Here is a 55892-nt window from a genome sequence, read left to right as displayed (position 1 = left end):
CTAAAAACATGTAGAACACCAAAATGACCAAAAACAGCTTTTTGCATTACAGAAGTACATTTTTTGTGAGTTTGTCTTCTTTGCAACCCAATTGCTCAGCAATTGCGCTGCTTTTTTAAATCCCCACAACCTTGATCATGTTATCAGAGTACTTATTGTGAGTGATTCTGAAGTGTGAAGTGTCTTTATGTTTACAACACTTTTACAGTCATACTGAGCAAAAAACACATTCAACTCTAATGCCAATGTGTGACAACAGCAGAAGAACACATCAGGATTCATTCCTGTAAGCCAATAGTCACTTACAGTCACTACAGTGGGCAAAGACTCTTTCAAACTGGACAGCTGAAGATATAAGCATTCCTCTTGATTTCTGCAGCAGGTCAGAATTTGGCCTAAACAGGAGTGGAACCTGATGTGGTCTTCTGCAGTTGTAGCGCATTTGCCTTATAGATATTTAAATGTACTAGAATGTTTTCTTCTGCTCACAACTGTTGTAAATACAAGTTATTGTGGCGTCTGTAGCCCTCCTGTCAACTCACCCAGTCTGGGCATCCATTATTTTTTACAGAAATAAAGTTTAGAATTTGTATGTTTTACATAAAGCAGCAGATTATGACTGTCTGGCAACATCAAGTGACCTCTATGCCATAGTCAAAGTCACTCAGATCAGATCTGTCAATATTCTGATGTTTGATTTAAACACCAACAAAAGCTCTTGACTCATGTCTGTATTACTTTGATTCCTATAGATAAAGCAACTATGTTAACACAGGTTATACATTAGTTAAGCAGCATGCATGTTAGCTAACTAATGGAAGCTAACTAGCTTGAGCAAATGGAAAGTAGTGATGTTAGCCAATTAAGTGGAGGTACACTGCAAAGACAGTAAGGCTGATGTTTTAACACATTAGCATAAAAAAAATATAAAAACAATTAGATATGTCTGTGTGTGTGTGGGCAGTGTGGATGGGGTTTAGTATCAGCCTTATTAAAGAAATATTGCCTATTTACAAATTTAGGTCAAATATCATTCCAATCTATTGCTAATTAATCCTAATTTCCTCCAACATTTCAACACTTACTAACACAGGCGTAAGAAGGATACAGCCCTTCTAATAGTTCAGCAAGTAAAAAAAGGATGACGTGTGGATCACAACTTGCACATAATAGCCTTAAAATCACTGAAAGTTCTGAATACCATCTTATATACTAAATAATGTAATAATAACTAAATAATATACTAGATTTTGACCAATGTCAAGGCTATCCCGAGCACCATGTATAAGGTACTGTGTTCATATTAATAAAAAAGCAGCACAGCAGCCAGATACACTTTAATACATATTAGAAATATTTCATGTTTAGTTATTGTATGCACCCTGTGAAACAGTCTTCATACTTTTACAATATTATTCAGATCATTTACCTGAATAAATATTCTGCTTGCTATTGCTTCCAAACATCTTTTATTTGAACTACGTTAAAATGTTTTGCTATTTATATGTATTAATTAGAAATTTATTGAGGAAGTCTATTAAGGACATTCATGCTTATATTTCTTGCTGTGCTGTTTACTTGACATTTAGAAATTGACTTAAATCTTGTTGTTAATCACTATGATACAAAAAATGATGAGACACTTAGCTGTAATGCAAGTGCACTGTAAACAAATTGGTTATAACGTTCCTTCTTATAAGCTTCATTAGCAACAACACAGCAGTACAGCAAAATACCAGGTAAATTACTGATAACACTGCTGCCATGCAGTAAGATTATTCAGCACCTGTAACAGCAGGGAGGATAAACTGACATTTTCAAGGTTACATTACTGCACACAGTTGGTGTAGCTTTTTATTTTGTGCACTTTTATATTCAGCCCATCCTATTTAAAACATCTTGACATGCACCTGGTAAAATACAAAAATACTTTGACTTCCACTTCTTGTAAAGTTGTGAGGTAGCACATTACAACAAATTGTTTCCTGTATTGTGAAATATGCTGATTTAAATTTTACCCACTTGGCTTACTTCCCATATTGACTTGCTCTGGTGCTTATTGTTTAAAAAGCGCACTGGCCTATACGTCATTGTTCCTACTGTTGCAATATCTTAAAAAGAAAACTGTTAAAGCAATGGGACCTAAGCGGACGTATTATATATCCAGGAGAACAGCGACTGAAAAACACAGAGTCAGGCTAGCTTGTTTACATTACATGATGTTTACAGTACATGATACCAAGAGATTCTCCTTTTGCCCCATAGCATTTTAAGATTGACTGTAAGGGGCTGAATGTTTCTTTAACTGTAGGTATTATTCCAAACTGTTCTCCTTCTGATTTGTAGCTTGTGCATTCCGTTAGGATATGCTTATTTGTTGGGGCAGTCATACAAGTTTCACACATGAACACACCCCTTCCTGATAAGGGGGAAGAACAGTCAGTTTTGCATTCAGCATCCTGTACGCATGACTTGTTCTCCTTGTTGCTTTGGGTACATGACTTATTCTAATTAGTACACATTAAAATAATCAACAGAATCACATGATCCACCCATAAGAGAGCTGCAAGGTGCAAGCCACTGCTGACCAAAAAGAACACAAGGTTTGTCTTGCTACCATCAAGAGTTTTGGGAAAATATTCTTAGGACTGATGAGTCAAAGGACTTTTTGTAAGACATGGGTCTCATTACATCTGGTGTAAAGCTAAAATCACATTCTACCATTCTCTGGAGCTGCTTTGGTTCCAGAAGACCTGTACAACCTGTCGTTATTGATGTAACCATGAATTCTGATCCGTATTAGGAAACCCTAGAATTTGATCTGAAGCTCAAGCCAGTTGGGTTATGCAGCTAGACCATTATCCGAAGCACACAAGCAAATCCACCACTAAATGGCTAAAAAGAAACAAAATGAAGGTTTTGGAGTGGCCGCATCAAAAGACTCACAGCAGTTATTAGGTATATGGGGGCAATTACTTTTCAGATGGGCGATATAGATTTTGAATGAATCTTTATCCTCAATAAATGGAATGATTATAATAAACTGCATTTGTGTTTACTCTTATTGTCTTCATCTTATATAAAAATAGTAATATAAGTAATCAGGTGACAGTGTGACAGTGGTAGGTTTTACAACATGATATTTAGACAGGTCACAGAATCACCCGAGAATTCAAGTAAGCTAATTGGTTTAGCTGACACTAACAGTTTTTAAAATTAATTACATTTTTTAAATCAGCCTATTCCAGCCTATTCCATCCTTTTGCCCTGTATAAAAAGCCTCTAGCAGCCAAAGAAACGAAGTTATTTTGATAATATATTTTGTCAGCTCCTGGACTGTGAGGACAACAAATATCCAAAATAAAATTCCTGACCAAAAATGTATTCGTTCCTATGTTAATGCGTATCAGATCTGTGCATTACTACTTAAAGAGTCAAACATGATTACAATCCCAGAAAACCAAAATAAGGGCCATTAGATACCCATACTTCTAACTTTTTCTAAAAAAAAAAAAAAAAAAAAAAAAAAAAAAAAAAAATTAAATACAACAAAATTCTTTCTTGGCATATGCCAGCTTGTTTGGAAGCTGGGGTCATAGCACAGGGTTAGCCATTGTACCGCGCCCGTGGAGCAGAGAGGGTTAAGAGCCTTGCTCAAGAGCCGGGATTTGAACTCTCAACTGCCCAAAGCTCTACCCACTAGGCTACCACTGTCCCTTTGTGTATTATTACAAATCAGTTCAACAAATCTCTGCTCATAATATTAAAGCAATAGTTCTGTCACTCATGATATATATAATATACATTCATACAAAAAAAAGCATGCACTGAGGGTGGGTGAGGGTGAGACTTAAATCAGCAATCTGACCTCTCATGTGTAGACATGTACTTCTGCTCCAAGTCCATTTTAGAGAGTCAGCTGTTGAAAATGATTTAAAGGACACTTTTGACCGACAGCATTACTCAAACCAACTTCCCCTTGCCTAGGAATGTCAAACTTGCATAGTGTGGAATGCATCTACATTTCATAAATGATAAAGCATAGGAGAAATCCCACACCCCCACACTGCTGTATGTATATATACGTATATATATACAGTGTATCACAAAAGTGAGTACACCCCTCACATTTCTGCAGATATTTAAGTATATCTTTTCATGGGACAACACTATAGACATGAAACTTGGATATAACTTAGAGTAGTCAGTGTACAGCTTGTATAGCAGTGTAGATTTACTGTCTTCTGAAAATAACTCAACACACTGCCATTAATGTCTAAATGGCTGGCAACATAAGTGAGTACACCCCACAGTGAACATGTCCAAATTGTGCCCAAAGTGTCAATATTTTGTGTGACCACCATTATTATCCAGCACTGCCTTAACCCTCCTGGGCATGGAATTCACCAGAGCTGCACAGGTTGCTACTGGAATCCTCTTCCACTCCTCCATGATGACATCACGGAGCTGGTGGATGTTAGACACCTTGAACTCCTCCACCTTCCACTTGAGGATGCGCCACAGGTGCTCAATTGGGTTTAGTCCATCACCTTTACCTTCAGCTTCCTCAGCAAGGCAGTTGTCATCTTGGAGGTTGTGTTTGGGGTCGTTATCCAGTTTTCGAAGGGAGGGGATCATGCTCCGTTTCAGAATGTCACAGTACATGTTGGAATTCATGTTTCCCTCAATGAACTGCAGCTCCCCAGTGCCAGCAACACTCATGCAGCCCAAGACCATGATGCTACCACCACCATGCTTGACTGTAGGCAAGATACAGTTGTCTTGGTACTTCTCACCAGGGCGCCGCCACACATGCTGGACACCATCTGAGCCAAACAAGTTTATCTTGGTCTCGTCAGACCACAGGGCATTCCAGTAATCCATGTTCTTGGACTGCTTGTCTTCAGCAAACTGTTTGCGGGCTTTCTTGTGCGTCAGCTTCCTTCTGGGATGACGACCATGCAGACCGAGTTGATGCAGTGTGCGGCATATGGTCTGAGCACTGACAGACTGACCTCCCACGTCTTCAACCTCTGCAGCAATGCTGGCAGCACTCATGTGTCTATTTTTTAAAGCCAACCTCTGGATATGACGCCGAACACGTGGACTCAACTTCTTTGGTCGACCCTGGCGAAGCCTGTTCCGAGTGGAACCTGTCCTGGAAAACCGCTGTATGACCTTGGCCACCATGCTGTAGCTCAGTTTCAGGGTGTTAGCAATCTTCTTATAGCCCAGGCCATCATTGTGGAGAGCAACAATTCTATTTCTCACATCCTCAGAGAGTTCTTTGCCATGAGGTGCCATGTTGAATATCCAGTGGCCAGTATGAGAGAATTGTACCCAAAACACCAAATTTAACAACCCTGCTCCCCATTTACACCTGGGACCTTGACACATGACACCAGGGAGGGACAACGACACATTTGGGCACAATTTGGACATGTTCACTGTGGGGTGTACTCACTTATGTTGCCAGCTATTTAGACATTAATGGCTGTGTGTTGAGTTATTTTCAGAAGACAGTAAATCTACACTGCTATACAAGTTGTACACTGACTACTCTAAGTTATATCCAAGTTTCATGTCTATAGTGTTGTCCCATGAAAAGATATAATGAAATATTTGCAGAAATGTGAGGGGTGTACTCACTTTTGTGATACACTGTATATGTCATCTTTATGTTCCATGCATGACAAGTAGCTCTACAACCTGTTTTCTTCTTGTAGGACTTATAGCACAAAGTTGCTAAACAGGAAACTATATGTTTATTGAAATACACATCTGTCACAAATAAGCACTAAGTTTGGGCAGCCAAACAGTTGGAAAAAACTGCACATTTTAATATGCAATATGTGTTTTTTTCATGCTACATTTATCATATTTAAAGTTAAACTTACATGATATATATACGTAAAGTCAGAGACGATCGCTCATCTATTGCTGCTGTTTGAGTTGGTCATCTTCTAGACCTTAATCAGTGGTCACAGGACACTGCCCATGGGGCACTGTTGGCTGGTTATTTTTGGTTGGTGGACTATTCTCAGTCCAGCAGTGACAGTGAGGTGTTGAAAAACTCCATCAGCATTGCTGTGTCTGATCCACTCATACCAGCACAACACACACTAACACACCACCACCATGTCAGTGTCACTGCAGTGCTGAGAATGATCCACCACCCAAATAATACCTGCTCTGTACTGGTCCTGGAGGAGTCCTCCTGACCATTGAAGAACAGCATGAAAGGAGACTAATATATACAGTATAAGTGTATTTTACTTGAAGGATGAAAGATTATTATTAATTTTATTTGGGAAAAACGAAAACACAGTTAATTTAAAAACTTTTCCATATGATGGTAAATTCATCAAACACTAAATAAAAACTTCTGTTTTCCTATTGGACAATGTATTTAATGACGTATATGTTCCATGCTGGTGAAAGCATTGAAATCCTGTGCTTTAGCTAAAACCTAGCTTATTACTGGAGTATTATGTGCACTGGGACACAGCCTTTGGTTTAACACAGGTCTGTGGTAATGGGTGATGGGACAGAGAGCACATTCATTCCACTAGAAAAAGGGTTGGTCTGTCCAGAGGTTGCAGGTTGTGGGAGTGGGAGTTGTGTAAAGTTCTTAGATTTTCCAGCTGTGTAGCTGCCAAAAATGTATGCCTTTTATAATGAAAGTTGCCCATGTGTTCTACTTAGAAATGAAAAATCATCACACCAAAGCAAAGCTTACATAACTAACAAAACTATGATAAAAAGGGTAAAGTTTTATTAAGAAACATGAGTTAGTTTTAAGTACACTATATTGCCAAAAGTATTCGCTTGCCTGCCTTCACATGCATATGAACTTGAGTTCATCCTGAAAAACTTACCATATAGAAGCACTTTGTAGTTCTACAATTACTGACTGTAGTCCATCTGTTTTTCTACATACTTTTTAACCTGCTTTCACCCTTTTCTTCAATGGTCAGGACCCCGGATAGATAGATAGATAGATAGATGGATAGATGGATAGATGGATAGATGGATAGATGGATAGATACTTTACTGATCCCGAAGGAAATAAAAGCCCCAGTAGCATAGTACAACAAATAATTAACAGTACAAAACAAAACAAAAGCAAACAGAAAAGACAAAATAGAACCAAGTCTTTCTTGTGATTAACATAAAATGAATAACTGGTAACTGTAATGATGCATGAGGTATATTGCTAGTGTAAAAATTGAATATTAATTAAATTATTAAATTATTAAATAGTAAAGTGACATGTGACAATATTGCACAATGAGGCCAGTATAGCCATATGTATACATACACATATACACCCATATTCACACATGCAAATACATACACATATATACTCATACACATATGCAAATACATACACACATATATACATATATACATACATATATATACACCTGCACATGCACATGCATACAAGTACGTACACACATGGCTTCACTAGAAACCCTCACTCTTTAGCTACAGTCAGCCGTCCCTGCCTGGTGGAGTTGTAGAGCCTAATGGCTCTGGGTACGAATGACATGGACCACCACAGAGTAGGTATTATTTGGGCGGTGGATCATTCTCAGCACTTCAGTGACACTGACATGGGGGTGGTATGTTAGTGTGTGTTGTGGTGGTATGAGTGGACACGGTATTTAAAAACTCCAGCAGTGCTGCTGTGTCTGATCCACTTATACCAGCACAACACACACTAACACACCACCACCATGTCATTGTCACTGCAGTGCTGAGAATAATCCACCACCTAAATAATACCTGCTCTGTGGTGGTCTAGTGGGGGTCCTGACCATTGAAGAACAGGGTAAAATCAGGTTAAAAAGTATGTAGAAAAACAGATGGACTACAGTCAGTAATTGTAGAACTACAAAGTGCTTCTATATGGTAAGTTTTTCAGGATGAACTCAAGTTCATATGCGTGTGAAGGCAGGCGAGCGAATACTTTTGGCAATAGTGTACCTCCAAACTCAAAACATGAGTTAACTATTAAACTAATAACTCATTTTGGATAGCTGATTCGAATTGTATAGTTTGGTTTCAAGGCAAAATATTCAATAATAACAATTTTCAATTTTAAACTGAGACTGGGTATTTATTGATAAAAGATGTGAGGACATTTTAACTTTGGTGGAACTTTCCATTTTTCACACTGTTTAAGCTTTATAATTTGTTTAAATTACATTTTCAAATGTATTGGTGAACTTGTAATACAATATAATTTAGTGGAGGATTTATTAGATTATTTTAAAATCATGGGCAACAATATGGACTTGGCATCTACAATTGTGGCTATAACAGCCTCCACTCTTCAGGGACAGCTTTCCAAAGACTTTGAAAGTGCTTTTGTTTCCCATGTAGCTAAAAAAAAGGTCAGATACTAATGATAGGCAAAAGCTGTAATCCAAAATCAACCTTCCAATTCATCCCAAAGGTGTTCAGTAGAGTTAAGAGTTAAGGTAAAGACAGTGTTCTCAAATCGCTGAAAGACATTCCGAAGGGGTCGGCAGCTATTGATTGCTCCTATGTGTAGTGAAAGAGGTGGTAAATGTTTGATACCCTGCATAGGTCTGGCGTTGAGCACAGTGGTCACATGACTCACCGCGACCCTGATCACAATTAAGCATTTACTGGAAATGAATGAGTTAATAACCAAGTTTCTACTTAACACGTATTGGTTGTTATTAGTTTGAGGATAATAAGTTATAATAATGCAAATGCTTAACGTTAGTTTCATTGCCATAAAGCGATTAAACTGTAAATAAGGTGCTGACATGATGTTAGACTCACTGTCAGCAGCTAAAACTACAACAGTATGAGTAAAGGTTAAAACACAGTAAAAAGAGTTTACATTAGACTGCATGTATTATTTGTGTAAGGTTTTTTGCAAACAGTGTAAACAGAACAAACAACCGTTTATTATTCCAAACAAGCGTCTACAAACCTGACAGGAATTGCTGATTTTCCATACGACGTCCCAATTTTCAACTCCCAACAAGTTCTTAAAAGCAAAACACCTCCAGATAAGAAAAATCCCAGTTAATTTTAACACCACTGTGTCGCCCGTATTCCTGCCACAAGTGTTCAAACTGAAATCCCGTGTGAAGGAGAAACACTTCCTGTGAAAAACGCCTCTATGAATGCTAAGGCTCCCTCTTAAACCGCCTACTATCATACTACATAGTATGTACAAATAGTACGCTACACTACTGTGGGTGCTAAATGTGGCGTACTATTTTGGTATACTTTGTAGTACAGTAGTACGCTGTATGAGAATAACCTACCCTAAGAAAATATTCACACCTATTTTAAATATTCAAGGTTCTTAAAAACCTTGTACCTGTAAGCATAAATAATTCGTTTTCTTACAGATTAAACATTAACATTAACATAAAATTAAACATTATCCACGCTGCAATACATTACTGCTGTTTTACAGCTTTTAAAAAATGCAGCAAGTGGTATATAACGGCTAAACATGAACCTTATTCATTTGAGTAAAGCGCCATCTAGTGGCAATTTGGCGAATACCAGGACGAGGCATTAGGAAACACTCGTTTTACCACCGCTTTACCCCCATACCCCACGGTGGCGGCACGGTGGCGCTGTCGCCTCACAGCAAGAAGGCCCTGGGTTCGATCCCCAGGTGGGGCGGTCCGGGTCCTTTCTGTGTGGAGTTTGCATGTTGTCCGCGTGGGTTTCCTCCGGGTGCTCTGGTTTCCTCCCCACAGTCCAAAGACATGCAAGTGAGGTGAATTCTATTCTATCTATTGAACCAGCAATTTTTGTTGCTTTAACTGATTAACTTTTGTTTCGTTTTAACTTTTTTATTGTCATAGCAGGGTTGCTTTCCACATTTCCCCCCCTCAATTTAGTCTTTTTTAATTGCAGGCCACAGAGACCAGCACACATGTGAAGTTGTTGACTGTTGGGTAAAGAGAGTCACACTATGCCCTGTGTGTAGGACATGAGAAAAAACTCTACCCAACCTTCCCTCACTTAGTCATAAACATTTGTGCCAGACTGGCAGCACCACTGAGACTAGAACCTGGCAGCTCAAGCTCTTTATGGTGGTGGGCTAGTGTATTAGACTACAGCACCACCTGAGCGCCCCGTAATTAGCAATAACAGGTTTGTAGCAGAGCCTGTTACCAAGTCTGGCTTCATTTTCCTCAAGAAAATTATGGTATTCAATTCTGTTTGTAGTTCTACAATTACTGACTGTAGTCCACCTGTTTCTCTGCATGCTGTTCTTCAATGGTCAGGACCCCCACAGAGCAGGTATTATTTGGGTGGTGGATCATTCTCAGCACTGCAGTGACACTGACATGGTGGTGGTGTGTTAGTGTGTGTTGTGCTGGTATGAGTGGATCAGACACAGCAGCGCTGATGAAGTTCACCTCACTGTCACTGCTGGACTGAGAATAGTCCACCAACCAAAAATATCCAGCCAACAGCACCCTGTCTGAACTGCCACGCAACATCAAAATCAGGATTTTTAACTCTATGGTGAAGCCTATACTGCTGTATGGCGCGGAGACCTGGAGGACAACAGTCAACACCATGAGTAAAATCCAGACATTTATAAATACCTGCCTCAGGCGGATCCTAAGAATATACTGGCCAATTACTATTAACAACCTGGAGCTGTGGCATCAAACAGGGCAGCAGCCCGTAGAAGAAGAAATCCTCCAAAGAAGATGGAGGTGGGTCGGCCATACCCTTCGCAAACCTGCATCAAATATAACAAGACAGGCCCTCTTCTGGAATCCACAAGGGAAAAGGAAGAGGGGCAGGCCAAGAAACAGCTGGCGCCGTGACCTAGATGCGGATGTGAAGAGGTCGGGGTACACATGGGGACAACTGGAAAAGATGGCCCAGAATCGCGATGACTGGAGAGCACTTGTTCGTGGCCTATGCCCAAAGTTGGGTGGTAAGGCGTAAGAAGAAGAAGAACAGCACCCTGTGGGCAGCACCCTGTGACCATTGATGAAGGTCTAGAAGATGACCAACTCAAACAGCAGCAATAGATGAGCGATCGTCTCTGACTTTACGTCTACAAGGTGGACCAACTAAATAGGAGTGTCTAATAGAGTGGACAGTGAGTGGACACGGTATTTAAAAACTCCAGCAGCGCTGCTGTGTCTGATCCACTCATACCAGCACAACACACACTAACACACCACCACCATGCCAGTGTCACTGCAGTGCTGAGAATGATCCACCACCTAAATAATACCTGCTCTTTAGTGGTCCTGACCATTGAAGAACAGCATGAAAGGGGGCTAACAAAGCATGCAGAGAAACAGATGGACTACAGTCAGTAATTGTAGAACTACAAAGTGCTTCTATATAGTAAGTGGAGCTGATAAAATGGACAGTGTGTGTAAAAACAAGGAGGTGGTTTGAATGTTATGGCTGATCAGTGTACATTCTTGACCCAGTAATTTTTTTATTAAAAATACACAAACAAAGCACATAAATATTCCAATTATTCACTCACAAAAAGATCGGTTGCAGAAATCATTTATCATGTCAGGAGTAGTAACAGACTGATTCATTTAATGCAGTGTACACAAAAGATATGAATCATTATCTTTACCAGTACTTAACAATAAACTAAAGCTCATATGCAACAAGTATAAACACATAAAAATATTTACAAATAAAATAAAAGGTTTAAGAGTTAAAACTTCAAAATTGAGTTGTTAAAAAGAAAGCAATGGTACAAAAGAATCAATTCTCTAATCCTTTGTTGTTTCTATGCACTATGCACATGTCTTAATGTAATGGTACTTTAGAGATAAAAAAAAAACAACTATAAAAAGCACAATGCAAAACATAATGTATGCATCAACAAATATACAGTGGGGTCAAAAAGTATTTAGTCAGCCACTGATTGTGCAGGTTCTCCTACTTAGAAAGATGAGAGAGGTCTGTAATTTTCATCATAGGTACACTTCAACTATGAGAGACAAAATGAGAAAAAAAAAATCCAGGAAATCACATTGTAGGATTTTTAAAGAATTCATTCGTAAATTATGGTGGAAAATAAGTACTCTCACAGACCTGTAACTTCTTCTTTATGAAGCTCTTCTGTCCTCCACTCGTTACCTGTATTAATGGCACCTGTTTGACCTCGTTATCTGTATAAAAGACACCTGTCCACAGCCTCAAACAGTCAGACTCCAAACTCAACCATGGCCAAGACCAAAGAGCTGTCGAAGGACACCAGGAAGAAAATTGTAGACCTGCACCAGGCTGGGAAGAGTGAATCTACAATAGGCAAGCAGGTTGTTGTGAATAAATCAACTGTGGGAACAATTGTAAGAAAATGGAAGACATACAAGACCATTGATAATCTTCCTTGGGGTCAAGATCTCATCCCGTGGGGTCAAAATGATCATGAGAACGGTGAGCAAAAATCCCAGAACTACACGGAGGGACCTGATGAATGACCTGCAGAGAGCTGGGACCAAAGTAACAAAGGTAACACATCAGTAACACACTACGCCGAGAGGGACTCAAATCCTGCAGTGCCAGGCGTGTCCCCCTGCTTAAGCCAGTACATGTCCAGGCCCGTCTGAAGTTTGCCAGAGAGCATATGGATGATCCAGAAGAGGATTGGGAGAATATCATGTGGTCAGATGAAACCAAAATGGAACTTTTTGGTAAAAACTCAACTCGTCGTGTTTGGAGGAAGAAGAAAAACCCAAGATCACCATACCTACTGTGAAGCATGGGGGTGGAAACATCATGCTTTGGGGCTGTTTTTCTGCAGAGGGGACAGGACGACTGATCCGTGTTAAGGGAAGAATGAACGGGGCCATGTATCGTGAGATTTTAAGCCAAAACCTCCTTCCATCAGTGAGAGCATTGAAGATGGAACGTGGCTGGGTCTTCCAGCATGACAATGATCCCAAACACACCGCTCGGGCAACGAAGGAGTGGCTCCGTAAAAAGCATTTCAAGGTCCTAGAGTGGCCTAGCCAGTCTCCAGACCTCAACCCCATAGAGAATTTGTGGAGTCCGTGTTGCCCAGCGACAGCCCCAAAACATCACTGCTCTAGAGGAGATCTGCATGGAGGAATGGGCCAAAATACCAGCTACAGTGTGTGCAAACCTGGTGAAGACTTACAGGAAACGTTTGACCTCTGTCATTGCCAACAAAGGTCATGTTACAAAGTATTGAGTGGAACTTCTGTTATTGACCAAATACTTATTTTCCACCATAATTTACAAATAAATTCTTTAAAAATCCTACAATGTGATTTCCTGGATTTTTTTCCCTCATTTTGTCTCTCATAGTTGAAGTGTACCTATGATGAAAATTACAGACCTCTCTCATCTTTCTAAGTAGGAGAACCTGCACAATCAGTGGCTGACTAAATACTTTTTGGCCCCACTGTACATAAATTACATTAATATCATTTACAATTACAGTTAATCCGTAATTAGCAGTGTGTATGTCCTGTAGGAGCTGATGATGAGCATCCTCCTAAGGACGAGGAGGAAGAGGAGGATGACGAGGCTGTCGATGTTGATGGTGAAGGTTCATGAAAAGAGCTCAGGTCTTCTTCGTTGGCTCCGCATGTGTCCACCACGCAGATGAGACAGCTGGTGACGGGAAAGGCGCGCTCTTTGCTCGACATCACCCACTTGTCTGTTTCTGTGTGGTACTCCATGATGTGGCCTAAACGTCCCACTCCCTGGAATCCAGCCAGCACGTAGATGACCGAACCCACAGCTGCACACTTTACTGTTACACCTCTCCACGGCATCGGTGAGGCCATTCTCCACTCATTACTGCCTATTTCATAATACTCCACTGAGTCCAGACCACCTGCAGGATCAGAAAGAGAACAGAATAGAAATAAATGCTGTTAAAACAGTGCGCATGTTATTATTCTTAGTTTATGAGGGTACCTGCTAGATGCTTACAAGTCTGTTTGAAAATAGTTAACACTAGGTGAGTATACATTTAACTCTAGGTGGGTAACTAATTAAAAAAAAAATTTACACAAAGGAATTTTATTAAAACAGTTTCTTTTTTTCTTTAATAAAATACATGAAGTTATAACTGCAGCAGTTATTAGGAATCACCCTCGGATGAGCCAATCATTGTACGTTTAGTTTCTTTTTTTTCCTCCCAATCTAGTTGTATCCAACTACCCGATTGCATTAAGCAGTACTCCGACACGTGTGCAGTAGCCAACTGCATCTTTTCACCTGCACAAGACTAGTTCATATGTGGATCAGCTTTCTGTATGGAGAAACACACCGTGATCAATGCATTATTCCTCGACTCTGTGCAGGCACCATCAACAAGCCAGCAGAGGTCGTAATTGCATCAGTTATGAGGTCCACTCTGGCACCCCCCCTTGAACAACAACTCATCATTGTTCATGTAGGTGCCCGGCCTGCTGAATGGCAGAGCCGAGTTTCGAACCAACGAGTTTAAAATGTCAGCTCAGGTGTGCTAGTGTGTTTTACTGCTGTGCCACCTGAGCACCAATTTAAGGGCTTTCCTTGACAAAAAAAATCTGTTCATGCACAAAAACTTCCTAAGAAGGAAAAACCTTTTTTGAGGAGAAAACATACCAAGGCCATTCTGTCCACCCACAGCATAGATCCTTGAGTTAGCCACTACCAAGCCATGGTTTTTCCTGCCTTCCCTCATGCCACATAATACCCTCCATCTGTAAAAAAAATAAATAAATAAAAAACATCCTAGTTACTGTTTACAACCTCCCATGGCCTATTTTTGAAGAAATAATTCTGATTATCAAAAGAATAAAAAAAACCCTTCTGTTAAAAATCTCCTATAACACACATCATACTTTAGAGAAAAAAAGTTAGTTACATTTAGCTGAAGTTCAATGTGTTTTTTATATTCTATTTATGCAGTTTCCCTATTTTCTTCTAATGTACTCATATCCAATTACCCAGTCATACATTTCCTCCACTGCTGCAGATCCCTACCCTGACCCAGAGGGGCCATACCTAACACACACCCTGACGTGTGTATTTACCAACTGCTTCTTTACACTTTGCCAGAGAGCTGTATCGTGTACGAAGGGTCACTCACTGTTCTGCTTTATTCATCATCTCTGTGCAGAAGCTATCAACCAGCCATCAGAGCCTAAAATTGTAGCAGCAACGAGGAATTCTTCTATTATCTCTCCCAACAGACACATCCGATCGAGTCTGTACAAGTGCACACATGGTCAATAGCACAGCTGAGATTTAAATCTTGAATTTCTTTTAGGGTGGTGGGCTAGTTCACTTCATTGCTGTGTCACCTGAACACCCTTATTTGTGTTTTACTATACGTTATAAAATATAGTCTATGCTTCCATCTTATCTGTAACAGAAATAAATTCTGTCTTAATTTTCAGCCTGATGGCCCCTGTGCACAATGCTGGGTCCATGTAGACATGGTTTAGTGTGAAGGAACTCCAGTGTCCTGAACAGAGCCCTAACCTCAACCCTGTTAATTAATTTAACAATTAATTGAAATGTCAATTAAATATCAAGCTTTCTCCAACCTCATAAATACTTTTTTGCATAAATGGAAAGAAATTGTCATGAACACTCTCCTTACAATAGTAAAGGCTGTTTGTTGTATCACTGCAGTTATATAATTGGAACATTGGATGTTCAGTAAGTGAAACGAGGTTCTTACTCCTCTGTGTTGGGGTCGTACACCTCACAGTTATTGAGGACTCTACCGGAGACGTTATTCCCCAAACTTCCTCCGCACACATAGATGAGTCCATTAGCCTCCACTGAGCCATGGCTGCACCGCGGCTGTAGCATGCTGGGTTTGTTCTGCCACGTCTCCATCCGAGTGTCATAGCACTCAAACAGGTTTAGTGCTGAGCTCCCTGTCACACACAACACACACACAAATATACACACATGCTTACAAGATTGTGTTTTCCTAATCATAGCAATATGGAACCAACATCTCAGTACAGACATAGCCAAAGTGTGACCCAAATGAGCTTGCAGACAGATTTTATCAAGTTTATATCATAGACTAAATGGCCTACACAACTTAGCACTATGCTGCTACATAATAATTCCCAGCTTATTTACTATCAGGAGAATTAAATAGAAAAACATGACTTCAAAATCCTTGTGTGACAAACATGGAGCTGAACATTGCTCATCTTGCTGGATTTATTTGTGCTACTAGATGTGCAGACAACTAGTGTTTGATTGATCGATTAGTTTTAGCTCCGTACCGACACACTGGGGTCATTTATACGGTGGTACTCAAGTTGCTTCTTCACTTTGTGTCATTTAAAACGAATTATAAAAGATGTTTTAGATTTAAATGTTACAATTTTTTATTATTTTCCCTGGTGCTGCAGATTTAAGCACATTTCGTGTCTCGTTTTCATTTTCGTCTTTCTGAGTTTAGTGTTTTGCAGCAGACAACTAGTGTAAAGGGTAAAATGGTAGTTCCATTTGGGCTCAGTTGCAGTAACACAGATGCTGAAAACGTATGCATCTTCATGTTTCTGCATAGTCAGTTTCTCAGGTTTAGACCCCCATGTCACCACAAGCCATGATTTCCTCTTTCACAACAAACTCACCCACTTCTGAGCCTCCTGAGGTGTAGATCTTGCCTTTGGAGGCACAGGCTGCCAAACTGTCTCTGGGGTTAGGAGGGCCGAGTTTCGAATACCAGCTGTCCTTCACCACATTGTAACAGTCCATCCTTTTGATAGGGAAGAGCTGCGAGCCTCCTAGGATGTAGACCACGTTGTCCCAAAAAACTGCTGCTGCATCTCGCCGTTTCTCAAACGGGCAGCGGATGTCAGTCCAGCTGTAGTCCTAAAAAACACCACAAATTGCAGACTGATCTCGAATACACACCACTCAATTATGCTTAACAAATTAGATTTACAGGACGTCATAGAAATCCTTCTGTCCTTGTTTTACAGTTTCTAAGGCATGGTTATACTGAAAAAAATATTAGAAATTCATGCCAAACACATTCAGTTTATGATTTTGCCCCAGGCACAAAGCAAGCTCCATCAAGACATGGTTTGACAGGTGTAGTTTGAAAGAACTTTAGTAACCTGCACAGAGCCCCAACTTTCTTTTTTCATCCCCTGAAATATAGCTTTTTTTACATTACAGGTGATTGTTGCTCAAAATTATTCTTCATCATATATGGTAATAAAACTTTTTCATGCCCTGTTCATAAAAAGCAAACATTTACATTACATGCTATATTTTAAGCTGAGATTTAGGCCACTTGATCACTTACAGTGGGGCCAAAAAGTATTTAGTCAGCCACTGATTGTGCAGGTTCTCCTACTTAGAAAGATGAGAGAGGTCTGTAATTTTCATCATAGGTACACTTCAACTATCAGAGACAAAATGAGAAAAAAAAAAAATCCAGGAAATCACATTGTAGGAATTTTAAAGAATTTATTTGAAAATTATGGTGGAAAATAAGTATTTGGTCAATAACAAAAGTTCAACTTAATACTTTGTAACATAACTTTTGTTGGCAATGACAGAGGTCAAACGTTTCCTGTAAGTCTTCACCAGGTTTGCACACACTGTAGCTGGTATTTTGGCCCATTCCTCCATGCAGATCTCCTCTAGAGCAGTGATGTTTTGGGGCTGTCGCTGGGCAACACGGACTGCACAAATTTTCTAAGGGGTTGAGGTCTGGAGACTGGCTAGGCCACTCCAGGACCTTGAAATGCTTTTTACGGAGCCACTCCTTCGTTGCCCGAGCGGTGTGTTTGGGATCATTGTCATGCTGGAAGACCCAGCCACGTTCCATCTTCAATGCTCTCACTGATGGAAGGAGGTTTTGGCTTAAAATCTCACGATACATGGCCCCGTTCATTCTTCCCTTAACACGGATCAGTCGTCCTGTCCCCTTTGCAGAAAAACAGCCCCAAAGCATGATGTTTCCACCCCCATGCTTCACAGTAGGTATTGTGTTCTTGGGATGCAACTCAGCATTCTTCTTCCTCCAAACATGACAAGTTGAGTTTTTACCAAAAAGTTCCATTTTGGTTTCATCTGACCACATGATATTCTCCCAATCCTCTTCTGGATCATCCATATGCTCTCTGACAAACTTCAGACGGGCCTGGACATGTACTGGCTTAAGCAGGGGGACACGCCTGGCACTGCAGGATTTGAGTCCCTCTCGGCGTAGTGTGTTACTGATGGTAGCCTTTGTTACTTTGGTCCCAGCTCTCTGCAGGTCATTCATCAGGTCCCTCCGTGTAGTTCTGGGATTTTTGCTCACCGTTCTCATGATCATTTTGACCCCACGGGATGAGATCTTGACCCCAAGGGAGATTATCAATGGTCTTGTATGTCTTCCATTTTCTTACAATTGCTCCTACAGCTGATTTATTCACACCAACCTGCTTGCCTATTGTAGATTCACTCTTCCCAGCCTGGTGCAGGTCTACAATTTTCTTCCTGGTGTCCTTCGACAGCTCTTTGGTCTTGGCCATGGTTAAGTTTTGAGTCTGACTGTTTGAGGCTGTGGACAGGTGTCTTTTATACAGATAACAAAGTCAAACAGGTGCCATTAATACAGGTAATGAGTGGAGGACAGAAGAGCTTCTTAAAGAAGAAGTTACAGGTCTGTGAGAGCCAGAAATCTTGCTTGTTTGTTATTGACCAAATACTTATTTTCCACCATAATTTACGAATAAATTCTTTAAAAATCGTACAATGTGATTTCCTGGATTTTTTTTTCTCATTTTGTCTCTCATAGTTGAAGTGTACCTATGATGAAAATTACAGACCTCTCTCATCTTTCTAAGTAGGAGAACTTGCACAATCAGTGGCTGACTAAATACTTTTTGACCCCACTGTATCACTTTATCCTAGTCAGGTTTGTAATAAGGAGCAGGAATACACCACGGACAAAGTTACAGTCCATCATAGGACCCCACACTCAACTACTTACTTGCGTAAACGTAAGTACGCTGGCATAATTCTAAGAGGTTCAAGAAAAATACCAATCCACAAGGGCAGAAAAAAACTTCTTAGAGACACCCTGTGTCTGTGAGGATTAAACCCAGGTTTCCAGGACCCACGCTGCTTTGCGGCACCCACCCATATTGTTATATTCTGAGGGTGGCACAGTGGCTCCTCACAGCAAGAAAGTCCTGGGTTTGATTACCAGGTGGAGCGATCTGGGTCCTTCATGTTTGAGTTTGCATGTTCTCAACATGTCTGTGAGGGTTTCCTACAGAAGCTCAGTTTTCCTCCCTCAGTGCAAAGACATGCAGTCAGGTTAATGTGAGATACTAAAAATTGCCCTGTGTGTGTGAATGCATGAGTGTGTTTGCCCTGTGATGGACTCACGTCCTGTCCGGGGTGTGTCCTACCTTTCGTCCAGTGAAACAGGCAAAACAGACAACAAATGTATGAATGAATGTTATATTGTGACAGTGGGAATTGATATTGATTGGCTTGTTATGCTTTCCTAAATGTGCATCAGTTTAGAAGAATGAATCATTTGCACAGAAGTCAGATATAAGCCGGATTAAACAAAGTGGTGGTAAGAGTAACCAGTCATACCTTGGGGTTAAAGTAGCGGCAGGATTGTGGCTGTGAGCCGCCAAACAAAGCAATACGGAAGTCGTGCTTTTTTCGACGTGGCCGACTGCTCTCACCCAGTTCCTCTCTATCCTCAGGGGAAAGGAGATGATACCGCATTCCACCTAGTACTCACACACATATTATATACAATTATTACACACAACATTCACACAACATTATAATCCTGCCTAAAGAAACCACTATTCCATACACATTCACAATAGCAAATACTCTACATGCTAGATTAATGGCCATACGCAGTGGGTGTGACTCACAGATGACCATTTTGAGGCACTCAGGGTTGTCCTGGATCAGAGGCTCAGCCTGCACTGTCTTACTTAGGAAGTTTTTGGACACTAGCGGGAAGCGCACTTTGCTCAGTATGTCCACGATGTATTTCTGCCGATTCAACACGTCATATTTTAACCACCGCACAGCTGCGTCGTAGATCTGCACGAAAACACACACACACACTTGCTCAACAGGCATACATGGCAGTGAAATATTTGAATATGCACACTGTATTTAAAATGTGTCACACAACATTAATAATAATGACCTACGGTGTAGATAAAACCTTGGGGGTGCTGGGCTCACCTGGTCCTCTGCTCTAACAGTCAGCATGTCCTGGTGGAGCAGATGTGTGACTTGCTTCACGTCCAGCTGCAGGAACTCGTCCATTTTATACACATCTGTAAAGTGCTGGTAGATAAACTCGTCTGCAGCTGTTTTCAGCTCCGGACAGTTAAGGCACTCGGCTAACGCACTAATACCTGTGGAGTTGAAATACCAACACAAAAAACACATACATTTCTATTACTTTCCTAAACTGCCTCACTTATAACTATAAGATAATGGTTAAATTAATAATCCTAAATTCATTAATAATTCAACTTAGCCATCACACACACTGCTTGTTGCTGAGCATGAAATATGAAAAAAGATCAATAATTGCCAGTTTAAACATTTTACATGAACGCTCCTGTCTTGGCAGAAACATTATTTCGCTCTCATTTCAAGTTTGTCGACAGCTTTATTCTGGCCAGGGTTGCAACACTCAGAAACATTGGGAGCAAGGCAGTAATCCCCTAAACAGGGTGCCAATCCATCTCAGGACTTGCCAATATTGTTATTCAATCATATAAACAGTTAAAACATAGACCCTGATCTGATGCTCCCCAGTCTACACACACAAAAATGTAGCATAGTCATTTCATCAATGCCATGATAACTAATCTCAGCAATAACCCAGCTGATTATGTTTAATTTAGGGATGTAACGACAGTTAAAAATCAATTCACATGTGTAACGATTTAAATCGGTTTACATGTATAATGAATCGATATTCATTTTGAACAGCAGAGGACACTGGCGCTATTCACCTCGCCTGGTTGACGTCACTACAGGGTTGCCAGGTTCTGAATTTTCCAGCCAAATTTATTTATGTGAGAATACTTTCTTAATTTGTATTATTCATTTATTTATTTAATGTGGGATTTATTTCATTTTAGTTTTTTTTTTTTTTTACACAAAAAGGGAAATGTGCAGCATTGTTTTGCATAGTCTGTACCTACCTCAAAAATAAAAGGGCATTCATTATTTAGATAAATAAAAGGTAAGCACAAATACAGTATTTTTTTTTTTTTAGAGAAATAATAAAAGGAAACTTTTTCATAATTTGTCTTCAATTTCATTTTGTTTAAAAATTCTGGAAAAAATCATATCGTGAACCCAGTATCATGAATCGCATCGCATCATGGGTAGAGTGTATCGTTAATTTAGAAGACAAACCAATAAGATTAAAAATATTATAATTGTTTTTGCCTGGATGTCTGCCAAAATAAGAACTAAAATGGATAGATTTACCTAGACAGTTAGTTGCATCCACTTGATCTTTCAGAAAATCCACACACATTTTCTTTACTGGTTCTATCTGATACTGGTTAGCAGCATTAAGCAGAGACTGGACGTTGTTGCTGTTGACTGAAATGCTGAAAAAAATTCATGCATCCATTTGTCACAATAAAATTACAATAGAACAGTAGAGGACCATTGTACAACATTACTGATGAATTCTGGATTCTAAAGTCAGAAGTCCCCAACCTATTTCAGAAAATTTACAGCAACACACACAAACCTATTCAACACCTAAGAACAGTTTAGAGTAGCCAATCCACCTACAAGCCTTTTAGAGGTAGGAGAGAAACATACTCTCCAGAGGAATTCCACAAAGTCATAATAAAACATACAAAACTTCTTACAGAAACTAGAGGCAAGGATCAAACTCAGATCACCAGAAATGGTGTTGCTGTGTGGCACTCACTTTATCAGCTGTGCTACTGTGCCACCCTGAAGTTCAGAAGTACAATAATAAAATAAAGCTTGGACTTTATAAATAGGGAAAAAAAGCTAAAAAAAGACTTGTACTTGCTCCTTAAACATGTTTGAGTGAATTAGTGCATGTCTGTTGGCCTCTGGTTTTGAAGGGAACACTTTTAAAATACTTATAATATTGCAATGGAAGGGAAACTTTGGCTTAGCTATTGTAACTTACTGTACTGTAAGCTTAATTAAAACATTTACAGTAAACTGTATGATAGATCATTAATTTAATCATCATTTTACCGAGCTGTGTACACAAATTCCACCAGCAGCTCAATGATCTCAGGCTCGGCACCCCCAAGTTCCACCTCATGGTTTGTGGCTTCCATCATGTTGGCTGCAATATAGACAAAAATTAATATTATGCTAGGATATCTGACAAACCAGTCCAGTGTATCCTAACTCCCACCCCTCCAGTAAGATTCAGTCATCATTTTTAGTCCTTACTTGTAAACATGAGGTTGAAGAAGTGGCTTGCAGCCGCCAGAACCACTCTATGAGCAAGGATGTGTTTTCCCTGTACCACCAGTATGACATCACACAGGATCCCCTACAAAATCAAAGACCATCTTGCTTATAGGCACAACAATTTAACAGGATAGTGTGAAGCTCCATAATACAGACATAGCACCATATTTATACACTGATCTCTTCATTCTAACATGGCCAAACTTTAACTAAAATTATGTTTATTTTCTGTGACTAAATAACGTGAATGCCAACTTTTTGTCCATAAAACGTTTTATAAGGTTTAAGAAACCACCAGACCTACTGGATTACAGGTTTTAATCCACAGTCAAGCAAGCTTTACATCACCATGAGAGCACCTGCTTCAAACTGCCATCTTAAAACTTGAAGTTTGCTGCTGATCACGTAGACAAAAATGTCTACCGGGAAAGTGTGAAACCAAGATTAACTCACAATCCCATAAGTATAATTGAAGAAGTGAACATACTGCAATTATGCCCAACAACATTGTAGCTGCTGTTAAGCATGTTGGTGGTAGTTCTATGATGCGGGGTTGTTTTGCTGCCAATGGAAGTGTCATTAAAATTAAGCCTGAGTGGGAATATAAAAAGTCAGGTGCTAGAAAACCAACTAATTTAATTCAGCTTAGTTCAACAAGACAGACTCCAGTCAGTAACAGAATACCTACAAAATGCACATTCATGGTAGGTGTGCCTAATCAATTGAACAGTGATTACATAGTATACTGTGGCACCAGCGAGTAGGAAGGATAGCGTCAGGGCCGCAAGTGAGCTGCCTTTGGCAGTTCATTCAGTGGATTAGGAACAGACACCCATTCATACACACATACATTCATACAATAGACAAACATTTAAGCTACTTACCCAACCCAAAACCCAAGGTTTTATTGCTCCACCGCAAGTCAGAGGTTTTCACACTGCTGTCTTCAGCCTTGCTGTCAATCAACTAGAATGAACGTGTCAGATTTATTTGTAAATAAATCCTAATACAGGACATGCTCTTATTCACACACTAGTTTGTTTCTTCTCGTTTTGTCACACAAGATAAAGTTTTGGTGCAGATACAAATAAACTATGTCGTACAGGACAATAAGCAGTCTGTTATTATTTAAGGTTATTCATCTCAGCTGCACTACCATTTACTTTCAAAAATAGTTTCATTCATGGTGATCTCTCTTGTTCATTTAAACTTCACAAACTGCATCCATGTGATTTAAAAATTAACAAACAGTATGTAGAACAAGTTTAACCTATAGACCAGTCCATTACACTAACAACACAGGGGGGAACACATTTACCTGGAGGCCTGGGGAATATGGTTCCCCACATGTATATCACTGTGTGTGTAATTATAAAACACTACAGTGATGCTGGTGATGTATTTACCTGTTGTCATTATGTAGAACAAGTTTAACCTATAGACCAGTCCATTACACTAACAACACAGGGGGGGAACAGATTTACCTGGAGGCCTGGGGAATATGGTTCCCCACATGTATATCACTGTGTGTGTAATTATAAAACACTACAGTGATGCTGGTGATGTATTTACCTGTTGTCATTATGTAGAACAAGTTTAACCTATAGATCAGTCCATTACACTAACAACACAGGGGGGAACACATTTACCTGGAGACCTGGGGAATATGGTTCCCCACATGTATATCACTGTGTGTGTAATTATAAAACACTACAGTGATGCTGGTGATGTATTTACTTGTTGCTATTATGTAGAACAAGTTTAACCTATAGATCAGTCCATTACACTAACAACACAGTGGGGGAACAGATTTACCTGGAGACCTGGGGAATATGGTTCCCCACATGTATATTACTGTGTGATGATTCTTTTTTTTTTTTAATTGCAAACTACAGGCACACACACATTTTAAGAACAAAATATCTGTATTAGAAATTAGTGTTAAACTAAATTATGCATATATTACAATTATGCAAATATATAATAAAGAAATCCACCTCAATGCAAAGTAAAACTTAAATACTTGAAAAACTAACATATTTATAGCTTAATAAATATATATATTTTTTAAACTAAATAAAATAAAATCTGACATGTGCAAATTTATTTGGGGATGGTGCCCTGAGATTGACTAGCATCACATCCATAGTGCACTCCTGCCATACGTCCAGTTTCCCCAGGAACAGTTCTGGATCCACCACGGCCATGACCAGGATAAAGCAGTTACTAAACAGAAATGAATGATTAATTTACTATCTACTTTTTAAATAAACTAAAAGAGCAACATAAAATAAAATACAGTAACAAGCAAACTTTTTAGAAATAACGTCCCAGTTAACCTTGGTCTAATCTTCAGTACATGCCGGACAATGAAGATCTTCCTCTACTGGTGGGTTGCCAACACATGACTGGTGGTACCAAAGAAATAGTAATAATGCCTTAATTTTATTGGCTTTTTCATTGCACCATGCTATTATATATGTCCTTGACTTTCCCTCTGGGATTAATAAAGTGATCTATCTATTATAGCTACACTTGTAATTGAGAAGTCTAATGTAACCATAAACCTATTGTGTGACTTTTTATTGATCAATTGAAGGACTGTGTGATCATTGAGATTGCCTGTGATGGATGTGACAGATGGTACCACCAGTCATGTGTTGGCAACCCACCAGTAGAGGAAGACCTTCATTGTGCATGTACTGAAGATTAGACCAAGGTTAACTGGGACGTTATTTCTAAAAAGTTTGCTTGTTGCTGTATTTTATTTTATGCTGCTCTTTTAGTTTGTTTAAAAAGTAGATAGTAAATTAATCATTCATTTCTGTTTAGTAACTGCTTTATCCTGGTCATGGCCGTGGTGGATCCAGAACTGTTCCTGGGGAAACTGGACGTACGGCAGGAGTGCACTATGGATGGGATGCTAGTCAATCCCCAAATAAATTTGCACGTCAGATTTTATTTTATTTAGTTTAAAAAAAAATATTTGTATTGAGCTATAAATATGTTAATTTTTCAAGTACTTAAGTTTTACTTTGCATTGAGGTGGATTTCTTTATTATATATTTGCATAATTGTAATATATGCATAATTTAGTTTAACACTAATTTCTAATACAGATATTTTGTTTGTTTGTGTGCCTGTAGTTTGCAATTAAAAAAAAAAAATCATCACACAGTAATATACATGTGGGGAACCATTTTTTCCAGGTCTCCAGGTAAATGTGTTCCCCCCTGTGTTGTTAGTGTAATGGACTGATCTATAGGTTAAACTTGTTCTACATAATGACAACAGGTAAATACATCACCAGCATCACTGTAGTGTTTTATAATTACACACACAGTAATATACATGTGGGGAACCATATTCCCCAGGCCTCCAGGTAAATGTGTTCCCCCTTGTGTTGTTAGTGTAATGGACTGGTCTATAGGTTAAACTTGTTCTACATAATGACAACAGGTAAATACATCACCAGCATCACTGTAGTGTTTTATAATTACACACACAGTAATATACATGTGGGGAACCATATTCCCCAGGCCTTCAGGTAAATGTGTTCCCCCCTGTGTTGTTAGTGTAATGGACTGGTCTATAGGTTAAACTTGTTCTACATACTGTTTGTTAATTTTAAAATCACATGGATGCAGTTTGTGAAGTTTAAATGAACAAGAGAGATCACCATGAATGAAACTATTTTTGAAAGTAAATGGTAGTGCAGCTGAGATGAATAACCTTAAATAATAACCTGCTTATTGTCCTGTACGATATAGTTTATTTGTATCTGCACCAAAACTTTATCTTGTGTGACAAAACGAGAAGAAACAAACTAGTGTGTGAATAAGAGCATGTCCTGTATTAGGATTTATTTACAAATAAATCTGACACGTTCATTCTAGTTGTTTGACAGCAAGGCTGAAGACAGCAGTGTGAAAACCTCTGACTTGCGGTGGAGCAATAAAACCTCTGACAGTAGTTCACTCAGCACTTTAAAGTATGTATTTAATCACAAACTACCTAACATACAACATGAAATTTAAAAAGAACATACCGCTATAAACACATATTCCAAATAAACCGATGCTCAACGAAGCGACTGAAAAAAACGTCATGATTTTTGCACATGCGCGTTAAAGGGGAAACAGGGGGAACTGAATTCTCCGTAACACCGGGCCCCTAGAGCGACGCTACAATACTATTACAGGTTACACATGATTTATCAGTTATTAAGTTCTGTGTCAAACACCATCATAGGTAATTTTGTATCTCGACCTCACCTAACTTAACTTACATGTCTTTAGACTGTGGGAGGACACCGGAGCCCCCGAAGAAAACCCACGCTGAAACGGGGAGAACATGCAAACTCCACACAGGAGTTTTTTCGCAATGGACCGTAAACACGTGTGTGATTTATATAAGGTTACAGTGCATGATCCTGCATGATTGTGTGTATGATCAGTCAGTGTAAGACCTGTCGGTGATCACCTACCTGTTTCCTTAAGTTATTCATCACTCCCATTATATTAGTCATTAACCTATATTCTTCTTTAGATGTCATTTTCTTATCGTTTTTCTTTTTCGAGCTTGGTGCTTTATCACAGCATGGCGATGCCATCCTCTTCATTTTCTAAAACCAACAATAAAATAGTACTGTTTAAATATAATCACAAGCTGGTAAGGCTGGCGACATACAACCTACAAACATCAATACAGGCCGCCAATCGCTCTATCAAAATAAAAGTCACCCAAATGTTCAAAAAGACTTTAATGCTTAATGCATACATGTAAGCAGGAAATCTTTATGTTTACTACAACTGTTTTATTAATAGCATATTTTACCTTTCAAATCCATGTAATATTTTAGCATGTATTTGCGCAGCTGTGTGACATTTAATACATAAAGTTTGCTAAGAAATTACTGCAGTGCGCTAAACAGACGCCAAATGGCGCATTATGTTAATGAATAGGGCGACGCTTCACTCACGTATAGCAACCGCTTCGTCCTGATCAAGGTCGCAGTGGCTATCGGGAAGCACCCAGAGCAATACATACACCTATCGCACTTTCTCACATGTCAATTTAAAGAAAACCAACACACATACACGGTTTGTAAAAGATGGAGAACATCTCAAAATGACACACGAACAACATTTGCAAATCCTGATCGGAGGTGTTACTCGAACCTATGATGAAGTTGTGAGTTGTAAAGTTTTAGTAAACACACACACACACACACACACCTAGGGGGCAATTTAGTGTCTCCAGTTGGCGACTGCATGTATTTCGAGTGTGAAAGAAAACCGGAGCTGCCGGAGGAAACCCATGCACTGTTTTTACCTTTAGACTGTTTTTACCTGTTTATTCAAATATCGAAAAAATCTTTTTGTATTTTTGCACCTTATTTACTTCTTAGGCACCTTATCTCCATTGCCAATTTGACTGTTTATTCAAATATTGAAAAGTCTTTTTGTATTTTTGCACCTTATTTACTTTTTAGGCTCCATTGCCAATTTTACGCTGCTAATGTACAACATGTCACTACCTCATGAACCATTGTACCATCTATTCACCATCATGTACTAACACTTGTCTTTAGTCCTGTCTTCTAATTACTTGTTTAGATTAGGGATAATTAGGAATATCTTTTGTAGTTATTTATTATAGGATTTTTTGTATTTATTGTTGTACTTACACTGTTTTGTATTTGCACTGTTTTGTCTTGCACTTTTTGTACCGTGTTACACCGTGATCCTAGAGGAACGCTGTTTCGTTTCAATATGTACTTGTATGTAGCTGAAATGACAATAAAACCTCTCTGACTCTGACTGACACACGGAGAACATGCAAACTCCACATAGAAAGGACCCGAAATAGAGCCTACGAGTGAACCCGGACCCTGGAACTGTGCGGCACCAGCACAAAATGTTATCAATTTAAAATAAGTGTATGTGTGTGTGTTGTACACTAGGTGTCAGTGTTTATTTAAAAAGTTTGCTTTTATGGCAGTAGTATGGTAGTAATACATTTGAATTTTGTAGCTTTTCTGCAGATTATTACCCACATAACAAATTGATTTTAAAAGAGAAAAGTCCGGTCTAGATCTGTAAAACAGATCTGGTCCAAATGTGAATGCAGTTTTCATATCTGGCCTAAATGTGTCTGTGACTTGTTTTTTTCAAATTGACATATAGTGGCCCAATTTATGCCCAGATTTATACATGTACCCTTTACATCCAGTTTAGATATAGACCAGACCTGATCCAGATATGCACCAGATCCCTATTTATCTAGCACATGAACTTCAAGCCAGATCCAGCCCAAATGTTGCATGGCATCCAGTCCAATCCAATTCAAACAAAGAAACATTTAGAAATGTTGTACAACGTATTGGTAGGTTTAAATACATCACTGGTTAAATTTGACAAGCTAGAAATGTTAATTGTCTGCTTTAAATATGATATGTCCTTTAATGTAAATGCACAGTGTGGCCCATTCATTATGTTTCATTATGTATCAATTATTAGATACCAAAAACAACAAATCAATTCATTTTGTACACATTCTAAATGTATTACTTTATTTCCTTTGTGTTTACTGTAGAAAAGGAAGATAAATTACTAATGTAAACCCTCAGTGTATAATAAATTCACTTAATTTATCTTCTTGTTTAGCTTTTAGCTGTCATAAAACCCAATATTATCTGTCATTGTAGATGACATGCTGCACATATATACAGTAGTTTCTCTATTATTAGTCTTTTTTTTCTATTTTATTTATGCATTTTCTCCCAATTTAGTGTAGTAAATTTGTCTTCCGCTGCTGAGGGATCCCTGATTGCAGTCAAGGTGGGTATATTGCTGCTCACGCCTCCTCCAACCCACGCACAGCCCTTTGCGGAACCCTTTTTCACCCATGCACTCTGCCAGTCAGGGTCCTTACACAGCGTTTGAAGACCTCACCCACATAGTCTGGTCATCCCGCCCTAGCAGAAACGTGTCTGCTGCAGGCACTGCCAATTATGCCCACTAGATGGCGCCCAGCCGACCGGTGGCAATGCCGAGTTTCGAACCGAGGAGTTCAGAATCTCAGCGCTGGTGTATTATTAGTCTTGATCACATTTTTCTATGGTATGTACAAAGAAAGGGTGCAGATTTCTATGGTTAAAATATGTCATTATCATATTGCCCTTTAACTGTGTACATATAAATATAAACACATTTGAACACGTTTTAAGCAGCAACAAATTACTACTTAATAGAAAACTAACTTAATATTGAGAAAAGTATCCAGACACCACAAATTAATTACCTAAGTACTTTTGTTGTTGGCATTTCCAACTATTGGACATCTGAGGTAAAACTATCTTCGTTTTTTGCAGCATTGTAGGTCAATTTTGTCTCATTCCTTCTAGAAAATACCATCTCCAATTTCCCATGGCTATAAGAATTCCTTTATTCAATGCACATTTTGAAAATCCTCTAAGTTTTCAATTAGAATTTTTTGCTAGGTGGGTATAGGATGTGCTGTAGTTAGTCAGAGGGCAGGTTGACATCTGGTCTCACCTGACTTCAGCCTAATCACTCCAACTCAAAGTCAAGTGTCTGTCCATCAGGACATCCTGCCAGGAGACATCCTGCTCTATTTCTCAGTGTCTGACCAGAAATAGAAAGACCAAGATTTTTTGTCCAGTTTTACTGAGGGCACTAAAGTCCCCGCTACTCCATCTATCTTGGTATCAAAATAATTAATATTTACTGATCAGTGCATGGAGAGTACACAAGATTGCTCTACCAATGCGCAGTAAGTCGAATCAGTGAATCCTTTTACATATTATTAATACAAACAGCAGTGGTAAAATGACTAGAAGGTTACCAATATAAAAATATATATTCTACTAAAAAACTATTCGTTCCTTTAAATTCCCTTTATTTTTGCATATTACACTTGTTTTAGATTCTCATACAAGGACAATGCAAGTAAAAACAAAATGCAGTACAGTTTCAGGATGTTCTGGTAGAAAGCAAAATTATGGTTGTGTCAATTATGGAATGTCTCCCAGGTCCAGCAGTAAAGCACCCCCATGCATCACACTCCCACCACCATGTCTAACTTGGTGTGGTGTTCCTTTTGTAGAATACTATGTTAGATTGTCAACACATGTAAGCAGACTTGTCTTTCAAAAAGTTCCACTGTTGGGCCGCTCAGGTGGCGCAGCGGTAAAAAGAAATGCGCTGCAACCAGGGCTGGATTCTGAGAAGCGTCGTATCGAATCCAGCCTTGCTTTACCGGTTCGAAGCTGAGTGGCTATATGAGCAACGATTGGCCGGTTGCTCATGTGGGGGGTGGGACAAAGAACCGGATGTGGGTCTCTCTCTGTCAGAATGCAATTGCGTTCTCCGCCGGCTGATTGGAGGCGCTTACACAGAGATGGGAGAGGGTGCCCTTAGGGTGTGTCTCTCCGCATGCAACGCTAGGTGGCGCCAAACTCGTCAATGTGTGGGTGGCAAAGATGCATCTGGCTGCTGCTCGTGTTTCGGAGGGGATACGGGTTAGCTTCAATCACCTCCGTCAGGGCAGGGTTCGGCATAGACAGAGAGGAAGCACGATGCTAATTGAACAATTGGATGCGCTAAAAAAGGGGAGAAAAAGGGGTAAAAATAAAAAAAATAAAAAAATGTAAAAGTTCCACTGTTGACTCAACCTGTCCGCTGAACATTATCCAAAAGTTTGTAGTCATCAAAGTGTTCTTATTGGCAAATAAGCCAAGCCTGCATGTTAGTTGCAGTTGCATGTAAAGCCAGTAAGTGTTCCTTGAGATACAGTTGAAAACAGGTGGCATGGTGGCTCAGTGGGTAGCACTTTCTGTGTGGAGTTTTCATGTTCTCCCCGTGTCTGTGTGGGTTTCCTCCGGGTGCTCTGGTTTCCTCCCACAGTCCAAAGACATGTAGGTGAGGTGAATTGGAGATACAAAATTGTCCATGACTGTGTTCGATATAACCTTGTGAACTGATGAATCTTGTGTAATGAGTAACTACAGTTCCTGTCATGAATGTAACCAAAGTGTAAAACATGACGTTAAAATCTCAATAAACAAACAAACAGTTGAAAACATATTTAGCAAGTTTAAAGTTAAAGGAACACTGGCTGCACTACCTGAACATGGCAGAAAGAGGAAGCTATCACAGACTGCAACCAAATTTCTGAGGAGGCATGTGGTCACAAATCCTTGAGTGACTGCAAAAGACCTGCAGCAAGATTTGGTGGCAGCAGGCACTAAGGTTTCAGTTTACATAGTAAGGTGCATCCTAAATGCTAAAAGTCTCCATGCCCAAACTATAAAGAACCCAAAAGCACAATAAAAGTTGGCTCCATTATGTTCAAAACCATATAAATAAGCCATGATAGTTTTGGGATTCTATTTTGTGGAGTGATAAAACAAAACTGGAATTTTTGGGCCTATAGATCAGTGGTATGTCAGGAGCAGGAAAAATCAGGCATATGTTAAAAAGAACACCCTACCTACAGTGAAGCATGGCAGTGACTCGGTGATGCTCTAGTGCTGCTCTGCTTCCTCTGACATAGGAAACCTGCAGTGTGTGAATGGAGTTTTTAAACACTTTACTGTCACAGCTGGACTGAGTATAGTCCACCAACCAAAAACATCCAGCCAACAGCTACCCGTGGGCAGCGTCCTGTGACCACTGATGAAGGTCTAGAAGATGACCAACTCAAACAGCAGCAATAGATGAGCGATCGTCTCTGACTTCACATTTACAAGGTGGACCAACTAGGTAGGAGTGTCTAATAGGACAATGAGTGGATACGGTATTTAAAAACTCCAGCAGTGCTGCTGTGTCTGATCCACTCATACCAGCACAACACACACTAACACACCACCACCATGTCATTGTCACTGCAGTGCTTAGAACAGGGGTCACCAACCTTTTCGAGACCGAGAGCTACTTCAAGGCTACTGAATAATGCGAAGGGCTACTTGGTGATACAAATTTCCTGAATAACATCAAGTTGCACGGTTCACCTTATTATTATTATTTTTATTATTATTATCAATATTCATATATATGAAGAGACTGTCTGATATGTTAATGTTAATGATTCCTCAGAATAATTATTAACAACGATTTACCATGGTAGGAAACATATATTTCAACATGTAACATTATTACTCTCTATTTATCTAAATCTGTCAGAGCTATCACATTTTTGATATTTTTGTAAATATCTGTCTTGACAGTTTTGTATGAATGGTGCTCAGCACATATGTAGCATTTTGATCAAAATCACAAATTTTTTTTTACAAATGATCATCACACATTATGGATTTACTGATCTTTATTATATTTTAATATAAAATAAATATAAAAGGATTTTTAATAAAACAATGTTTGTAGGAGGTAAGGGATGTTAATTTTGTATATAAAAATAGTTTGACATTAATTCATGAAATTATACAAGATTTTAATAGATTTATTTATTTGCACAATAAAATTATTATAAAATAAATATAAAAAATAATTTAAAAACAAGGTTTGTAGTAGGTGAGGAAGATTGATTGTATATAAAAATGCTAAAAAAAAATTATTGAGATCTTTATAGATTTATTCATCTCCATTATAATTTTTTGACAAATTTTTTCATACTTTATTGATACTTTAAAATTAATGGAAAATAAATACAAACGTTATTTAGAAAAAATATGGTTTGTAGTATTTAATGTGTTTGTATAAAAATAGTTTGACATTAATCCATCAAATCATTACAAGACTTTAATGGATTTATTTGTCTGTAATAAGTGCGTAGTGAGTAAACGTCTCCTATGTTTTCTGTTAGTTTGATGACGGTCCCTAACGCGTTAGATGAAGTGGGAGCTTGATAAACGGTCTCATTATAACCTTTCTGTAAATAAATACATGTAATACTAAAATTACCATAAAATAGTTTTTGTAGTATGTTGCCTACTTTTATCTGTGTAAGAAATCATAAATAAAGTGAGTGTTAGGTGTTTTTTCAACCATTTATAAAGATCGAAATGATCGAATGTCAAACGAATGTTGAATATTAAACTTCACCGCTGTCAGACACTGTCCTGTTTGTACTTATCACCTTTACAACATTTTAGAACAAATCATGTTTATTATCAGTTATGTACGATTTAAAAAAAAAATCTGCGATGTACAGGGAAGTTTTTGTAGCAATTACTGAAGTGTCTCTCCACATTCCTCCCAATCATTGTGAAAATATTAAGTTTTTTTTTCGCTTTTCTTTTGTTTTTTATTATTATTTTTTCATGGTAAAACCCGCATCTCGCTCCGTATCGTAGCTGCGCATGCGCTCGCTTGTCTCAGCGTTACGCGCACGTTTAAAAACTCCGCACCCAGACCAGATCAGAGCTCACATAAACATCAAACAGTTTTGTTTTTTAAATGTTATATTCAGTATTGTCATTTTCAAATCTACATCAATGCAAGTGTTATTAATTTAAAAAGAACAGCAACACAAATACACAAATACATATTTTGGAACATGCCACTCACGTGGTCCCTGCAGGCGACCAGGTGCCCGCGGGCACCGTGCTGGTGACCCCTGGCTTAGAATCATCCACCACCTAAATAATACCTGCCATTATTGTTTTGGGATTTTGTTCTGTGGAGGGATGAAACCAAACTGGAATTTTTGGGCCTATAGATCAGTGGTATGTCAGGAGGAGGAAGAATCAGGCATATGCTAAAAAGAACACCCTACCTACAGTGAAGCATGACTGTGGCTCAATGATGCTCTGGTGCTGCTTTGCTTCCTCTGGCATTAACAACCTGCAGTGTGTGGATGGCAAGATGGATTCAATCAAGTATCAGGAAATCCTAGGAGAAAATGTTATGTCTAAAGATTGGGCATCACTGGACCGTCCAATCGAACAATGATCCCAAGCATACCTTAAAGTCCAGCAACACTTGGTTTCAGAAGAAGTCATGAAGGATTCTGGAGTGGCCGTCACAGTCAGCTGACCTAAACCACATAAAAATATTTAGTGGGATTTGAAGAAGGAGGTTGATTTATGCAAAACCAAGAATAATGGGGAACAGGAATGGGCTATAATTCCTCCTAAGCACTACCGGAAGCTGGTGTTTGGCTATGCAGCATGTTTGCAGCAGGTCATAACAACAATAGTGTCTTTATTAAGTGCTACAGATGCTTGTCATGAAGGGCCGGATTAATTCAGAGACTGCAGTATCATTAGAAGTGTCATTTTGTGTTGAATTTGGAGAAACCACTTGTTATATTAGTTGTGTTGAGCTATTTAAATTGTTCTTGATGGATTGGCTTATTACAAACAGCTGAATGTTTGCACATTTTGTTAACAAAAAAATTGCAATTGGGGTTTACTACTGTGTAGAATTTCTGTGTTGTTTTTGTGTTTTATTTAGATCACATAGTAAATATCAGAGATCAGATCAGTGTCAAGGCACTGCAGACAGATCGTTTTTCTTTGTGACCTAATAGGAGTAAGTGAGCTGTCAGAGGGTCCCTTAATGAGAGCTCTTTACACTTGCTTGTTATGCTAAGCCAAAGGAACTTGAATGATTAGAGTTGCCATGAGCAAAGACACACACACATGGATAGCCAGGATTTTTTTACAGCTCTAATTTGGATTGTCTTTTGCTGGTTGAAGCACATAGACACCCTGTACACATATAGAACAAAGCAAGTGCTTTACGGGTGGTTGCTTTTCTCTCGACTGTCAGCTTCATCTGTTACCGTTGATGCTGTCTTATAAAAACAGTAACACTAAGCAAGAGGCTCAAACACTTCCATCCATGTCCTGCTTGATGTATAATTAAGCCATACTACTTAAAGAAATAATGCAGATTTTTAAAATGTAATAGGATTGGTAGCACATGGGCAATTACTGTTAGAATGGGTAACATAGAAATATGGGTGCTGGAATTGATCCGTCTTGTTCTTCCATGTTTCCATTCCAATATTATGCATTCTCTCATGTCTGTCTCATCCTATAAACTTTAAGGTGACATAATAATTGTTATAAAGTGTCGTAAAGAAACCTAAGAAAACATTTCTGCTCTTTTAACTGTAGGAGGCAGCACTTTTTATTTTCAATTGCTCTTGAGTGAGTTACAAAAGCATAAAAAGAGACCAGATCTGATATACAGCAGATCTCTCTCACTATGCTGAACAAGGCAACAGAACAGACCGGTCACTAAACACATCAAACCTAACAAAAATGGTAATTTAAAAACTCAAACATAAACACGAACATGAAATACAACATAAATTACGTCACAACTATTAACATAAACACTACTCACACTATTCCAACCATAAAACCCATTTAACCCTTATTAATGTTTCAGCCATGGACGCAGTGCATCGTGTAATACTGTGTTCCCATGACCAGTGATGTAAGCAGGAGGAACGCCCCCTGCCTTCTTATTACGGTGAGCCACTCTCTACAATATGAACACGAAGCAAACATTTATGGGCACAAACAGAGAACCCTGTCCTGGCGTTAGTCCCATAATGCGAGGTCCACTTTTGTGTATTTGGCGTGGTCTAGGGTGTCTTCGGGGGCCGCGTTGACGATCTTTATGTCTGCATTGATACGGTCCAGCCACCGTATCTTTGGTCATCCCCTCGATCGGTGCCCTTGGGGGTTCAGTTGCAGGGCTGTTCGGGCCACTAAATCCGCCTTGCTCTGCATGACGTGTCCATACCAGTGCAGCCTCGCCTCTCTTATCTTCTCTTGGATAGGGGCAATGCTCAGACGTTTCCGGACGTCCTTATTGGTGATGTGGTCCCACCTCATTAGCCCCAGACTCCACCAGAGCATCCGCATCTCCATGACATGGAGTATTTGCTCGTGTTTTACGGACACCGGCCAGCACTCGGTGCCATAGAGGGCCACTGGGCGGACGACGGTATATTTTGGCGGGCATATGGTGGCCACAGAGCACCCCTGTGAGCACAAACAGAGATATTTTTAAAAAATTGATAGGAAGGGACTCCATTCATGCTTATTTTGATGACTGGAAAAAACCCTATATCCATATAGAGCTTCACTGTGGGTATGCTGTTCTCTGATCTTACAAGCAATCCTTTCTTCTCCAAACATGACAAGATATATTATTGCCAGTGTTCTACTTTTTCAGTGTTTTTAAAAAATGTGTGCGACATTGTAGATCTTCATCTCAGTACTTCTATTTTAACAGAGGAGCTTTGCATGGAGTGTATGAACAATGACTTTTGTAGTGCAGTTTATTGTTAATTGTTTACTGTGTGACTCTCTTTTCTCAAGTGACTATGGGATTCTCTCTGATTTTTCTTATTATTAGTCTGGGAGCACATAAAATCTTGTGTGTGCCTGTCGGAAGACAATTTGTGGTGCAATGAACTTTTCACTGGCACATTTGCGGAATGGTTGTTTTGACAGGAAGGTTTAAGATTTATTCTTTTTACTTTTTCCTTTTAAGTGTTGCTTAGAAGTTTCATTTGTAAGACCTTTAAGAAGCTTTTCATCTTTATCATTATAGGCACTTTCCAAGCAATGGCAACATCCTTTATAATGAAATCAGGTGCAGTTTTACATGACTTTTTTTAAATTTATTTATGCATTTTCTCCCCTTTTTCTCCTGATTTAGCATAGTTAATTTGTCTTCCACTGCTAGGGATCCCTGATTGCATTCGAGGATGGTATGCTTCTGCTCACACCTCCTCCGACCCGTGTGCAGTCCTATAGCGGACTCCTTCTTTTCGCCCATGCATTCTGCACAGACGCCTCTATCTGCTAATCGTGGTCCTTACACAGCATATGAAGTCCGGTCATCCCCCCCCTAGCAGACATGGTGGCCAATTATTGTCTGCTGCAGGCACTGCCAATTGTGCCCGCTAGATGGCGCCCAGCCGACCAGTGGCAAAGCCAAGATTCGAACTGAGGTGTTCAGAATCTCTAGCGGAATATCCCGCTGCGCCACCTGGGCACCAGTGACTTTTTTAAACAATAATAATATTATAGTGTACATTTTTTTTTTAGATTTACAGTATTTGTAATATTTATAAAATATTTACAATTTGAATGTAGTGACATATTTTCCACTATGATTTTTTAAATCTTTATTTATGTTTATAAATACATATTTGATGCCATAGAGAACATACTGAGGATTTATTTAATCTGTTGCATCACTGTGCAAGAGACTGGTATCAAAATGAATGCTTTCACACTGCGACATTCGACAGTCAAGCAAAACAGATTATCCTTTTAAAACTGGATTAAAGAATAGCAACAATATATAAGTAAATATGAAATTTGGTACTGATACGGTCCTGTTCATTGCCTAACCCAGTGCTAATGCACTCTGTTAAATCCACTGAAATAAAAGAAAAATTACACCTTTTTACTGCCAAACTGCTTAGTGGTTCACACGATTTTTTAGAAAGGCATGGAGAGCTCTTTCATTGTATTTGTGGGCTGTTTGAGAGAAAAGCACATGCAGTATTTTCGCACATGCACACACACTCACACACACTTTGAATGGAAATCCATTTTTCATCACCATTTGTGCTTGGAAAGACTCCATGAGCTCCTGTCAGATTAAATATCATGGAAGCACTCACACTAAAAGACGCAAGCTACAATTACCTCATCATAGCGCAATCATCATTCACACATACCACATGAAAAACCCTTAAAATTAAAATAACAGGATAAAACTCAAAAGATACCACTGTTAAATACACCAAGTCAGAACTATAACTCGGCCACTAAAAAGCTTACAATATATATGTAATTCAGCTCTGTATTATGAAGACTCATTGATTTGGCATTGTGGAGAGAGCCTGGGAAGTACCTGCAAAATAGCAATAAAGGCCATGTCTGTTTGAAGTGTAAAAATATCCCCTTCCCCATACAAGCTGTGTGGCTAGACCTTTTCATTGACGTAATGGTCATGTCAAGCAGATCTTACAGGAAGGGAGGCCTTCACATGCAGAGAGAACAGAGAGAAGCTTCATATTGCCTTTCTCTGCTGGAGGCTTTTATAATTATCCAAGATCCAGACACTGTAATTAAGACGCTGTACACCAATCTTACTTCTGCCCTTTTAACTGCTGGGGACTTTCCAAAAACATAATTCAACAACAATGCTGTAAAATCTAGAAAATTGTATTAAGTAATAGGCTTAGTCATGCTGATATAATGACCGAATCAATAAGTAAGTAGAGATCGTTATAACAGAGACTAATTAACGCTCAGTCTTTCCTGTTGCATTGTAGATTTATTACTGTTCTATATGAAGAAGAAAATTGTGTAATAGGAAATAGTGCAATAGGAAATGGTTAGAGAAAATTATGTATTAGATTTATTAAAGCTCGAGGATCCACCTAACTATCCCTCATCTCAATTAAAACACTTTAATCCTTGAATGCCAATATACTTCAACACTCCTGCCATTTTTTTAAATCATTGCTTAATAAATTCCGTTTTGCCCAGGCTTATGTTTAGAGCTCCGGAAAGTAATTAAGATTTATGATCCATTTGGGAATTTTGAGATTTGCTGTAGCAGGACAGAGGAATTATCTCCACTGTCAATTTAATGCCTACTTAAAGGCAATGCAGCTGAAAATCTTTAACCATCCTTAAAGCATTGCGGTCTAAAGTAAAAATATTAGACAGTCCATGGTATGTGGTATATATGTATTATTGACAAAAAACAGTGGACTTGACTTTCAAAAATGTTATACTATATATAGTTATACAATGATATCTTTTGTTTATGCATATGATTGTGTCACGCTTCCTCTCCACTAATGCCGGGGAGAACGAAGCTAACCCACGCCCCCTCTGACACTGGGGCAGCAGCCGTATGCATTTTGTCACCCACACTAGGTGAGCGCATATATGCGAATCAGCCTAGTGTACGGAGAGACACACCCTGATCAACGCACTCTTTCCCGCCTCTGTGCAGGCGCCATCAATCAGCCAGCAGAGGTCTTAGTCCCTTAATACCCCACCCCTATATGAACAACAAGCCAATTGTTGTTTATGTGGCCGCTCAGCCCAGCAGGATGGCAGAGCTGAGATTCGATACGATGTATTTGAGATCCCAGCTCTGGTGCGCTAGCGTGTGTTTTTACCGCTGCACAGAGCAAATTTGTTTGTGTTGATTTTGAAGCCCTGTTACTTTTGTTTTAAAATAAGAATTCAATTTATAAAAGTACAGTAATTCTAAAAATATTTTTAAAATGTGGGTAGCACTGTCTCCTCACAGCAAAAAAGGTCCTGGGTTCAATCCTCAGGTGAGGTGGTCCGGGTCCTTTCTGTGTGGAGTTTGCATGTCCTCCCCGTGTTTGCATGGGTTTCCTCCGGGAGCTCCAGTTTCCTCCCACAGTCCAAAGACATGCAAGTGAGGTGAATTGGAGATACAAAATTGTCCATGACTGTGTTTGACATTAAACTTGTGAACTTATGAATCTTGTGTAACAAATAACTACTTGCTAAGATTTTTTTTCCAGTGTAGTGTTATAGTCATACTAGATTGAAATTGAGCACTCAGTTTTAATCTAGAATGCCAAGATTCTGAACTCCTCGGTTCGAAACTCGGTGTTGCCACCGGTCGGCTGGGCGCCACCTAGCGGGCATAATTGGCAGTGCCTGCAGCAGACATGTGGGCTATGTGGGTGGGGTCTTTAAACGCTGTGTAAGGACCCTGATTAGCAGATAGAGAGGCGCCTGTGCAGAATGCATGGGTGAAACTGGGTTCCGCTAATGGCTGCACGCAGCTCGTCGGAGGCATGAGCAGCAATATACCCACCTCGACTGCAATCAGGGATCCCCAGCAGCGGAAGACAAATTGACTACGCTAAAATTGGGAGAAAATGAGAGAAAATGCATAAATAAAATAGAAAAATATGCCAATATGCCAAACATATCACGGTAAAAACAAACAAACAGGATTGCATGTAAACCTCTGAATTGTTACCAAATGCTGATTTTAATTATTTTTCATATGGACTGTCTAATATTAGTCTATACAGTGTCTTTCATAAATATGTGGCTAGTAAGATTCACTCTAGTGGTCAAGCAATACAGAAACCAATTCTGGTTTTTTAAACACTGGGTCACAACCCTTGGGTGGGTTGCGAGCAAAACAAAGGGTTGCAAAGAAAAATAACAGGAATTAAATAAACACATAGGCACAAACACGGATGAACTTGCACTTGAACGCCCCCTTGTGGAGGCATCACATTACACCTAGTAAAACACTGTGGGACCAGATTGCCATTAAGTTTATTAATTAAGTATATTTAGTTTGTGTTTTGTTTTGATGAATTTGATGTATTAATGAATTTGATGTGTTGTCTGGGTTAAAATCATGGACAAAATGTGGGTCGCTTGAAAAAAAGTTAACCCTGACTTATGCTATGGTTAACCTAGTAAAATAATTGTCATACAGAGAATCAATAAATACTAAAACACTAAGTGAAAGGATATAGGCAGAACATACTAAATCCCACATACAATATCTGGAAGCGAGGATCAGTCCCTGAAGCTGTATGTCTGTGCCACGTGCCACTCTAAGTGCAAATTTATTCATGTGGTACACACACACATCCTTGAAGAACTGGATGCTCTAAATTGCCTCTTGGTGTGTGATGGGCTGTGATGAATTGGCACCTCATTCAGAGTGTAAACCCGCCAGCATCCAGTGTTTCCAAAATATTCTCGGAACCCAATCATAACCCTCACCAGAATGAAGTTACTAAATATGAATTAATAAATAAATCAAACATACATTACAGATGAGAAAAACAATTCAACTTGTGTTAAGTATTCTATGGACAAAAATATATAGTACAATACATTGTTTTCCCCTTTTCTCCCCTGTAAGATTGACCCTCATCATGATGGCAAGCCCCTCACTTACGTGATAGTAGATGGAAAAGAACAAAGAATCTAAGACCAATCTGTCTTTAATGAGGCACACAAGCCTCAGTGGGAGGAAATTAATTTACAAGGTGTCTTTGCGATAGTGGGTCGACAAAAGGATGCATTATCCCTTACATTAAAAGCCGCTTTGGGACTAGCTGCTAGCACGATGCTAGTTATGTGCTCCCACACAGGGCCCAGCAGACAACCCCCCCCCCGATCCTGCCAGCCTGCCTGGCTTGTTGAGCTGTGAAAGCTCCTCGCTAACAAGCTGCCGTTTGCACATGAAAGCAAACAGAAGGATTTCTCTCTACAAACAGCTCGCTCGGTCCAAATTTGCATACTACACTCTTCCCAAAGCTGCGGTCCAGCTAATATAGGCAGTCTAGCTAAAAATAGCCTAAATGAAAGGGCATGAGGGAAAAAAAGGATAAAAATCGCCTCTTCCTAAGCATATTGTACATTGCTGAGTGTCATTCACCTTCCCGGAAATGTTATGCCCTTAAAGCTAATTTACAGAAAGTCTTGACATGTGGGGCTTGCCCTCTTAAACCAGTAATTAAAGATATGTAGACAATCCCCAGCTCTGATACTTATACTAGCTCCAGGTTTAATCAGGCTTTTTGAAAGGCAGTACTCTACATTCACTTTTTAGTCTTTATGGCTTACCTCAATTCATTCCACCTTCCAAAAAGATGTAGTTCAGTGTTGCATATGGGCAACTTAGTATGGGTGTGTAAAACCAGACCCACAGTAACCCTGATCAGAACAAGACTTAGTCAAAATTACTGAATAAGGGGCGCCCAGGTGGCGCAGCGGGATATTCCGCTAGCACACCAGTGCCGAGATTCGGAACTTCTCGGTTCAAAACTCGGCGTTGTCACCAGTTGGCTGGGTGCCATCTGGCAGGCATAATTGGCAGTGCCTGCAGCAGATACTAAATGGCCACTGTATCTGTGGGTGGGGACCGGACTATTTGTGGGTGGGTTGGTCTTCATACGTTGTGTAAGGACACTGATTGGGGAAGAGACGCCTGTGCAGAATGCAGAGGCGAGAAGAGGAGGGCTGTGCACGTGTTGGGAGAGGCGTGTACAGCGACATGCTCTCCTCGGATGCAATCAGGTTTCCTGAAGACAAAAATTGAGTGTGCTAAATTGGGAGGAAAATGAGGAGAAAATGCATTTAAAAATATTGAATAAATAAATAAACTTCTGTAACATTAGGTGGTCTTTATATACTTATAGAGCCCCCAGTACAGTCTAATAAGCAATTCTTGTTTCTACATACACTTTTTGGCCAAAAGTACTTGAATACCCCTCCTAGCTATTGAGTTTAATTGCTATTAGGTGTATAACATTTAAACTTTGTGGCAGCAGTTTGATGACGGCCAACATCATCCTAGATCTTGAAAACATGGTTTAACAAATTTGGTGTGGAAGAACTTCAGTGGTCTGACTGGACTAGACTAGACTAGACATTGGGATTAGTCATTACGAACCTCCTGACCTTAAAATTATAATTTTTTCCTAAATGAGCAATTCCCAAATGTTATAATAAGCCATCCCTGAAGAGTGGATGCTGTTATTGCTGTGTGTGTACTGTATATGGGGATTCTATATTAGTGCTTATGGTTTGTATTAGTCAGTATTTGGGGCGGCACTGTGGCTCAGTGGGTAGCACTGTCACCTCACAGCACGAAGGTCCTGGGTTCGATTCCCAGGTGGGGTGGTCTGGGTCCTTTCTGTGCGGAGTTTGCATGTTCTCCCTTTGTCTGTGTGAGTTTCCTCCGGGAGTTCTGGTTTCCCATAGTTCAAAGACATGCAAGTGAGGTTAATTGGAGATACAAAATTGTCCATGACTGTGTTTGACATTAAACTTGTGAACTGATAAATCTTGTGTAACGAGTAACAACTGTCTCTGTCATGAATGTAACCAAAAGTGTGTAAAACATGACGTTAAAATCCTAATCAATAAATAAATATTAGTCTGTATTTGCATTAACAGTATTTGTGATGTCAGACAGGAGGGCCTGCCACATGTTCAATTTAGCTGTTTTTAAGGTGTTCAGTGTGGTTGAGGTCACGGTTCTAAGCAGGTCACTGGAGTTCCTCCACAACAAACTAACCAAACCATGAATTTATTGAATTTATCTAATTTTTCCCCCGTCATGCACATGTCAGTCATGCTGGAATGATTAGAAGGGGAGTCCATATACTTTTAGCCATATACTGTGTGTATTTGTGTATCTACATTCAAAGCACAAGCCCAATACAATGACAAAACAGATGAATTATTAGAATAATGAGGTTTCACACATCAAAGCTATTTTCTCAATGCTTGGAGGCTGAAAGCAGGCGAGAGAAAAAAGAGATTAATTAATTAATGAAAAAAAGCGCCAAGGAGGAAATGCAGGATACAATCTGTAGAGACCAAATGACATGTCTGTTGGCTAAAAACAGACATAATCAGTGTTTTGTTAGGTGATAACAGGATAACAAATAACAATGAAAATTTAAAACAGAAATCGCAGTAGCTGATTAAACCGGCAGAATTCAACAATGCTTTCATTACTGATTGAGAACTATATTTGAGTTCCACTAATAACATATTGAGTTTTTAAGGAAATACTTTATTGTTCTGAGGATTTGCATGTACATTGTCAGAAAAAGACTCATAGCTTATTAACTCATATTTACAAAAACCTGAAAATGTTTTAAATGTGTCTAAATCAATATGTCCAAATTATATGTACTAATCTGAAGTTCATTTTGCCCAATACAGACATTTGTACAAAGAAAGTTGTGATAAAAATGTTGGAAGCCATATTAATCAGTATATATCAGAAATCCAATATATGGCTTGCTTCAGACCCTTCCTTTTGTACTCTGTGAAAGCCCCTTTGGCATTTGATAAATCTTTACAGGTTTTTCACACCTGGATTTGTGCAGTTTATCCCAATTTTCATGGTCTTACTCAAAACAGTTGCTTTTATCTGTAAGTCATGGCACTAAAGGCACTAAACCAGAGCAGAATGAGGCATATTGTGTGAGGATACAGTGTGTATATAAATATATGTAAATATATGTATCTTCAGAGCAATAATAGAATTGCACCATGCTGCCTGATGATATGACCAAGGGCAGGGGGGGTTGTAAATAATAAGTAACAGTGGGCCAAGAACTGAACCCTGGGGAACACCCTGAGGAAAGAGAGGCGAATTTGACCATAACCTGTCGTCAATTAAGACATTGCTGTCTGTCTGGGAGATAGGACTGAAACCAGGAGAGGACAGGACCAGCAATGGCAACAGCTCAAAAGCAACAGAACAAGAACAAGGGTGTTCAATGACCCACAATCAATTGTAACCATAAGGTCATTAGTAACCCAGACAACCACAGTTTCAGTGCTGTGATTTTCCCTAAAGCCACACTGTAAATAGTCAAACAAAGTGTTAAAAGCAATATGTTTTTGAGCTGAGCAGCAGCTGCATACCCAAGAAGCTTGTCCAGTAAATGGGGTTAGAAATGAGCTGATAAATGATGAGATTTTCATGGTCCTTCAAGTCTATGCTTCTTCAAAACTGGAGTGATTGTTGCCAGTTTCAAGTTTGAGGGAATGACGTGAGAGCTCATTGTTACAAGAGGACATAATGCTTTGACAAGAGCTGTAGGCATGGGATCAAGATGACACATAGTCACTCTAGATGATTTTTTTTTTCAACAGAACTCTCTTCCAGGAGTCTAACATGAGAAAAAATGTTGTTTTGAGGTAAGTGGAAATCTGTCCAATTTGCAGGGATTGAAGTATGCTGAAGCTACATATAATCGTCTTTACTAAGGAGCAAACCAAGGAGTAGAGCAGAGTGAGTTAAGATCACAGAAAAGGTCAAAGTTTGGATTTAAAAAAAGCAATAAAAACAAGAATCTATGACTTGTAAAAGTACAAAGAAAATATTTTCAATGTTTACAATGACCAACTTAATTGTATATTGTAAATATAAGCAACATTGGAATATGGTTGCAACACACGCTAAAACCATTGTGTTACATCACCTTTCCTAAAGACACTTTTATAATTATTTAGGACTTGAGGACACTAACTGTTAAATTCTTTATTCATTTTTGCTTGAAAAAAGATTTCAGCAGCTCAACAGTCTGTGGTCTCTGTTTTCTGATTCTCCTCTCCATGATGTGCAGTACATTTTCAATAGAAGACAGATCTGGACTGCAGGCAGGCCCATTAAGCACATGCACTTTGTGTATTGTAGCCCATACAGAAAGAGGCCTGGCATTGTCTTACTGAAATGACCATGGACCTCCATAAGGCAGCAAATCTCTCTCTAAAATCCCAACATATGCAATATATATGGGACAGTGGTAGCCTAGTGGGTAGGGCTAATCCCAGCTCTGCCATGCAGCCACTGTTAGGCTCTTGAGCAATCCCCTTAGCCCTCTCTGCTCCAAGGGCACTGTACAATGACTGACCCTGTGCTCTGACCCCAGCTTCCAAACAAGCTGGGATATGCGAAGAAAGAATTTCATTGTACTGTACACCTGTATATGTAAATATGACAAATATATTTTCAAACATATGGAAGTCACCCATGCCATGGGCACTGATGCACGCCCATACCATGTCTGATGTTGGCTTTTACACCTTATGCCAATAACTGGATTTGAATAATTCTTATTTCACTGTCTTGTGGTTCATCTGAAATTTACAATGAAATAGTTAAACTTAAATATTTTATGTACCTTTGACCCTTATTTTGCTCTTGTCCCATTCTTTTAGTGTGTTGCAGCATCAACATTTATCATGGTTTGATACCTTTTATGCTAGAGCACTTGATATAACATTTATTAGTTAGATTAAAAACCAAACATTTTAGTTTCTTTGCTCCCTTTGACATCATTATTTGTATCATTATTGATACCATTATATATTGACGTATTTATGGTATAGGAGCTCTGCAGCTCTCAAGAGAGTAACAATGTTTATTTGAGACACTTCTTATTCAGACTTGAGAGCAAAGTCTTCAGCACTTCTTGGAAATAAAAGTAATTGTTATTTTTGTTCTGCCTCTGAGAAATACAATACATGGACCAACTGGATCATGTTAGGTACAGACTAAAAAAGGTTTTTCTAACACTAGTTTGTCACCACACTGCCTGCCAAATCTGATTGTACAGCCACCTGAGCTGCTAATTTGTTCACCCCTGTAAAGTGAAGGCTAGAACAGAAAACACTCTTTTCACACATTTTAATATTGCATTTTTTTTGTGTGGAAATGTGGATTTTCCCTCTTTTTGCAGAGTGTAAAGGTTTCTGTCTGTTTGGAAAATGTACTGGTTTTGCATATTTCTCATTAGATTCCATTCTGGTGTCATGAATATTAGATTCACAGCAATATAAACTAGCATTAATTTTTAAATGTTCAATATGTACAAAATGTACAAAAACAAAGCTTTTATCTCAGTGAAGATTAATCACATAGGGTTGATTTAAAGTTCATTTACAAATTCATTTACATGAAAAAGTAATTACACAAACAATTTAGTCTTAGTATCATCGATCAGAGAGTTTGAAATTGTCCTTCTTCTTTCAGTCTGCCAAATTTTACACAAGGGGATATGAATACTAACAGAAACATCCTTACAATGACAATGATGTGTATAAAAAAACTGAGAAAGATATACACTGATCAGGCATAACATTATGACCACCTTCCTAATATTGTGTTGGTCCCTCAGCCCTGACCCATCAAGGCATGGAGTCTGACACCTTTCTATCAGAACCAGCATTAACTTTTTCAGCAGTTTAAGCTACAGTAGCTCGTCTGTTGGACTGGACCACACGGGCCAGCATTCGCCCCCCACGTGCATCAATGAGCTTTGGCTGTCCATGACCCTGTCACCGGTTTACCACTGTTCCTTCCTTGGACCACTTTTGATAGATACTGACCACTGCAGACCGGGAACACCCCACAAGAGTAGCCCCAGAGAGCTGCAGTTTTGGAGATGCTCTGACCCATTCGTCTAGCCATCACAGTTTGGCCCTTGTCAAACTTGCTCAAATCCTTACACTTGTCCATTTTTCCTGATTCTAACACATCAACATTGAGGATAAAATGTTTATTGCTGCCTAAAATATCCCACCCAATAACAGGTACCGTGATGAAGAGATAATCAGTGTTATTCACTTTACCTGTCAGTGGTCCTAATGTTATGCCTGGTCTGTGTACACAGAGAGATCTAAATGTTTTAACAGAATGAACACTACATTCTCTAGCAGTGTTTCTCTAGCCTTGTACAGAATGTGTTGCCATGGAGGGCTAGCCTCGTCTTTATTTTATTTCTGGAATATCACTTGGAAACAGTTACATTGACACACATTTTACTTTTTATCTAACAGTTGTTTAATTTCAGTATTTAATAGTCTGTTAAGTAAAAAAAACTCAAGGTAAAGAAAAGTGGATTTTTTAAATACTGCACTAGGTATCAATATAACATTATTTGTCAGGATTGTTTGTGCATATATTGAATAGTGATGTTACCTCAATTACTCATTATGAAGTCACATCTTTTTGAATTGTCTCCTTCACATCCCTCTTAATTTATTTTTGGTGTTTTTATTGTTATTAAAAGCCTCCTCCTAGCTATAGAATAGCTCCTGTCCTAAATAAAAAAGCATACATACAAATGTTAGGTCACTGTTTTTTATCAAATCCTTCTTGCATACTTACCACAACTTCCTTGGTCATTATCATCCTGAAATATGAAAATATTATCAGAAAAAAAACACCAGATCTTGTAAAAAATATGGTCATAGTCTCTGCCACAAATATAGCACCCCCCATGAAGGAAAGAAGTCCCTGCTTCAAAATGCAAGCTAGAATTAAGCTTGTTGCTAATCACACTGACAAGGATAAGCTCTCTTGTGTAAAGTTTTGTGGTCAGATAAAACAAGGATTGTGTTCTTTGGTCACAATTATCAGAACACAAGGTTAGGCATTTACAGCAGGGGACTAATCTTTTTTTTAAAAGACTGTCTATTGTCACTGTTGCACTGTTTATAGTTTTGGTTTGTTGTCTGTTATTGTACTTTGTGGACTTTGTTGTGCACCTACAACTTAACATCTCAAAAACTAAAGAAATTGTGGTGGACTTCAGAAGGAAGAGGAAGGATCCAGAGCCAGTTACCATTCAGGGAACAGAGGTGGAACTTGTACCCAGCTACAGGTACCTTGAAGGTCACAAATTGTTCACATCCACTTCATGCCCTGGAGGTATTTCGACCGAGCACCTTCAGTCATAGACTGATTTCACCTAGAAGCAGGACTGAATGCTACGGGAAGTTTTTTTCTAACAGCTGCAATCAGACTCTTCAATAATTCATAATAATTTATAATAAATACCTAGCATTATTGTATGCTATGCATACACCAACTTCTAATGTTTATATGTATGTAGCTTGTTTTTTTTATACTGTGTCAGTGGATGTTGTATGTATGTAACAAGTTATTTGTCTGATGTGAGCTGCTGTAACAAAGAAATTTCCTGCAAAGGATCAATAAAGTATCTATCTATCTAAATCTACTGTCTTATGTACTACAACCAAAAACAAATCCTGTGTTTTTGTACCTATTATTAAGCATGGTGGTGATAGTTTTATGTTCTGTTTTGCAACCAGTGAAACTGACACACTGCATACATAATTTAATAATTTAATTAAAAAAAAAAATGTGACGTGTTCTAAAAAGTTAAATCCATGCCAGAGAAATGACAAATTTAATTAAACTGTATCATTTTGCAAAGTAGACCTTCAGCATAACAAATATTGTGTACTGTATGTATATTTCTGACCCAACGTTATATGAAAATATGTGTCCCGATCATTCGCTCACAAATTCAATAAAAATAAAAATAAGTCCCTTACAAATCTATGTAAATGTTTGACTTCACCTCTAAGTATTCATTATTCATCACTGATTGCCTGTATCTTGAGAGATCTATAAAAATCATAATGTTTTGCTTAATGGTCAGGCCAGGGTTTCTTTCACATGAGTAGGCTTCATAAAACCCATAATGATATGTAAATAGTCGCACTGTGACCTGCTTATTCATCGTTATAAAAACAGGTGCTGGTGCTGTATGCATATGAATCACAGTAAAGATGTCTGTTGCAAAATATTAACATCCTAAATGACTGGCAATTTAGAAGAATCACCATCATTGTACTCTAGAAATAAGTGTAGAGGTGAAATTTCTCCCTGCCGATCTGTACAGTATCTGTGTAAGTAATATAAATACGAGACTACAGAAGAATATATGAGGACTCTATTAATAAATATTTTGTGCTGTAGCTTTACTCACTGAAAGAACTTGATGGCACCCTCACCGTCCAGCATTACAGCAGGTGATAATCGATGCAATTGTAACACCCATCTAGGCGGGTAGGCAGGATGCATGTGCAGAGATGTTGTCAACATATCTAATTTTTATTCACAGATAAACAAGAAACAACAAACAAGGCAAAAACAGAGGACAAGGAACATAGACAATGAACAAAGACTGCTAATGGCTAAAGGCTAAGCTAAATGCTATGCTAAAGCTAAATGCTAACTCTAACTTAGAAACACATAGAACAGATCTCTATACTTTTCTAAACCCTAAACAAGATTAAATCAGAAATGCTAATTTTTACACCAATGCTAATGGCTAGAGTAATGGAGACACAACGGGGAAACAAGGACTAAGACAAGGACATGAACAAGGACAAAACTAGGACAATGACTAACCAATAACAAGGACAGGTGGACAGGTTATGGCTATGGCTGTGGCAATGGCTTGCCCATAAGTCTCAAATAACATGCATAATTACTAAACATTCACATGAGCAATGAACCAGGGGTAACTTATACACAAGACAAGGGCGGCAGGGTGGCTAAGTGAGTAGGTCATGGGTTCGATCCCCAGGTGGGGCGGTCTGGGTCCCTCCTGTGTGGAGTTTGTATGTTCTCCCCGTGTCTGCATGGGTTTCCTCCAGGTGCTCTGGTTTCCTCCCCACAGTCCAAAGACATGCAAGTGAGGTGAATTGGAGATACAAAGTTGTCCATGACTGTGTTCGATATAACCTTGTGAACTGATAAACCTTGTGTAAACTACCGTTCCTGTCATGAATATAACCAAAAAAGTGTAAAACATGACGTTAAAATCCTAATAAACAAACAAACTCAAGACAATTGTTAAAACACAAGGAACAGCTGTGTCCAAGCAAATTTACTAAACACTTGATTTCAGGAGATATTTTACATGATCCACTTAATATTTAGGACTTTCAGTATTGTTGACAAAAGCTGTATCTCATAAGTATATTGCTGTGTGTAAATGAAACCAGTACTGTTTCTATTTTATTTTAATTACTTATGAATATACTACAAAATGTGAAGGTTCATGTTATGCTGTACCATGTGTTAAAAAAGTGCTATTACTTTCAGCTAAAGGGTCAAACAGGATCAAAAGGCACCACTGTTTAAAATGTACATGTACTTAAGAAGGACATGAGGATTTCTGCAAAGGGAAAAAGAGTCTTAGTTAAAACAGTACTGAAATCATGATATAATCTTGAGGACAACACCAAAATTATAAAGCACCCAGGCTACATGGCAGAAAAATGCAAATCTAGGGTCATTAACAGTACACGCTTTAAGACACCCATCCATAATAATTGAAAGGTAGCAAATTGCTAATAGGATTCAAAGCACTGTACAGCCCAGGCACAGAGGTAGGTGCTTTCTGACCCTTTACTGCTCCACTCAGCCCTTCAGAATATTAAAACGCATTTACTAAAAAGACTCAGGGGTTCTCATCCTAAAATTAGCAGCCCAAAAATGATAAAAATGCATGAACTTACATAAAGACCATAATGCCAGGAATAATCATGAATACTAAAACAGCCTGGTGGTCCTCAGACCAAATCCCATGCAATCTGCATTTTGCATATTTTGATTTTACATGCTCTGTCACAGAATTAAAGACTGGTAATAAACTGGTACCCATGCAAGTTAAAATAATCACAGAAAAATAATCAGAGTATTAAATTTTTGAATTTGAAAATGAACTATAAAATGTGAAAATGATTCTCTTTATTTCATAACTCTTTTTTATGCACTTTCTCCCTTTTTCTCCTGATTTTTGGCACGTCCAATTTTTACCCAAATGCGTTATGCTTCCTCTCTACTGGTGCTGACCCCCGCCCCTGACTGAGGAGAGTGAACTGACGCACGTCCCCTCCGACACGTGAGCAGTAGCCGACTGCTACTGAGTTTATATGGATCAACCTTGTGCATGGAAAGCCACACCCTGATCAGCATTATTCCTCAACTCTGTGTAGAACCCATCAATCAGCCAGAGGTCATAATTGCATCAGTTATGAGGTCCCTATCCGGCTCCCTCCCTGGATGAACAACAGCCAAACATTGTTCATATAGCCACCCAGCCCAGCCGGATGGCAGAGCTTAGATTCGATATGATGTATTCAAAATCCCAGCTCTGGTGTGCTAGCGTATTTTACAGCTGCGCCACCTGAGCCGCCCTATTTCATAATTCTTAAGGTTTTTTATAAATGTATTAACACAAGTTACTTTTGCAATGCTTTATGACAGATTCCCACCATCATGTCCTTGTCAAGACAGACTATTTACCCTTTCATTTATAATAAGTTCTAATCCATCCAGCTCTTTCTGTGATTAATTTAGGCATTTAAAATCAGTCAGGCATTGCCATGACTTAGACAGCACTCCATTTATAAATAATATTAATGTCTTTATTTAAACTCTGTTTAGCAGTATGCAGAACAAGTCGCCTCATTTATTAAACTGAGAAATCATGTAATCAGGATGACTAATAATATGGCGTAATATATTAAACATTTTATAAGGATTTTGGGACATAATTTTGTAAAAATAAAACTTATTCTTGGTTTAAACAATCTGTCCAGATAGTATAATACATTTATTCATGACCAAAAGAATCCATAGATGTTTAAATTTTATTTAGGATATGGATGAAGTAAAAACATTAGCTTTGAAGCATTGTGGTTCCGGTTTGACCCTTTTCTCTTATTACATTATGTTTTATATAATATTGTAATTAGTTCAATGCTATGAGGGTTCCTCTGTTGGAAAATCCTCATGCAAGCACCTTTACCTTTATACACCGATCAGACATAACATTAAAACCACCTCCTTGTTTCTACACTCACTGTCCATTTTATCAGCTCCACTTACCATATAGAAGCACTTTGTAGTTCTACAATTACTGACTGTAGTCCATCTGTTTCTCTGCATGCTTTGTTTCATGCTGTTCTTCAATGATCAGGACTCTCACAGGACCACTACAGAGTAGGTATTATTTGGGTGTTGGATCATTCTCAGCACTGCAGTGACACTGACATGGTGGTGGTGTGTTAGTGTGTGTTGTGCTGGTATGAGTGGATTAGATACAGCAATGCTGATGGAGTTTTTAAACACATCACTGTCACTGCTGGACTGAGAATAGTCCACCAATTAAAAACATCCAGCCAACATGTGCAGCATTCTGTGACCACTGCTGAAGGTCTAGAAGATGACCAACTCAAACAGCAGCAATAGATGAGCAATTGTCTCTGACTTTATATCTACAAGGTGGACCAACTAGGTAGGAGTGTCTAATAGAGTGGACAGTAAGTGGACACAGTATTTAAAAACTCCAGCAGTGCTGCTGTGTCTGATCCACTCATACCAGCACAACACACACTAACACACCACCACCATGTCAGTGTCACTGCAGTGCTGAGAATGATCCACCACCCAAATAATACCTGCTCTGTGGTGGCCCTGTGGGGGTCCTGATCATTGAAGAACAGGGTGAAAGCAGGCTAAATGGTATGTAGAGAAACAGATGGACTACAGTCAGTAATTGTAGAACTACAAAGTGCTCCTATATGGTTAATGGAGCTGATAAAATGGACAGTGTGTGTAGAAACAAGGAGGTGGTTTTAATGTTATGGCTGGTCAGTATATTTGCTATGTTTAGGGTTGTTGTCTTTTTGTAAAGATTTAATTTCTTAGCTGATTAATTTTTTTATAATGTTTTTATATAATGCTGCAGTACCATTTGCAGTGTAGCATTCCCATATCACAATGCTCACTCCCTCATAATTTACTGAGGGTATTTTGTTTTTGGAATTATAATCTTTTACTCTCAACTAACTGCTTGTGCAAACTTTAGACAAGCATCTGTGTTCAGTGCATGGTATAGGAACAAACATGATTGTAATGCAGTTTATTATATATCGTTCAGTGTAAATGTTGATCGTATTGTTTTAAGGGCATCCTCCATTGTTCAGAGTGACTTTTGGCTTTGCACTAAGAACTAATATCTAAGAACTTTAGGAAGATATTTTTACATTGACCATGATTTCTAACACTCTTTTTTGCAGGATTTAAATCTGTTTATGTTTATGAATACATCATTTTTCACTCATATTTATTAGTACTAGTTTAAATGGTTGAAGACTTCTGTTTACATTATACTACAGTATATCTAAATCTTATTAATATAGGGGAAATACACAGTAAAAGCAAGTATTTATCCATAAGGGGATTTAAACATCACTGTCTTAGAGTGTAAAACAAAATAATGATACAACTGCACTGTCACTGCCACATGACTGATCAAGACTGAACTACAGTAACTCCCTCCTGGCAGGTCTTCACATGTCCATAATTAGACCTTTGCAGCTGATTTAAAATGCAGCAGACTGCCTGGTTTTAAATCAACCCAATCACTGCCACATCAGACCCCTGCTGCTTTCTCGAATGTACATGACATATATTTGGGTAATTTATGAGTTATATTGGCAGAAATAAATAAAAGTAAACCCATATTATTTAAATTGAGTTTTGTACTCAGTAAAATATAATTTTATTGAACTATATATAATATAAATTATCAAATTATAACAATATAAATAAAAAAAGGTCTTGCACACCAAAGCCTCTTCCCAACTGTAAAACATTCCTGAAGGAGCATCATGGTTTAGATGGATTTCATGTCTCATAACCAGAACACAGTCCAGACCTTAGCCCACCAGACATGCTGTAACATGGACTTAAGAGATTATAAATGGTCTTAAATTCCTACTTACCATAAAGACATAACTGTTAACGTAATTAATAGAGAAATACACAAGCTTAATAAATGTTCTCTTCCAACTGTATATACACACCGATCAGCCATAACATTAAAACCATCTCCTTGTTTCTACACTCACAGTCCATTTTATCAGCTCCACTTACCATATAGAAGCACTTTGTAGTTCTACAATTACTGACTGTAGTCCATCTGTTTCTCTGCATGTTTTGTTAGCCCTTTTTTATGCTGTTCTTCAATGGTCAGGACTCTACCAGGACCACCACAGAGTAGGTATTATTTGGGTGGTGGATCATTCTCAGCACTGCAGTGACACTGACATGGTGGTGGTGTGTTAGTGTGTGTTGTGCTGGTATGAGTGAATAAGACACTGCAGCGCTTCTGGAGTTTTTAAATACCTCACTGTCACTGCTGGACTGAGAATAGTCCACCAACCAAAAAACATCCAGACAACAGTGCCCCATGGGTGGACAGTGAGTGGACACAGTATTTAAAAACTCCAGCAGCGCTGCTGTGTCTGATCCACTCATACTAGCATAACACACACTAACACACCACCACCATGTCAGTGTCACTGCAGTGCTGAGAATGATCCACCACCTAAATAATACCTGTTCTGTGGTGGTTCTGTGGGGGTCCTGATCATTGAAGAACAGGGTGAAAGCAGGTTAAAAAGATATGTAGAGAAACTGATGGACTACAGTCAGTAATTGTAGAACTACAAAGTACTCCTATATGGTAAGTGGAGCTGATAAAATGAACAGTGAGTGTAGAAACAAGGAGGTGGTTTTAATGTAATGGCTGATCAGTGTACATCTACATCACTATTGCATGTTTGTATTAAGGTGTTACAGTTATATCAGCCTCTATAAGTCTTTTTAAATTACTTTCATTAAAATGTATTTTATATAAAAGACTGTATAAGAAGCTGTTTCATTTTATGTTTTATTTCCCTTTTAGGAACATACAGAACCTTAAAGAAACACTTCCAGGAGAAAGTCATTTAATTATTGCCATTAAGCCTTTATGGGCCTAAGTGCTGAATCAGTTGCTTTATTCACTTACATAATCAAATACACTTTCTACTCTGTAGCAGAAAAAAGTTAAACAAGACTTTTTTTGGGGGTTAAACAGTTTGAAAAGTTACTTTAGGGTTCCTACAGGTTTCTATTAATCTTGTGAATCTTTTGTCTTGTAGTAGAACAGAATATTTGTAGAATATATTTTGTTCTTTTTAGACTGTTACTATGAGGTATGCCATT

The 55892-nt window shown here is 38.8% G+C and overlaps 1 protein-coding gene across 1 annotated transcript; it reads right to left on the bottom strand.

Annotated features, from left to right (window-relative positions):
* Positions 1-13436: 13436 nt before the first annotated feature.
* klhl7 (kelch-like family member 7) lies at positions 13437-27103 on the bottom strand. Its single transcript, XM_062990792.1, has 11 exons — positions 26969-27103; positions 22462-22564; positions 22258-22351; positions 21499-21623; positions 20230-20405; positions 19908-20082; positions 19612-19754; positions 16635-16875; positions 15716-15917; positions 14632-14729; positions 13437-13873 (listed from the first exon to the last, which is right to left on the bottom strand). The coding sequence occupies exons 1-11, from the start codon at positions 27101-27103 to the stop codon at positions 13485-13487; spliced, it is 1881 nt and encodes a 626-aa protein (XP_062846862.1). The 3' UTR covers positions 13437-13484.
* Positions 27104-55892: the final 28789 nt, after the last annotated feature.

The sequence above is a fragment of the Trichomycterus rosablanca genome, chromosome 2 (assembly GCF_030014385.1).
Source record: "Trichomycterus rosablanca isolate fTriRos1 chromosome 2, fTriRos1.hap1, whole genome shotgun sequence".
NCBI lineage: Eukaryota > Metazoa > Chordata > Actinopteri > Siluriformes > Trichomycteridae > Trichomycterus > Trichomycterus rosablanca.
The sequence above is the reverse complement of the archived record's forward strand: the minus strand, read 5'-3'. Positions and strand labels throughout refer to the sequence as shown.

What these genes read in the sequence shown, in the direction of transcription:
- klhl7 (XM_062990792.1), bottom strand. Translation starts at nt 27,103, where the DNA reads ATGAAGAGGATGGCATCGCCATGCTGTGATAAAGCACCAAGCTCGAAA. An exon ending in TGAATAACTTAAGGAAACAG is followed by an intron (nt 22,565 to 26,968) that starts GTAGGTGATCAC and finishes TTGATTTTGTAG; the next exon opens with GGGATCCTGTGTGATGTCAT. An exon ending in CTTCAACCTCATGTTTACAA is followed by an intron (nt 22,352 to 22,461) that starts GTAAGGACTAAA and finishes TCTATATTGCAG; the next exon opens with CCAACATGATGGAAGCCACA.